The following is a 72,089-nucleotide window of genomic DNA, read 5'->3' as shown; positions in this document are numbered from 1 at the left end:
ACCTTCCAGTAGAAGTGGGTCTAAGGAACCAATGTCGGCCCACTAGTAAGGGTTATAGTAGAGATGATTGTATTTATGATAATCATCGGTATGTTGTTATCTGCTACGACTATGTAATAATATGATATGATGCTATCTGTTAGTAAAATAGGGGGAATAGTCCCCATATCCAAACAATAGAGCTAAGATGTAGGTTAGGTACCCCGATATGCTTTTATATGGTAGTAGTAGGGGTGAAATAGTCCCCGTAACTAGTTAAAGTACACTGGAGGGGTAGGTCGGACACCCCGGTATGTCTGACAGGGGTAGGTTAGGCACTTCGCCCTCCGGTATGCACTCCGGTATGCCTAGTAAGGGTAGGTTGAGCACCCCGGTATGCTCAACAGGGTAGTTCGGGCACCCAGATATACCTGGCAGTATCTGTTATGTATGGTACGTGGTATGATGGGGGAACTCACTAAGCTTCATGTTTAGAGTTTTCAGTTTTGTTTCAGGTACCTCTTCAGCAAAGGGGAAGGAGTCGACACAGTAGCTGCACATCACACACACATCAGATTTTCGCATTATGTGGTTCATGGGATTGTACTCTGATTTTGTTACTACTTGATGATATCATTTTTGAAACATGACTATTATGATTTTATGGATTGATATGTTATCGACTATGTTTTGGTAATTGTTTTTATAAGTTACCTACTTTAAAACAAAAAAAAAATTGGCTTGAAAATTTAGGATGTTACATTAATTGTTTGTTGAGTGGTTATATGTTTATCTGTTATATGTGCAAATATTTTGGTAGGTAGTTGAGGATTTACTACTATGTGCATGGTCCAACAGATCGAGGGCATTCCAACCCGATGGTTGATTGGGCCCGAAGGTATTCCAACCTGATGGTTGACTGGGCCCATTATATATTGGCATTCCAATCTAGAGTATTCCGTCCCGAGGATGATTGGACCTGAAGGTTAGTTGAGCCTGGGTTATTCTAACCTGATGTTTGACTGGACCCATTATATATCGGTATTTCAACCTAATGGTTGATTGGAGCCAACATTTTTTGGTATTCCAGCCCGAGGCTGATTGGAATAAACACGCTTATGATATGAGGGTATTCCATCCCGAGGATGATTGGGCCCATCGTAGAAATGTCTGGTATTCCATCCCGAGGCTGATAGGGCCAGACATGAGTGTTTATGTATGTGATTTGTTTGTGTAGTGGTACTTTATGGGAACTCACTAAGCTTCATGCTCATAGCTTTAGTTTATGGTTTCAGGTACTTCAGAGGACCGTGGCTAGGCGAAGGTGTGACCGTACACATCATGGGTTTTACGACTGATTAGATCTTGGGAGACTTTGATTTTAAATAATGTTTTGGAAACAATAGTTTTGTGAACTCTTTTATTAGTAAATGGGTTTTTTTGAAAAGTTTATATTTGTTGAAATTTTTAGGATGTTACATCATAGGTCTCTAAAACAATTATCAAAAGTATTTAGTGAATACCCAGCAATGTAACACTTCTTAGATCTTGATTCAAATTGGTCATTGGTTTTTCATCTAATGAAAGACCTGACAACACCATAACTAAATTTGGGGCAAATTTTCAACTCCACATTTCATGAGGTGTCTTAAAAGCCTACTTAGTTGGTTACAATGTTCAAAATATGCTTAACATTTCAATTGTATAATCCTAAATTGTAATTGGTAGCAAAACACGACTTATCATAGATCGAACTATATATAATTCGATTCTCCTTTTAGCAAAACCATTACATTATGGCATCCTTGGAGAAGCCAATTAAGGAAACCATTCCATAATCTCTAAAATGATCGTAGAGCTCGATACTAAGGCATTCTCCTTTCCTTTTCGGATTTAAAACCCTTTATCTGCCTTCCTAATTTGTTCCCTACTTTGTTCCGATAATCTTTGAAACTTTTCAAAGTTCAGACATAATTTTAATCATATAAACACAATCATGTGTACTAAAACTATCAAAAAATATGACATAATAGTGTTTGAGGTCCCTTGTGGTGGGTTTGAAGGGTCTGCACACATTAGTGGGTACAAGATCCAACGATCCTTCACCTTATCCACATATCCCCATGAATGGTAATTTAGTCATCTTGCCAACTAATAAGATTCACATATATCATCCAAACCAAGGTCGAATGATTCCATGTTTGGTCCAATTGGAGCTTGGTGATGCGATTTTTACTTTTACGGCCAAGGAGATTTAGCCACAAGAACATTCTAATCTAAATTATTAGAGGAATCCATATTCAAGTTAACGCTACTATTATTAGAAACACAAGCTACAATTTCATGAACACTAGTTTCTTGATGATATTTCAAACTTAAAACCATCATCTTTATAAACTAGAATATTACCTTTCTATTATAAAAATTAAATTGAAATTCATATTTATACAACGCATGAAATGAAAGTTTTATTTTCTATACATCTGTAAAGAATAATAGCAAATAACTAGATTTATCCTTACTCCATTACCAAGCACAAGCTTGAAATCATCAATCACTGAGACATGCGACATTCATCCATTACAATGTGTAGGTTTAGCTCTTGATTCTTAGTTTCCTTCTTTCCTAAGATCCTACAGTGCCATCCAAATGCGGTTATCACATCATGCATCAAGGATCCGCGAATTGGATGTATTTAGAGTTTGAGTATTCAAGTACTTGATGTAGAGTCAAACATTAGACTTTACCATCTCCAAGTACATAGGACAACTTTGTTTCCTATGATCCTTATCATTGCATTAATTACAATTTTTCTCTTTTGAATCAATGTTGTATGGAATAGAGGGCACACCAATTCCATTCCCTAATAATAGGAAGTTCTGGCTGAAATCGTTCCTTTCCATTTAGCATTTGAACGTTTCGTCTTTTTCCGCCAACATTTAGAAAGGCGATAACTGGAATTGGATAAAAAAATCTAATTCATTTCTAGCTTCCACAGTTTTGAGAAGGTTTAACAATTCCATCAATGTTTTCTCCATACTATTGACATGATAAATCAACTCGAAATTATCATATGAGCCATTGAAATATCCAGGCATAATATCTATTGAAAAAACTCTCGTTAGGGACAACGTTGAGATTCTTGAGTTTTTCCATGTAGTTCTCATTGATTACATACATTACTCTTTTCTTTAATTTAAATTCAGTTAGGAACTTTTTAACACTTTTCAAATCACTATTTTCTTCTCTTTTGCTGAAACATTTCACTTGATTTCAAATCCGTTTCATATGTTCACATGTTAATAAAAAAATCCTTTTGTAACACTGATAGCATAGAGACAATGACACAAGAGACTTTTTTTGACAAATCCAAGTGATTACAGGAATAACAACTTAATAAAAGTTGACGCATTATTGATTTTAGAGAAATGACCACCATGGATATCTTTCCTAATATCAAAATCAAGGAAGATCCCAATAGAGAACAAAGAGAAACTAGAACTTTGAAAGTGCGCGAGGAAGTAGGAAAGGATTTCCATGTAACCTAAGAAAGAAAGTTTAAATAAGTCGATTCAATCCTTAATTAGTAACCCAATTTTAAATTAAGGTTAGGATCCATATATATTATTCGTAATATGAAGAAGGATGTCATAATCACATCACAAATCTATATTAGGTAGGTAAAACACTTTACCAGTTTTAACCACGCAAACCCGCATGACACCCTTGATATCATTTATGATCTCAGGTTGAGGTATCATTTGACCACACATGCTCTTTCAATAATCATAAATTTCGAGTATGTACCACCATTTAAAATTTGTAGTCCCAAATTAGTGTGCTGGTTAACCACACACTTTGCCTAATGACCGACAAAGAAATCATGTGCATTTTCATAGATTAGCAACAATTTAACATTTTTTGTAAAGTAACTAGAGTGGAATTTTGTAGAATGTTCTATTACTTTTAAATTATATTTTTAATGTTATTAGTGTCCTATCAAACCCTTTCAGCTAACAACCCAACACCATACAAAGAACCGATAAGTGAAAAGGACATACATTCAATGGTCATTTTATAGGTCGTTTCCTTATATTTCTCTTATAGCGTGTCTTCGAGAATGAGGTCTACTCTTGATTTGACCGACTTAGTGTTTTATATATAGTATTATATATATATATATATATATATATATATATATATATATATATGTGTGTGTGTGTGTGTGTGTGTGTGTGTGTGTGTCTGTGTATATATATATATATGTAAGGGTGTATTTTAAAACCTTTTAAAAATACAAGATTTAACTTTAATTATCTTAATTAACTTTTAATTAAATAATCTTTTAAACAATTTAAGATTTAATAATTATCTTTAATTAAACTTTTAATTCATTAAAATTAAATCTTTTATGAATTAAACAATTATCTTAATTAAACATTTAATTAAATAATATTACTTATTCCTTTAATTTCAAATTTTGGATTTATCCAATTACCTAGTTTTAAAGTTTTGATTTTAAGCAATTAAAATAACTATAACTAACTAGTAGTTATCCTACCAATTCGAAAAAGGAAACAACGTCCGAGAGAAAATGTTGGAGGCAAGGTCGCGGTGTGTGTGACGAACAGTCAACCGGTTTCTCGATTTTCAGTTTATTAGTTTTTCACCAATGCACATATAATAGAAAATCCTAGGTTCTGATACCACTAATGGTTTCCTATGGTACATTAAAACATATTTGTAAATCAAAATTTCACATAAACAATTTATGGACACATGCAACCTAAGGATCTATGGTATTTTCTCATTATTGCAACATATTATGAAAACCTAATTTAATCTAGGTATAGTCGAATATTAACTAGATTAGATACACATCTTTTATTATATTCAGATATACTAACTCTTGGGTTCTTCAAATGCTCCATGGAAAGCAAACATCCAATAGTGTGAATATGTGTAATGGTTCACACTCAAAACCCTAGATCACTAGAACTTGAAAATGAGATAAGACAATAAAATAAAATTCGTATTCCACCTTCTAGGTATGATTAGCCATAAAATTTTGATGCCAAAAGGTTATATTTATAGTTTAGGTAACTTACAAATAAATTCATATTTGAACAATTAAATATTAGATTTAATTCCCATTCAAATCATTTCCTTATCAGCTACATAAGGCTTCTAAAAACCCTAAAGGCTCACACAAAACTGTTTATGCCTTGGTAGGTTCTAGAATTGATTCTTTTATTTAACTATTGAACAATTACTACTCAACCACTGCACCTTTAGTTAATTCCAGTAAATCAATCAATTCCAGATTAATTTTAACTAATACTTAATTAATTCTAACTATTTCTAATTAATTCAAAATTAATTATTAACTATTTCTAATTAGTATATTAATCATAAAATATATTAAGAAATCATTTTATCTCTCTTCTTATATTAATTCTAGCTATTTTTGGTTATAAGAACAACCCAAAAAGGATTTTACTTTTATTCACTAAGATTGTACTAATTTAGTTAAGACCTTATACACCTTAATCCAACAAAATGGGCATAGAAATTGAGACATCTTCTTCTTGAAAAGGCAAAGTAATAATGTCAAGAAAAAATGAATGAGTAAGGGAATAAACAATAACCCGATGTGATGGATATCAATAAGGGACAAAAAGGCAGGAGTTTATCTCTCTGAGAAACTAATAATTTCTCACACGGTTACACATGTACTCAGGTGCATGGAATCTACAATCGACAACTCAATTACAAATCAAATCAAATTTAAAACCAATTATTAAAGCCCAACAAGACATACTCTTTAACAATCGGGTTCGGATTTAATGATGTATGGTATTAACCCATACACAATAGCAGACAGATTAAAATGATTCACCTATCTGACCCAAGTTAGCAATATCAACCAATTCGGATCAACTAAATCGGATACATCCACATATGCAACCATCTAAAAGATCAGTACCATAAATAAATAATATTTCAATAGTGTTGAAGCGATATCCCGAGAAATAAGGAAAAAGCTTTATTATTTTATTAAAGGGTACTACCCTTATTACCACAATACAACATCAACAACCAAAGGTCCTCTATACACATTTAAATATGTCGGCGGAGATAGGTAAAAGGTATTCACTTCCTGTATATTCTCCTCATAGCAATATCAAGCAATAACTACTAACTTAGGCATCATAGAGCATTACCGCCTCCACCCCTCCGGTAATGATCTTAACCTAGTGTCTATATATCTCTTTTGGAGGCGTAACTTCCTTCCATTAGCATTTGGAGAAACATATTTCCATACAACCAACTATCTGGGAAGCTACGTAGGTCACTAACAATCACAAAGATTTTTACTAAGGCACTTGGAATGAAGCCTTCTCGATTTCTCCTAGACAAGTTGGGCATTCAGATCTTCATGCTTAACTTGATGACGAGTTAATGAAACCTTATGTTTATTTGTTATTTCAAAACTTCTCCTGACGCATATCTTATTTTCCTCTCATATTATTTCCATATTTTTAGGGATCCGATGTTGTAAGTTATTGTATTTAGGGTGTGTTCGACAATGAGCTTTTAGCTTTTTAACTTTAATAAAAAACCAAATTAAAAAATAACTTTGTTTGAGACTAAAATCTAAAAAATATTAATTTAAATAAAAAACTCTTAATTAAAAAGCTAATTCAAGTAGCTTTTTGGGGATGTTTTATCTTTTTACATTTTTAAGGAAAAAGATTTATTATTTTAGTAAAGAGTACTACCCTTATTACCATAGGACAACACCAGTAACCAAAGGTCCTCTATACACATTTAAATACCTCGGCGAAGATAGGTAAAATGCATTCACTTTCAGTATATTCTCCTCATAGTAATATCAAGCAATAACTACTAGCTTAGGCATCAAAGAACATTACCGCCTCTACCCCTCCGATAATGATCTTAACCTAGTGTCTATATATCTCTTTTGCATGCATAACTTCTTTTCATTAGCATTTGCAGAAACATATTTCCATACAACCAACTATCTGGGAAGCTACGTAAGATCACTAACAATCACAAAGATTTTTACTAAGGCACTTGGAATGAAGCCTTCTTGATTTCTCTTAGTTAAGTTGGGCATTCAGATCTTCATGCTTAACTTGATGACGAGTTAATGAAACCTTATGTTTATTTGTTATTTCAAAACTTCTCCTGACGTATATCTTATTTTCTTTCCATAACGTTTCCATATTTTTAGGGATCCCATGTTGTAAGTAATTGTATTTAGGGTGTGTTCGACAACGAGCTTTTAGCTTTTTAACTTTAATAAAAAATCGAATTAAAAAATAACTTTGTTCGAGACTACGATCGAAAAACTTTTATTTTAAATAAAAAACTATTAATTCAAAAGCTAATTCAAGTAGCTTTTGGGGAGGTTTTAGCTTTTTACATTTTTAAGGAAAAAGCTTTATTATTTTATTAAAGGGTACTACTATTATTACCACAAGACAACACCAACAACCAAAGGTCCTCTATACACATTTAAATACCTCGGCGAAGATAGGTAAAATGTATTCACTTCCAATATATTCTCCTCATAGAAATATCAAGCAACAACTATTAACTTAGGCATCAGAGAGCATTATCGCCTCCACCCCTCTGATAATGATCTTAACCTAGTGTTTATATATCTATTTTGCAGGCGTAACTTCCTTTCATTAGCATTTGGAGAAACATATTTTCATACAACCAACTATTTGGGAATGAAGCCTTCTTGATTTCTCCTAGACAAGTTGGGCATTCATATCTTCATGCTCAACTTGATGAGGGCTTAATGAAATGTTATGTTTTTTTTATTATTATTTCAAAGCTTCTCCTGACGTATATCTTATTTTCTTTCCATATCGTTCCATATTTTTAGGGATCCCATGTTGTAAGTTATTGTATTTTTGGTGTGTTCAACGAGCTTTTTGGGTTTTAACTTTAATAAAAAAATTGAATTAAAAAATAACTTTGTTCGAGACTACAATCTAAAAACTTTTATTTTAAATAAAAAATTCTTGATTCAAAATGCAATTTAAGTAGCTTTTGGGGACGTTTTAACTAGTAGTTTTATGTAAATTTATATTTTTAAAAGATTCTAACTAGTTTGTCGAACACGTCTACACAAATAAAAGCTATAATTTTCAGCTATTGTCTAGTTTTTTTTAAACACACTCTTAAACTGCATTCTCCTGTAAAAAGAACCAACTTACTTTAAACACAATTTTACAATTCTTACCCATAATAATAGTATATGTGTATTTCTTTGATGAATATGTAATAATAAACTTGTGATAATTTTATGAATCTCGGATTATATATTGTTTTTATCGATAAAAAATATAAATGCACTGTAAAAATGATATAAATATATTATTTTATTGCTAAAAGATACATGATATTATCCATATTATGTTAGTGGGTGTGGTGTCACACTTACCACGGACCACATAGGCACCACATCACAATTATCACATTCTTACCAAAACTTGTCATTTGGTAGGTCGGGTTGACACACTTCATATTACAAAATAAATAATTTGAACATAACATTTCTTTTCAAACTTAAAATGAAAATACAGCACACAAAAAAAACATAGAAATTCAAATTACAAACCTAGAAATTATTAAAAAAATAATAATAATAATAATAATAAAAAAATTTAGGTCATTTTTTGTCACTTATTTTTTAGTTTTGTGCTCATTTGGTTACTTCACTCTTTTTAAATTTTAAAAAATTATCAAACTTTTGACTTTGTGCTCATTTAGTTATTTAACTTTTGGTTTGGTCACTTAACATTTAGATTTGTACTCATTTAGTCACTTAACTTTTAAAATTGTGCTCATTTAGTCACTAAACTTTTGAAAAATTTTAAAATTTAGTGACTAAATGAGCACAATTTTAAAAGTTAGGTGACTAAATATGACCAAATCAATACTTAAGTGACTAAATAAGCACAAAACTAAAAGTTTGATGACCTTTTAAAACTTAAAAATGGTTAGGTGACAAAATGAACACAAAACTAAAAGTTAAGTGACTAAAAATAACCTAAACCCTAAAAAAACATAGAATTGTAAAACAAAAAAAAAAAAAAAAAAAAAAAAAAAAAAAAAAAAAAAAAAAAATTAAATCCACTTGTGTCCGGATAGCTCGCTTGTGAGTCTCGTTAAAATGGATATGGCACGAATTTTTTATTTCTCCTGTGCAAAGTTCAAGTAGTTCTTCAAGGAAGACTTTAAACTGTCCATTTTTGTTAATAGTTTCTCCACGTCTTCGGAAGTAGTTGCCGCCACTTTTCCCTTTCGTTTGGGCCTTGTCTCTCCCATGGGACGAGTGGCTCTTGGAACCTCAAAAGGCACCTCTTCATTGAGATCAATCCCGATATGTGCATCGAACGATTGACTATGTATTGTTTAAGACGTTTTGGTTCTTTTAGACGAACCACCCGTAAAGGTTTGAGAAGATGTCACATCCTGACATTTTTTTTTTCATTTTACAATGTTCCAAACATCTAAAAATTTGAATGACGCCCCTTTTTGTTCCCGGTACATGTCAAGAGATTTTTGCATGATGGTTTCATAGTTTACACCACTTTGCCATTGCCGTTTCACACTCGAAAACAACCCGTTGAACTCCATCACCATTTTGTTAACATTTCACCACTTAGAATAAACTTGGTCTTTTTTCCAGTAATCACCAAGATTCATCTCTTTCAAAAACCGGTGTGTGATTTTCCGGAAGAAAGTTGGACAGTCTTGGTTGTTTCCGTTCACCGGATCTTCAGAAACATCCACGCAATCATGCGCGATCGTCTTTTCTTCGGTGGATGTTCATTGCTTTGGATGAGCCCTTCCATTTTTTGTGGTGGATTTTCTTCCGGCTCAGATTCTGTTTCCGGGACGACTTTGGGTTCCACTTCAGTTTGAAATTCATTTTGGTGGTTCATTGGGGACTCGAGAAGATCATCAAATAGACTAAACTCATGCATCATTTGGGATGAGAAGTTCATTTGTGGTTGGTTTTGAAACTAGAGTTGTCTTTGAAATTGTGGTTGGTTTTGGAATTGAGGTTGATTTTGGTATTGTGCTTGATTTTCATATTGATGTTGATTTTGGGCTTGAAACGGTAGTAAACACCACCAAAAAAGTAGATTCGGTAGAGAATAAATAGGCCAATCGCGTTGATTTTGGAGGAAAGTTGGTGAAGAAGTTGAGACGTCTGGGTTTTAAGTGTTTCGTTTGATATTCTTTTGAGCTTTTGGGTTGGTGGAGGAAGCCATTTTTTCAAAAAAAAATTTGAATGGTTTGAGTGATAATTTGAAGGTTGTGAAGTTAAAATATGGGAAAGAGTGGTATTTATTTAAGGTAAAAATAAAGGATTTTTTTTTAATTTGTTTTTTTAAAACGGTCACATTTGACCATCTCCAACATCCACATTCTTATCCCAATACACCCTCTCTCCTCGGTGAAAGCTAGCCGAGTTACCGAGCCGAGCTCGTCAAGCCAAAGGGTCGGTGCGGTGTTTGCCAACTTCACCGAGTGGGATGCCGAGATATCCGAAGTCCACACCGTCTAGCCTTATGTAAAGTTTAGAAAACAAGAATGCAAAAAATAACCAAAGTTTACTCTTTGATTAATTGGGAAAACTAACTCAAAACCAACGTTTTACATTCTTTTCTCATAATCATAAACTCGATTACGGACATGTATATATAGCCTAACAAACCAAATTCTATTAGACTAGGAAACTTATAACCAACTTGTCATAATCTAAACTTTCCATAAATTAGATTGTTTGGTCTCCAAGTCCTCATCAACTTAGGATTCCAATAATCACCCTCGAATCTCTATGTCCTTCTAGAGAATTCTTCAACCCGATCCGTATTTAAAATACAGGCTCGTCGTTGCCGTCACATTCCGAAAAATCACATTCTTGTAATTTTTGGAGCCGTTCCGGACATTCAAAGGCAAAGTGACCTGGTTTGTCACACCAAAAACAAATCACCTTAGATCAGTCTTTTTCCCTATTTTTTCTATCATTGTCACAACAACAGTTACATTTTTTCAATTGGTGGAATTGGGTTGAGTTAAATGATAATTGGACTTGTGGTGATTGGGCTTACCCCTTTGTGATACCGATTACATGATTTAGGCCCACTTAACCCGTCAGACCCATTAAACCCACCTGATCCATGATTATCGGTCGACACCCCTTTTCTGTCGCACCCCCGAACCAGACGGCGGAAACGTCTGAGGGCTGTTGTGACTCAATTGAATACCATTACATTGAATATACATGAAACATAACATCATTCATCACCATGCATTGAGATAGTACAACTGGTAGAGTTTACACTTAGTACATTGTTTTAAACATTACATCCCCAAAAGTAAATTGTTCGATAATAGTTAAACAAACAACATGACGTCACTGAATACATTTTTCCCTTCGATTTACCTGTTACCTGAGAATACAAGCATTTTGAAAAAACGTCAACATATGAAATGTTGGTGAGTTCATAAGTAATGTTTGAAATAAAACGTTTTGTATTGTTTTAAAAACCACCGGAAAATCCGATATTTTCTGAAAAGAGTATCGTATAAAAAGTGTGCAGATCCGTAAGTATGCTTGTATGTTTCTATAAATGTAAAAAAAAGAATTTGTTGTACTTGTTATGCATCTCGTAGTTGTATGTATTGAAAAACCCTAGGAAAACCCGATGTTTTCCTAATACTTTGAATTACGCTTTTTGTGTGGTGTTGTATCGTTGCGACATGTGAAGTCAATGATTCCAGGTGACATTGAATTAAATGTGAATTGTGAATTGTTATAAACACGCGTTAATAGAAACGACTAATTTACAACCATACTAACGATCCCTTAGGCGTCGTCCGTACTATTCACTTAATCCAACCACTCTGACTTCTCGTAGCCCCACAACCGAGGAGAAAAGAGGGAACGAAGACCTCAATAATTCCATAAGTCGTTCAAGGCTATAGTGAATGCGAAGGGCACTTGGCCCGACCCGCATTTTTGTGAATTCTCGACTTGACTAGCCATACCAAAGGATCCTTGGGGCCCAATAGCCTAAAAGCCATTGAAAGTCCTTTTACACGGAGTTAGGTCATGTAAGACCCAACAACCATGTAAGTAAGTTGTCTTCGGGCCTAAAGATCAGGTCATTGGGCTAGCTAGGACCAACAAGCAAGATTTAACACTTTTGGGACCAAAGATGGTGTATCGACGTCTGTGTATTCCCACGTATGTATTGAACTCCCGAAATGTCTGTGTGTATTGAATATCGTCGTGTTAGTACTTTCATATTCGTTATTGATTCGAGACCGAATTAATTTATTTAGTAACGATTTTTGGTGTTGATGGTGTATTAGGTTTTGTCGGTAGTCGCGGTACCAGTATTTTTGGTGTTTAAACTTTGGAGTTTTTCTGTTTGCAGCCCCTTTCTTTTATGAGTTTACCCTTTTAACCCTTTGAATAAAAGAATTTCCAATTTAGTCCCTAGACCATTTTTCTTGACATTTTAATATCAAAACTTGTTGAAAATGGTATTTTTCAGCTCATATTTATTTGAAAACAGTTTTAGTCCCTTAAAATGAAGTTTTCTCGGTTGAATCCTCATTTTTCGCAACTTTTACACTTTTGGCCCAAAATAGAAAAATTTTGCATCTTTGGTCCTTTTTAAATATGAAAAGTGTTTTTAACCCTAGAAATGGACTTGGAGCACTAGTTGTCACAACTAGAAATTTTGTGTCATGTAATCTCTACACTCAAGTATAATGAAGAATCAAAAACTTAAAGAGCATGTATGATGCTTACTCTATGACATCTAATTTTCAAACAAATACACCATACAAGTGCTACAAATGGTCAACAAGCAATTGGAAACCCTAGAAGTTCTGGTTAGGTCCATTTTGGACTAGGACTTCCTTATTGGACTCATTGGGCCAATAAGCCTCCAATTTGACTATCATGGGATTAGAACCTTCAAATGGGCTCTAATTGGACCCACATCTATTTATTTCAACATTTTGGGCCATATTGGGCCTAGAATGAAACAAATTAAAAATTATGAACCATGATTAACCTAAACTAGCCCAACAAAGTGTAAAAATCATATTATATTTATTTTGGGACTGAAAATCATCCAACTTAACTTCTATATGGGCTTAGGGGCAATAAAGCCCAAAAACCTTTTTCCTTTCCAAATTCTCGGCCCAATGCCCAAATCCATGAAGAAAGGGGGTTGACTTCTTCATGCCACCTCACTTATGTCCCACATATTTCCATGCATGGACCAACATGCATCTATGTATGTCAACTCAACCCTTTCTCTCCTCTTTCTTCTTGTCTCGGCCGATTCCAACACACACACACACACACATTTTCATCACCTTTCACATATCAACACTCTCCAAAAACACCTCCATTCTCTTCACTAAATTTCGAAGATTCAAGGGCATTCAAGGAGGTTTTCCACAAAAAAAAATCACCATCCAAGGTAAGGTTATACTTAAAACTATGACCTAGATTCTTTGATCTATCAAACATCTCCTCTTAACTCATAAGAAATCACGATCTTGCATCCTAGAACCACCTCAAGGCCGAGATCTTCATCAAAGTGTGCTAAGGCCGAAAATCACCTCATTTTTCTTCCATCTTTTCTCCAAAACCGAAACCACGCCCAAGGTGAGCTTCATACCCCCTTATTTTTGGTTTTTTATAAGTTTTCTGGGGGGGGGGGGGGAATACAAGCAAATGTGTAGATCTATCATTATGTGTATGCCTTGTATGATTTCTATGTTTATTTACATACTTTTGTGTGTTTATGGTGTTGAAACTAGTCAAAAGGACCTAAAAATCGAGATTTGCATTATGATGCGTGAAACAAGTGCTAAAACATATCATTATACATAAGTCACTACTAGAAAAATAACCAAGTAGTTTAGATGAACATCTTGGACTAAAAATCACATTTTTGGACTAAAAATGCTAAAAATATGAATTTTAAGGGCTCAAAATGTAAAAATACAAATTCTGAAGGTTGATATGTGTCAAAACAGATTCATAAAGGGATTTTCCAAAAATTTACACTTTGGAATGATTTAAATGTAAACTTTTAAGCTTAATGGGCTAAAAATGAACTTTTCGGCCCAATAAGGCCCAATATGCGAAATTTCAAAGTTGAGAGGCTGAAAATGCATTTTTTTGTAAAACAGGGGACAAGTGCCCCAAGTCCATTTCAAAGGTTAAAAAAATGCTTTTCAAATTTAAAAGGAACCCAGGATGCAAAGATTTTCTATTTTGGGCCAAAAGTGTAAAATTCGCGAAATTGAGGGTTCGAAAAAGTTTCATTTTGAGGGACTAAAACTGTTTTTCAATAAGCTTTGAGCTGAAAAATACTTTTCTACAAGTTTTGATACTAAAGTGTCAAGAAAAATGGCTTAAGGACTAAAATATAAATTATCATATATAAGGGGTCCAAAAGTGTAAGTTCATCCAAAAAGAAGGGTCTGAAAAATGTAAAAGATTAATGTCTTAAACAATGAACCCGACACGATGAAATACTAGTACTTCGATTATCGGCAAAACACAATTCACCATCAACACCAAAAATCGTTATCAAACGAATTGATTCAGTCTCGAATCAATAACGAACCCGAAACTACTAACGTGATGATACTTCAATACACAGATGGAAATCTCGGAAACTCAATACACACACGGGAATACACCAGACGTCGATACACCGTCCTTGGACCCAAAAGTTTCAAATCATGCTTGTTGGGCCTAGCTAGCCCAATGACATGATCTTTAGGCCCGAAGGAAATTTGCTTACATGTAGTTGGGTCTAGTACGACTTAATTCCGTGTAAAAGGACTTTCAATGGAAAACGTGTTGCTGGTCCCCAAGGGTCCTTCGGTACTGCTAGCAAAGTCGAGAATTCACCAATGTGAGTCGGGCTAAGGGCCCTTCGCATTCACGATAGTCTTGAACGACGTAGGGAAATATCGGGGCTTCGCACCCTCTTTTTCCCCTCGGTTGTGGGGCTACATGAGTCCGGGTGGTTGGGTTAAGTGAATAGTGCGAGCGACGCCTAAGGGATCGTTTGTACGGGTGTCAACCGGTCGTTTTCATTAATGTACGTTACAACAATTCACAATCCACAATTAATCCAACGTCTCCGGAGCTCAACGAATACACCTGTCGCAACGAAATTACAAAACATAAACTAATTAAAGCAAAGTGATAGGAAAACGTCGGGTTTTCCTAGGTTTTTCAATTAATACACCTACAAACTACATACCGAGTTTTACAAATCGTACTCTTACATTTATGAAAACAAACAAGCATACTTACGGATCTTCACACCTTTTACACTATACTATTTTCAGAAAATATCGGATTTTCTGGTGGTTTTCAAAACAATACAAAACATTGGATTTCAAACATTACTTATGAACTCACCAACATTTCATATGTTGATGTTTTTCAAAATACTTGTATTCTCAGGCAACAGATAAAGTGAAGGAAGAATTGTACCCTATGACGTTTTGCTGTTATTTAATTAGTATCGAAGCATTTAATTTTGGACATGTAATGTTACGGAACAATGTAATGAATGTAAATACTATCAGTTGTAATATTCCAATGCTTGGTGATGAATGATGTTATGTTTCATGTATATTCATTGTGATGGTATTCAATTGAGTCACAACAGCCCCCGGACGTTTCCGCCGTCTGGTTCGGGGGTGTGACACTAGTAGTCCCCTGTTTTACAGAAAAATACAGTTTCAGCCCTTCAAATTTGAAAATCTCGCATATTGGGCTTTATTAGGCCGAAAATTCCATTTTTGGCCCATTATGCTTAATATTTTACATTTTAATCCCTCAAAAGAATATATTTCCAGAAAATACATTATTGAAACTGTTTTGACATATTTCAAACATCAGAATTTGTATTTTGTCATTTTGGGCCCTTTAACTTTATATTTTTAATATAGTTAAGAAGAGATGTTTGATAATTCAAGGAACCTAGATCATAGATTTAAGTATAAACTTACCTTAGATGGTGATTCTTGTGAAAAATCTCCTTGAAATGCCCTTAAGTCTCGAAATTTTGATAAAGGAAGGTGAGGATGTTCTTTGAGAGAGTTGGTTTAAGAAAATTGGATGAAGTGTGTATGTTTGGGAGGCTCTCGGCCGAATGAAAAGAGAGAGGGGGAAGAGATGAGCTTGCCTTGATATATGAAAGTATACATGGATATATGGGAGCTAATTCTTGGAGATATGTTGGATATTCATGAGGTGTCAACTTAAAAGTCAACTCCTTTAATTTCATTCTCTCTTTTTTTTTATCCCACTTAGGCCGAGAATTTGAGAAAAAGAAGTGAGTTTTCGGCCTTAAAGGCTTAAGCCCAATCTCTTGATTATGTTGAGTGATTTTTGGTCCAAATAACCATAAATATGATCATTATGACCTATTAGGGCTACATTAGGTTAAATATGGCCCAAAATGGTTCGTATAATTGATTTATTTCATTCTAGGCCCAATATGGCCCAAAACATTGAAATAATTAGAAGTGGGTTCAATTAGCCCATTTAAGAGTTCTAAGCCCAAGATGGTCAAATTGGAAGCTTACTGGTCCATTGGGCCAAATAAGGAAGTCCTAGACCAAAATGGACCTAAACAATAACTTCTAGGGTTTCCAATTGCTTGTTGACTATTTGTAATGCTTGTATGGTGTATTTGATTGCAATTTTGTTGTTATAGAGTATCATGCATGCTTTCATGTCTTGGATTCATAATTCTTACTTGAGTGTTGTGATTACAAGGCACAAAATTTCTAGTTGTGACATCATCCCCCCGTTAGAGGGAATTTCGTCCCGAAATTCTGTTTGAAAGCTAGATTTGAGAATACTAGAATAGGTGAGGGTACTTTTGCTTCATTTGGTCTTCGCGTTCCCACGTGAATTCTAGCCCACGCTTTGCGTTCCACCGTACTTTCACAATCGGGATGCGACTTTGCTTAGTACGCTTCACCTCCTTGTCCATGATTTCAACCGGTTCTTCAACGAACAGGAGATTCTTGTTGATTTCAATTTCGTCAAGGGGAATGATGAGTGTTTCATCCGATAGGCACTTCTTTAGATTAGAAACATGGAACACGGGGTGTACATTGTTTAGCTCTGCGGGTAGTTGCAGTTTATATGCCACTAGACCTATTCGGGCGATGACTTCGAAAGGTCTAATGTACCGTGGGTTCAGTTTTCACCGCTTCCCAAAACGAATAACTCCTTTCCAGGGTGAGACTTTTAACAGTACTCGATCCCCGACCTAGAATTCTAAGGGCTTTCGCCATTTATCGGCGTAGCTCTTTTGTCGGCCGCGCGATGCTTGTAATCGAGCTCTGATTTGAATGATCTTTTCCGTGGTTTCACGAATGATCTCCAGTCCCGTTAGAGCCTTGTCCGATGCGAGTGTTTTTGCTAGTTGGGTATCGCCCACCTCAGCCCAACATAACGATGATCTACACTTACACCCGTATAGTGCTTCGAAAGGAGCGACCTTGATGCTCGAATGGTAACTGTTGTTATACGAGAATTCGACCAAAGGTAAATGGGTATCCCAAGACTTCCCAAAGTCTATCACACATGCGCGAAGCATGTCTTCGAGCGTTTGAATGGTTCGTTCACTTTGACCATCCATTTGTGGATGATAAGCGGTGCTCATGTCGAGGTGGGTTCCGAGTGCTTTCTGGAGTGATTGCCAAAAACGTGAAGTGAACCTACTGTCTCTATCCGAGATAATAGACACTGGTACTCCGTGGAGTCTCACGATTTCTCGAATGTATAAGTGTTTCAATCTCTCCATCTTGTAGGATTCTTTTATTGGCAGGAAATGGGCAGATTTCGTCAGTCGGTCGACTATTACCCATATGGTGTCTAGTCCATCCGACGTCTTGGGTAGCTTGGTCACGAAATCCATAGAAATCCCTTCCCATTTCCATTCAGGGATTACCGGTTGCTGCAATAACCTTGAGGACTTCTGGTACTCCACCTTCACCATGGCACAAGTAAGGCACTTACTAACATAGGTGGCGATTTCCGCCTTCATGTTAGGCCACCAATAGTTTTGTTTAATATCCAAATACATCTTGTCCAAGCCGGGATGGATGGAGTATCGCGTCTTGTGAGCTTCCTTCATGACTATCTCCCTAAATCCTCCGAGTTTAGGGACCCAAATACGGTTCATGAAGTAGTATACTCCGTCTTCTTTTACCTCTAGATTCTTCTCCATTCCGCGTAGTGCTTCGCTTGCTCTGTTTTCCGTCTTCATGGCCTCCGACTGGGCTACCCCAATCTGAGTGGTTAAGTGGGATTGGATGGTTATTGAGAGAGTTTTCGCATGACGATTAGAGTACTCCTTCCGGCTCAATGCATCAGCTACCACGTTGGCCTTGCCTGGGTGATACCTGATTTCACACTCGTAATCGTTTAATAATTCAACCCATCTTCGTTGCCTCATGTTCAACTCTTTTTGGTTCAAGATGTGCTGAAGACTTTTGTGGTCCATGAAGATGGTGCACTTTGTACCATAAAGGTAATGCCTCCAAATCTTCAGAGCAAAGACCACTACTCCTAATTCCAGATCATGGGTTGTATAATGCGCTTCGTGCGTTTTTAGTTGGCGGGATGCGTAAGCTATCACCCTTCCACGCTGCATGAGAACGCAACCTAAACCCTAATTTGACGCATCACAGTAGACTACGAAGTCTTCCATTCCCTCCGGTAGAGATAGTACCGGGGCACTACAGAGGGCTTGCTTTAAGGTTCGAAACGCAATCTCTTGTTTGTATGTCCATTTGAATGGTACGCCTTTTTGTGTAAGTGAGGTAAGTAGCTTGGCGATCTTAGAGAAGTTTTGAATGAACCTCCGGTAGTAGCCTGCTAGGCCTAAGAATTGACGAATTTCTATGGGCGTTATCGGGACGGCCCATCCTTCGACGGCTTTGACCTTGGAAGGATCCACATGAATTCCTTCTTGACTAACAACATGCCCTAGGAAGTTCACACTACGGAGCCAAAACTCACACTTGGAGAGTTTTGCGTATAGCTTTTCCGATCTCAGAGTTTCTAGAATTTGTCGGAGATGTTGACCATGCTCTTCCTCGCTTCAGGAATAGACGAGAATATCATCAATGAAGACAATGACAAAGTTGTCGAGGAATGGTCGACAGATTCGGTTCATCAGATCCATAAATGCGGCAGGGGCATTTGTTAGACCAAAGGGCATTACGACAAATTCATAATGTCCGTAACGAGTTCGGAAAGCGGTTTTTGGAATATCCTCTTCCCGGACTTTGAGTTGATGGTATCCGAACCGTAGATCTATCTTAGAAAAATAACTAGCTCCTTGGAGCTGGTCAAATAGATCGTCGATTCGTGGGAGTGGATAGCGATTCTTGACAGTGAGTTTATTTAACTCTCTGTAATCGATGCACATTCTAAAAGATATGTCCTTCTTTTTGACAAAGAGGACTGGAGCTCCCCATGGCGAGTAACTAGGTCGGATGAATCCCTTATCCAAGAGTTCACTGAGTTGGCTGGACAATTCCTGCATTTCAGCAGGAGCTAGCCGGTAGGGTGATTTAGCGAGAGGAGTTGCTCCTGGAACGAGGTCAATTCGGAACTCCACTTGTCTCTTTGGGGGTACTCCAGGAAGTTCTTCAGGAAACACGTCTGGGAACTCACGTGCTACAGGAATGTCTTGAACGTTAACCCCTTCCTTGGTTTTATCCACTATGTGAGCCAGGAATGCCAAATTATTCTTTCGTAGATGTTTCTGTGCCTGTATGCATGAGATGATGCGGAGGTTCATGCTAGGTTTGTCTCCGTAAATTACTAGGGTTTCGTGATTGGGGAGGTGAAGGCAAACGGACTTCTCGTGACACATAACTTCAGCTTGGTGGGGGCTTAACCAGTCCATGCTGATAATCACATCGAAAATCTTAATGGAAACCGGCATTAAGTCTATTTGAAAGACGTGTTGATTTAAGGTTAGGGTACATCCGGTGTAGGTTTCCCCAGTGGATTCGGTTTTCCCATTGGCCATTTCCACCGTAAAGGTTTCATTGAACTTCTGGGGTTGTTGTTTTAATAAATGATTAAATTTATTGATTACGAAACTTCGCTCCGCTCCGGTGTCAAATAGGATGCATGCATAAGTGTGGTTTAGGAGAAACGTACCGGTAACAACAGCGGGATCCTGAATTTCTTCTCCCTGACCCATGGTCAGCATCCTTCATGTTCCTCCATTTCCGGGATTATTGTTGTTAGGGCAATCTCGGCGGAAATGCCCAGTCCTCCCACACCCATAGCAGGTGTGGCTAGGCCCTGTATTGTTGCCGCCGGTGTTGATGTTGTTGTTGTTGCGAGTGTTGTTGTTGTTGTTGTTGTTTCCATGTTGTTGGTTCTGGGGAGGGTAAGTCCTGCAGTACTTCGCCATGTGTCCCCTTCGATTGCAACTGGTGCACTGAAACTCCTTGCATTCTCCATTGTGATGGAAACCGCACTTGTTGCACTTGGGAAGATTACCGGAATAAGGTCTGGGAGCATTTGAAGCAGCTGAGGCTGGAGCATGTGGTGTGGCTGGAACTGGTGCGGTGGCAGCATTAACTGCCACTGTCTGCTGCTTCTTGGAGGTCTCGAGGCCCTGACGCCCCTTCCTCTTGTTGTTCTTCCCTTTCTTGCCATCACCTTCCTTCTTTCCTTCAGCCTCCGCTGGTTTCTCACCCTTCTTGTTGTTGTGGTCATACAGCTTCTTCGCTAATCTTTTTGCACTGTCAAAAGTTTCGGGGTTTGCAGCTATCACATTTCCCTGAATCGGTGAGGTTAGTCCCCAGATGAATCGCTCAATCTTCTTTCCTTCTGAGGTGATCATACCCGGGCATAACAGAGATAGTTCACTAAATCTCGATATGTAGGCATCAATATTCGCATTCTGCACAGTGAGGTTCCACAGCTCTTGCTCCATTTTCTGAATTTCACCTCGTGGGCAGTATTCGGCCATCAGCATTTCTTTCATTTCCGCCCACGGCATGGAGTTGGCTACCGGGAGTGTCATGGATTCCACGTGTCCATTCCACCAAGTGAGCGCTTGATCAACAAAAGTGCAGGCTGCGAACTTCACCTTCATTCCCTCGGGACAATCGCATATCTCAAATACCGATTCCACTTTCTCGATCCATCGCTTCAGAGTGATCACTCCTCCAGTGCCGTTAAAAGTTCGTAGTTTGGCGTTTGTGAAGTACTTGTAGGTACATGTTTTGGTGGGTCCTTGATTCATTCCGTTGTTCAAACTTCCGGCCCCTTGCCCGTTGCCTCCTCCGTTGTTCCCTTGGTGAATTTGTGCCATAGCTGCGGTGACCACAGCAGATACAGCCGCCTGGAATGCAGTGGAGTCAGCTTCGGGTGGGGTTGGTCCAGGGTTTCTGCGAGTAGGTCGGCGAGGCATCCATCTGTCATGAAACAGAAAGATGTTGAGTGTACGTGGTTTCCGTGAGTTTGTGATCCTACTGACTAAGTGCGTGGTACGAACTTAAACACTTCTACCATTTAGCACACAATCATAGATTCTCAACACATAGCAATTTGTAATGTCATAATAAACACGCAAAAGTTCATTAATATTATCCGCATTTGATACATGAAAATTTTGCTCGCGAGAGCATACATGAGTGACACTAGTTCGACAGCATAACGGATCTATGAGTAGTGTAGTCACTTAAACATAGATTTGAGGTACATAGCATAGTTCCTAATGATCTAGTAAGATAAGTCTATCCCTAATTGCGATGAGTTGTGTTCGGGGGTGGTGCTGAGGATGTGGATGCTCCCTGGAGACGAGCCACCTGTCGTTCTGCGTCCTGGAGTCGAGACTCCCACCTCACCTGCCTCATGTGGAACTCTCGAAGGACGTCACGTGTCTCATGTTCCGCACGCTCGACCCTAGTCCACAACTGGCGTACCTGATCAGCAGTGCCCAGAGCAAGGTCGCCAATGTTCCGTAATCATCTCACCATGATTGGAAGGGCTCGATCAGCCGGTCCTCCGTCCCTCAGGTCAAAGAACTCGTGTGACATGTCGTACGGGGGTCGTTGTCCCTACTGTCTGCTCCATCTCCAAAGATCAATACCCCAGGGAGGTGTAGGACCAGTGGGGCCCACCCGGTAAGCAGGCACCCTGATCGGGTAAGCGGGGTTGATGACTTCGGACTCCGCGTCCGAATCACCCCCTTCATTGTCATCGGGTTCCTCCTCGAAGCTTCCTTCATCTTCTTCTGGTTCGGCAGGCTCGCCCTCGACTCCTGCCTCCGGTTCCCCGTCAGATTCCTCTTCGGGGTCTTCCTCAGGCTCCTCGTCTAACCATCCGTTATTCCCCTAACTAGGTAAATAAGGATCTCCGGGGTGATGAAAACCAGCCATGTTGTCTGCGAGAGTGTGTAAGTATGCTAACATTATTCCTAGGATGCTACAACTATTGTATAAACTATGCAGGCGTTCTTCTCTTTTGGTGATATAGGGGTTTGTTTTTAGGTTCCCTAGCTATTGCGATCTCATCGAAACATGTGTTAATTATACCTTGGAGGGAATGTAGTTGATCAGGCTACATTCACTTCTTGATATCGCTAAAACAGTTCTGAATTAACCGGGATACTAGCATTATCTTGTTTGGTTCGGCGTTATGTTCTTATTCCTAATGCAAGCAAGGGTGTTTTACTTGTTTTGTTCAGAGTTGTGCTAGTCCCTCTTTTGGTTTATAGTTGCATATTAATGTGTGGTTAGATATGCTAGTTCACTATAAACAAAGCTCTAATACCAACCTGTCACACCCCCGAACCAGACGGCGGAAACATCCGAGAGCTGTTGTAACTCAATTGAATACCATTACATTGAATATACATGAAACATAACATCATTCATCACCATGCATTGAGATAGTACAACTGGTAGAGTTTACACTTAGTACATTGTTTTAAACATTACATCCCCAAAAGTAAATTGTTCGATAATAGTTAAACAAACAACATGACGTCACTGAATACATTTTTCCCTTTGATTTACCTGTTACCTGAGAATACAAGCATTTTGAAAAAACGTCAACATATGAAATGTTGGTGAGTTCATAAGTAATGTTTGAAATAAAACGTTTTGTATTGTTTTAAAAACCACCAGAAAATCCGATATTTTCTGAAAAGAGTATCGTATAAAAAGTGTGAAGATCCGTAATTATGCTTGTTTGTTTCTATAAATGTAAAAAAAAAAAAAGAATTTGTTGTACTTGTTATGCATCTCGTAGTTGTATGTATTGAAAAACCCTAGGAAAACCCGATGTTTTCCTAATACTTTGAATTACACTTTTTGTGTGGTGTTGTATCGTTGCGACATGTGAAGTCAATGATTCCAGATGACATTGAATTAAATGTGAATTGTGAATTGTTATAAACACACGTTAATAGAAACGACTAATTTACAACCATACTAACGATCCCTTAGGCGTCGTCCGTACTATTCACTTAATCCAACCACTCTGACTTCTCGTAGCCCCACAACCAAGGAGAAAAAAGGGCACGAAGACCTCAATAATTCCATAAGTCGTTCAAGGCTATAGTGAATGCGAAGGGCCCTTGGCCCGACCCGCATTTTTGTGAATTCTCGACTTTACTAGCCATACCAAAGGACCCTTGGGGCCCAATAGCCTAAAAGCCATTGAAAGTCCTTTTACACGGAGTTAGGTCATGTAAGAACCAACAACCATGTAAGTAAGTTGTCTTTGGGCCTAAAGATCAGGTCATTGGGCTAGCTAGGCCCAACAAGCAAGATTTGACACTTTTGGGCCCAAAGATGGTGTATCGACGTCTGTGTATTCCCACGTATGTATTGAACTCCCGAAATGTCCGCGTGTGTATTGAATATTGTCGTGTTAGTAGTTTCAGATTCGTTATTGATTCGAGACCGAATCAATTTATTTAGTAACGATTTTTGGTGTTGATGGTGTATTAGGTTTTGTCGGTAGTCGCGGTACCAGTATTTTATCTCAACGGATTTATTGTTTAAACTTTGGAGTTTTTCTGTTTGCAGCCCCTTTCTTTTATGAGTTTACCCTTTTAACCCTTTGAATAAAAGAATTTCCAATTTAGTCCCTAGACCATTTTTCTTGACATTTTAATATCAAAACTTGTTGAAAATGGTATTTTTCAGCTCATATTTATTTGAAAACAGTTTTAGTCCCTCAAAATGAAGTTTTCTCGGTTGAATCCTCATTTTTCGCAACTTTTACACTTTTGGCCCAAAATAGAAAAATTTTGCATCTTTGGTCCTTTTTAAATATGAAAAGTGTTTTTAACCCTTGAAATGGACTTGGAGCACTAGTAGTCCCCTGTTTTACAGAAAAATACAGTTTCAGCCCTTCAAATTTGAAAATCTCGCATATTGGGCTTTATTGGGCCGAAAATTCCATTTTTGGCCCATTATGCTTAATATTTTACATTTTAATCCCTCAAAAGAATATATTTCCAGAAAATACATTATTGAAACTGTTTTGACATATTTCAAACATCAGAATTTGTATCTTGTCATTTTGGGCCCTTTTAACTTTATATTTTTAATATTTTAAGCCCAAAAATGAGTTTTTAGCCCAAAGAAGTTAATATCAAACCACTTGGTTATTTTTCTAAAAATGATATGTATGTAGTAATATAATTTATGCTAGTATCATATAACTTGATGCAAATCTCGGTTTTAAGGACTTTTGACTAGATCCAACATCACAATCACATAAAAAAAACACATATATAAACATAGAAATCACACAAAGCATACATGTACACATAGATCTACACCTTTGCTTGTATTCCCCCCCCCCCCCCCCCTAAAACTTGTAAAACCGAAAAATAGGGAGTATGAAGCTCACCTTTGGGTATGGTTTCGGTTTTGGAGAAGATATGGAAGAAAATGAGATGATTTTCGGTCCTAGCAACACTTTGATGAAGATCTCAAATTTGAGGTGACTCTAGGATGCAAGATCATGATTTCTTATGAGTTAAGAAGAGATGTTTGATAATTCAAGGAACCTAGATCATAGATTTAAGTATAAACTTACCTTAAATGGTGATTCTTGTGAAAAATCTCCTTGAAATGCCCTTAAGTCTCGAAAATTTGATAAAGGAAGGTGAGGATGTTCTTTGAGAGAGTTGGTTTAAGAAAATTGGATGAAGTGTGTATGTTTGGGAGGCTCTCGGCCGAATGAAAAGAGAGAGGGGGAAGAGATGAGCTTGCCTTGATATATGAAACTATGCATGGATATATGGGAGCTAATTCTTGGAGATATGTTGGATATTCATGAGGTGTCAACTTAAAAGTTAACTCCTTTAATTTCATTCTCTCTTTTTTTTTATCCCACTTGGGCCGAGAATTTGAGAAAAAGAAGTGAGTTTTGGGCCTTAATGGCTTAAGCCCAATCTCTTGATTATGTTGAGTGATTTTTGGTCCAAATAACCATAAATATGATCATTATGACCTATTAGGGCTACATTAGGTTAAATATGGCCCAAAAATGGTTCATATAATTGATTTATTTCATTCTAGGCCCAATATGGCCCAAAACATTGAAATAATTAGAAGTGGGTTCAATTAGAGCCCATTTAAGAGTTCTAAGCCCAAGATGGTCAAATTGGAAGCTTACTGGTCCATTGGGCCCAATAAGGAAGTCCTAGACCAAAATGGACCTAAACAAGAACTTCTAGGGTTTCCAATTGCTTGTTGACTATTTGTAATGCTTGTATGGTGTATTTATTGCAATTTTGTTGTTATAGAGTAAGTATCATGCATGCTTTCATGTCTTGGATTCATAATTCTTACTTGAGTGTTGTGATTACAAGGCACAAAATTTCTAGTTGTGATATTTTCCCTTTGTCAATCATTCCTTCGCTGCACCAGACAAGCCATCGCCACCACCTGAACCACTACCGCCACTGCTCGATGACCACAAAACCTTCGGTTCTTCTCTTCGTCATCAACCTCCTTTACCCTCTCCTTGTAGGCTTTCAACTATCCAACCACATCCTCGAACCCCACCGTCTTCAGATCAAGGACTTGCTCAAGGGAGGCCACGATGTGGATGTATTTTCTTGGCAACGACTTGAGGAATTTCTTCACCATCTTTGATTCTTATATCGTCTCACCAAGTGCTGCCGATTGTGACAAAATTCCGGATAGTTTTCCGGCGAAATTGTCGATTGATTTTGTCTCGGTCATCTTCAGCCTATCAAAATCGGAATTTAGGGTTTGAAGTCGGGCTTCTTTCACCCGATCGGTGCCGACGTGCCTTGCTTTGATCAAATTCTAGAGGGTTTTAGCTGATTCAACGTCTCCCAGTTGCATAATCAGCGATTCCGGTATCGCTTGGTAGATCAATCCAATTGCCGAGTAATGTTTTTTCTATGTTTTCTTTTGTTCCTGGATCAATCATGGTCCAGGCCTTGTGAATTCTCAATACCACTTTCATCCTTAGTGACCAGACCATGTAATTTGTTGAGTTCAGCATGGGTCATGCTACGGTGGTTGACCCAATCTCCTTCACTCTCACCGGAGGAGGCTCTGTACCCTCTTCAACATTCGACATGTTGACCTAGCTTGTCAACAGGTAACAAAATCGATCTTACAGTCTTCGGTTCCTTGGCTCTAATACCGATTAAAGTTTAGAAAACAAGAACGCAAAATAAAAATAACCAAAATTCACTCTTTGATTAATTAGAAAAACTAACTCAAAACTAATGTTTTACAATCTGTTCCATAATTTTTAAACTCAATTATGGACATGTATATATATCCTAACAACCTAATTTGTATTAGACTAGGAAACTTATAACCAACTTACTATAAATTAAATTTTTCATAAATTACATTGTCTGGTCTCCAAGTCCTCGTCGACTTAGGATTCCAAAAAAAAACGGTCACATTTGACCATCTCCAACGTCCACATTCTTATCCCGATACACCCTCTCTCATCGGTGAAAGCTAGCCGAGTTACCGAGTCGAGCTCGGCAGGCCGAAGGATAGACGCGGTGCCGGGTGGGATGCCGAGATATCCGAAGTCTACACCGTCTAGCCTTATGTAAAATAATTTGTTACAACATGTAATTTAATTAAATTTTCTTCAAACTATGGCTAGTTTATCACCATATCACCACCACCGACACCAATTTATTCCTATTGTTTTCACCAATCAAAACCAATTCGGTTTCCAACTCATAGGTTTTTCTTTTTCTTATTAAAAAGCGATAAAATATTATATATTCAATTCCTTTTGACTGACCACGAGACTTTTGATGTAATCGCATACGTAGCAATTATCATCGGAAATAATGCACAAAGAATAAAAACGATTTTAAAATTTTCAGGTGGGGTTATATAAATGAGAGATCTTGTAAGCAAGATTCACATAACAATGGCATCCACAATTCCTCTTCTCACTCCATACAAGATGGGCAAGATCAATCTCTCCCACAGGTAGTTTCTCTTATAACTTGCACTGATTTATATATGTACAATTCATAATTCCATCATTTGATTTCCCATGAGAAAAATAATAAGAAGCTTTTGACATATACATTCAAACTGTTTTTTTGACATGCAAATGTTTATAATTATAAATTCACAGGGTTGTACTCGCACCCATGACCAGAAATAGATCATATGGTAATACGCCACAACCACATGCGATTTTGTATTATTCTCAAAGAGCCACCGAAGGAGGTCTCCTCATCACCGAAGCAACTGGTGTCTCGGACACTGCCCAAGGGTAAGTACTCAATTTGCAATGTTGTCGTACAATTACTTTATATAAGGTTATTAACCTTAAGTTTTTGAATACTTGAATGACTGTATGTTGTCAAATATGACATGAAAAGGTATCCTGAAACACCTGGAATTTGGACCAAAGATCAAGTGGAAGCATGGAAACCGATTGTAAATGCTGTTCATGAAAAAGGTGGCATAATCTTTTGTCAGATTTGGCACGTAGGACGTGTCTCAAACTATGGTATGTTATGTTTGATTTCTTTTGAAAAAATGTCTACCCCATTTCAAATGTGCTTGATAATCAGTTTGGAACCTACATAAACATTTTCTGTATAAAAACCATTTTATGTGATAAGTTGCAACCGTTAACTAAAATAACTCCTCCCAAAACCAGAATTTCAACCCAATGGTGATGCTCCGGTATCTTCGACGGACAAAGGAATAACACCGGGAGTCGCTGGTGGAGACTGGTCTCCTCCTCGTAAACTACGGTCGGATGAAATCCCAGCCTTGGTTAACGATTTCAGACTCGCCGCACGCAACGCCATTGATGGAGGATTTGATGGTGTAGAGATTCATGGGGCAAACGGATACATAATCGAGCAATTTCTGAAAGATCAAGTGAATGACAGAACCGATGAGTACGGCGGAACCCTAGAAAACAGGTGTCGATTCGCCTTAGAAATTGTAGAAGCGGTGGCGAATGAGATCGGAGGCGACAGAGTTGGTATAAGGCTATCCACGTTCGCGAATTACATGGAATGCGAAGATTCTAACCCTGAAGCTCTTGGGCTTTACATGGCGAATGCACTGAACAAGTATGAGATCCTTTATCTCCATGTGATTGAGCCCAGAATGGTGGAAGTTGATACGTTGTATGAAACTCCACATAGTACTCTTCCGATGAGGAAAGCTTTCAAGGGGACGTTTATTAGCGCCGGCGGTTATAAGAGGGATGATGGCATCAACGCCGTCGCCGACGGTAAGGCGGATTTGGTTGCATTTGGGCGGCTTTTCTTGGCGAATCCGGATTTACCAAAGCGGTTTGAAATTGATGCTGGTCTTAATAAGTATGACAGGAATACTTTTTATACCCAGGATTCCAAGATCGGGTATACGGATTATCCATTTCTTGAGGTGTGATGAGTGATTATTGTAAATGAATAAGATTATAAATCCATGAATAATTTATTTACTTTCAATTTATTTGCATTTCCTAGGGATAGTTTTTATGTGAAGAGAGCGAAAATGTCGTATGTAATTTTGAAAATTTTCCTTTTCTATAAAAAGCATCTGAAATGAGAATAGTGTTGGTTTTTTTTAAGTTACATATGTGCAAACTCATCAAACAAAAAATCTTGCAATATCTTTGTCATATTAAAGTTTTTTCACAGAGTTTATTTATAGATCCAACAAAGTTTATTTATTTGTAATTAAAGCTTGAATAAATAATAATATATTAGATGCGTCGAATCCTGGTTGGGAGGCCCAAATATAAGAAAGGGAATTTGATTCTCTAAGACCTAAACCGATAGTTGCTGACTGAAAAATATTTATCTGAGTAAAAAATCATGTTGTTTGATTGTACATCTGATTAAACGTACTGACTGATGCAAAATATCTATTTTACCCTGATGTTGACGCGCTATTCGTTTTTATGCAATAATAATAATAATAATAATAACCACTACTACATATTATATAAACTAGGGATGAGCTTTAGAACCGGACCGGTTCGGAACCGAAACCGATTTTCCTATATTATAAGAACCGGAACCAGACCGTCGGTTCCGGTTCTGGTCCTGGTTTTTCGGTTATTTTTCAAATTAAAACCGGTTGAAATATTATAGATGATATGCTATCTTTCGGAGTTTGTAAATGATTCAGTACTTAACAAAATTAAAACTTTTTACATTCTAAATTGAAGTAGAAACACTAAATTACACAATGAAAAAAGAATCAAGTAATTTTGACTTCATATGAGTGAGTTATGCACATTTTAAAAGCCGGACAGATTCCAAAAAAATACTGAAACAGAAAATACGCAGCATTTATGTGTTGTCTTTCGGGGTCTATAACTGATTCAATGTCTAACCAAATTAAGTGTTTTTATAGTCTAAAGTGAACTACAAACACCAAATTACATGTTGGAAAAAAAAAATTAAGTAATTACGACGTCATATGAATGAGTTATGCTCATTTAAAAAAATGGGACTGATTCAAAAAAAACAAAAAAAATGTTGAAATAGAAAAACGCAACATCGATATTCTTTCTTTCGGGGCATGTATCTGATTCAATATCTAACCAAAACATATGTTTGTATAGTCAAAAATGAATTACAAACTCCAAATTACATGTTGGAAAAAAAAATCAAATAATTCTGACTTCATATGAGTGGGTTATGCGCATTTTAAAAAACGGGAAAAATGTTAAACCGGTTCTGGTTTTTAGAACCGTGACCGGTTTTCATAAAAATGGAGAACCAATAACCGGACCTTATTACCAATTCCGGTTCCAGTTCCGGTTTGGTTTCGGTTCCGACCGTTCTAATGCTCATCTCTAATATAAACTATTTGAGCAAATATAACAAAAATAACCTTCTAGCATAGTGGAAAGGGTGTGGCTTTGTGAATGTAAGGTCGTTAGTTCGATTCTCACTGCCCTCTTTTCATTTGTTGTGTATTGAACTTTTAAGGGTAATATAGGAAAGTCTTTATTCCTTTCTCAGTCAGCCATCCACCCATCTCTTTCTCAGTCAGATCTTGTTGACCGAGTCAGCCAAAAATGACAGACTTGACTCGATCAGATGCCATATCAAATAGGTCTCCTAAAACGAAACACCCACTCCCATTAAATTACTCTTGGTTGCGGTGGTTTTTAACCCAAGATGGAAACACCGAAGGATCCAAGTGATGTTTTTTTAAAAACAACTTCAAATATCTAACTGATGTTCCTAGCATTTTTTAGACCACTCCCCGAAAAAAAAATAGTAGCATTTGTACCAGACAAATGTGACAATATCCCGTCTGTTCGAAACCTGAAGCATGAGCAAATGGACCGAACCGGACGGAACCGGCCCGACCCGGACCCAAACCGAGAACCAGATTCAGCCAAAATCAAGAACCGAAACGGCCCAGCGGTTCTACCGGTTCCGGTTCCGGGTTCGGTTTTTATTGGGTTTTCGATTTTTGAACCAGTTTGATTTGACACGCTTCCTTGCGGGGCTTGTAACTCATTCAATTTTTAACCAAATCAAGTGTTTTTATAGTTTAAACCTAACTACAAAACCTAAACTACGTGTAGTGAAAAAATTCAGGTCAAAAAACTTAAATTGAGTGAGTTATGTACATTTGAACAACAAAATCAAATTACGTTTAATTGTTGTAACATGAAATTTTTTTGATTTGACACCTTCCTTGCGAGGCTTGTAACTCATTCATTTTTTAACCAAATCAAGCGTTTTTATAGTCTAAATTTAACTATAAATTGTAATCTACATGTAGGAAAAAGATTTAGTTCAAAACAAGTTAAATTGAGTGAGTTATACACATTTGAACAACAAAGTCAGATTACATTTAATTGCTGAAACATAAAAAAGATTATGATTTGACACCCTTCCTTGCAGGGCTTGTAAATTATTCAATTTTTAACCAAATCAAGTGTTTTTATAGTCTAAAATTAACTACAAATCATAATCTACATGAAGGAAAAAAGATCAGGTCAAAAAAACTTAAATTGAGTGAGTTATGTACATTTGAACAACAAAGTCAGATTACATTTAATTGCTAAAACATAAAAAAAAAATAATAATAAATAAATAAAATAAAATAAAATAAAAAAATCTGATTTGATATCCTTCCTTGCGGGGCTTGTAGCTCATTCAGTTTTTAACCAAATTAAATGTTTTTATAGTCTAAACTTAGCTAAAAATCATAATCTACATGTAGGAAAAATATTCATGCCAAAAAAGTTAAATTGAGTGAGTTATGTAACTTTCAAAATTTGAGTGAGTTGTCCGGTGTTGTTCCCGGTTTTGGGCCGGTTCCAACGACTGGTTCTTAGCGAGTCCCGATTCCAAAAATTGACGAGATTATAGTACCGGTCCCGGCCCGACCGGTTTCATCGGGTTCCGGTTCCGGTATCGGTTCTGGCCGGTCCCTGTCTATGTGCTCATCTCTACCTGAACTCCATGAAAAATACCCCGAGTAACCGCATTCTACTATATTAGGTAAAAATAATACTAATTTACCTAAATATTATTGACGATGTTACAACTAACTTGTCACCATTTCCGACACCAAGTTCATGTATAATTTATCACTAATTCGTAGTCTTTTCCAGATCAAAAACCAATTCCATTTCCAACTTAAGGGGTCGTTTGTTTCGTTTAATTCCTAAGGAATTGAAAGGAATTGGAAACTAAAATCCAATACAAAACGTGTTTGGCTAACAGAAGGAATGGAATATGATTTCCATAATTACTTTTTAATTCCGTGTATGAAAGATTTCCCATTCATTCCCTTTCTATAAGGAATCCACATTCTGTTAGCTTTTTTTTTTTTTTTTACACAATTATCCTCCCATATATATGGTTCTAGTAAAACAAAATAAACTATGTGATTTTTCATATCTTTTCTACGATTACCTTCTTCTATCGATTATATTTTTCTACAATCGGTATTTGTCAAAAAAAATCATCTATCGATCATATCTTTTCTACAATTACTGTTGTATTTCATCTCTGACTCATCATTCTTCTACTGCTTTGGTGTATCTATCATCTTCGTTTACAGGTAAACATCTCATGTTCAATTTTTCTGCAATTAACTGTATTCAACCATTTTTTTATATATATTTGTAATATGTGATTCATCTTTGTCTGATAGAAAATAGCATAATTTTTTTAACATTTGTGCTGCTTAATACATCTCTAGTTTCTTTGTGTGAAGTATGAACAATTTTCTTTACATGCTATGTACGTTTATTGTCATCGTATTATAAAATTTATTTTCTAATTCCTTTGTAAAATCAGCAAACTAAACAGAAAACAGATTACATTCCTTGTCCTCCAAACGCATTTCAGCTTCTAGTACATTCAGATTCCAATTCCTTCAAATTCCAATTCTTTTGACAGATTCCATTCCTTCAAAAAATATTCTGCGAAACAAACGTCACCTTAGTTTTTAATTCGCTATGCTAAGGGAATACTATAATATATTATAAATTCAATGGCTTTTGACTTGACCGTTTGTGATTTGTGATGTAATTGCCTACGTAGCTATGGAAATAATGCACCAACAAAATGACGATTTAAAATATTCTAATTAGGGTTATATAATTAGAGATCTTGAAAGCAAGATTGATCACCTAGCAATGGCACCCACTATTCCTCTTCTTGCTCCATACAAGATGGGCAAATTCAATCTCTCCCACAGGTAATTTCTTTTGTAATTCACTTTCATCTATGCAACTCATAGCACCAACATTTCATATTTTATAAAAATATTAACAAGAAGCTTTACTCATAGCTCCAACATTTCATATTTTATTAAAATATTAACAAGAAGCTTTTTACGTACACACCCAAACTACTAATGGACTTATGAGTGCATGAAACTACAGGATTGTGCTTGCACCCTTGACAAGACAAAGATCGTATGGTAATGTTCCACAACCACATGCCATTCTATATTATTCTCAAAGAGCCACCGAAGGAGGTCTTCTTATCACTGAAGCAACTGGGGTTTCCGACACTGCACAAGGGTAATAATTAAATACTTGTACAAGTATGAACTCCCGAAAAATTGTCACAATATGGACTATATAAGTTCAATCTATCATGAATTTTATATACTTGAATAACCTTAATTATACCATCAAATATGACATAACAGGTATTCTGAAACACCTGGAATTTGGACGAAAGAACAAGTAGAGGCATGGAAGCCGATCGTAAATGCTGTTCACGAGAAGGGTGGTGTAATTTTTTGTCAGATTTGGCATGTAGGTCGTGTCTCAAACTATGGTATGTTTTGTTTTGATATATTTTGCATCTAAAAGCGTTGCTTATTTTGTTAAATATCAATTAAATAGTCATTGTGAACCAAGTTGGGTTTTAAATAATTAAAAAAGAACGTAGCCCACCTTTAAGTTAATGCGGGTACAAAAGGGGGAATCGTCTTTAATAATTGGTATTTATCTCTAATGGCAGCGTACTTTGCAAACCTTAAACATATTCATATTATGTAGAAATCAAATAATCAAAAGTAAACTATCATTTATTAAAGAATGTACCTTTTTAGTATCTACAATATAACCACTTTTTAATAATATGAATTTTAGGTGGTGTTTGAAATGGACCGAGAAACTACAATATAACCACTTTTTAATAAATAATATGAATTTTACTAACATAAAATTTATTAAGCTATTTTAATTAGTTTTATTTTTTCTAAATAAGAAAATATATTATTTTGTATAACTTGGTTGGGGTTATTCAACTTTTATTATGCTTAAGTTAATTTCGTATTAATAAAAATTCATTAATTATTATCAAAATAATTTGGTATAATAATGTATATAATAAAGTTAAAATTTTACATTATATGAATAAATCAGATGGAATTAGTTCTGTTGCTACGAACAAACAAAACAAAATAACTCATCGCATTAACTCTAATCATTCTTTATTTCATTACATATACCATTAATCTTGTTTAAGTATAAGATTCACATATTTGGATTTCGTTTCAGATCTTATGAACCTATGTCACCAATGACCATAAACTAGTAATTTTTTTTTACATAAAATACCTTTTTTAACAATATCAAAAATATGTAATTAATTGTTTTTATGCAAAAATAAATCACCATATCTGATTTGATTAACGACAAAATCAGGATTTCAACCCAATGGTCAAGCTCCGATATCTTCTACAGACAAAGGAATAACACCGAACCTAGCCGGTGGAGATTGGTCTCCCCCTCGTAGATTACAATCTAATGAAATCCCAACCCTTGTAAATGATTTCAGACTCGCAGCGCGAAATGCCATTGATGCAGGTTGGTGTTATTACCTCTTTACAATATTACTTACTTTAGACCACTCGTAACACTGTCTATTGAATTTACAGGATTTGATGGTGTAGAGATCCATGGGGCAAACGGTTACATAATCGATCAATTCCTGAAAGATCAAGTGAATGACAGAACCGATGAGTACGGCGGAACCCTAGAAAACAGGTGTCGATTCGCCTTAGAAATTGTGGAAGCGGTGGCGAATGAGATCGGAGGCGACAGGGTTGGTATAAGGTTATCCACATTCGCGAATTACATGGAATGCGAAGATTCTAACCCTGAAGCTCTTGGACTTTACATGGCGAATGCACTGAACAAGTATGAGATCCTTTATCTCCATGTGATTGAGCCCAGAATGGTGGAAGTTGATACGTTGTATGAAACTCCACATAGTACTCTTCCGATGAGGAAAGCTTTCAAGGGGACGTTTATTAGCGCCGGCGGTTATAAGAGGGATGATGGCATCAACGCCGTCGCCGACGGTAAGGCGGATTTGGTTGCGTTTGGGCGGCTTTTCTTGGCGAATCCGGATTTGCCTAAGCGGTTTGAAATTGGTGCGGGTCTTAATAAGTATGACAGGAATACTTTTTATACCCAAGATCCGAAGGTTGGGTATACAGATTATCCATTTCTTGAGGTGTGAATGTGTGATGTGTGATTATGTAATGAATAAAGGAATAAGATTATAAATCCATGAATAATTATTTACTTTTAATTTGTATTGGATTAGTTATGGACAATATATATATATATATATATATATATATATATATATATATATATATATATATATATATATATATATATATATATATATATATATAGAGGTTCAGGTTCATTTGAGACCATACTAATTTTGTGAGACCGTGAGACCAAATCTAAAAATAATTTTAAAATGCAAAATAAATGGAAAAATCCAAAAATTCTTTTTTTAAATATTATTTTCGGAACTTGAATTAACTAAAAAAAATAAAACAAATTCCGTTTTTTTTTTTTAAATACGTGAAATATTCTAAATAGAATATTACACTGACATATTCTAAAAAATAATTTTAAAATGCAAAATAAATGGAAAAATCTAAAAATTCTTTTTTTAAATATTATTTTCGGAACTTGAATTAACTAAAAAAAATAAAAAAAAATTCTATTTTTTTTGAAAAATACGTGAAATATTCTAAATAGAATATTACACTGTACATATTCTAAAAATAATTTTAAAATGCAAAATAAATGGAAAAATCAAAAAAAAAATTTAAATATTATTTTCAGAACATTAATTAACTAAAAAAAATAAAAAAAAATAAATAAAAAAATGCGTCTCACGGTCTCACAAAATATAGGTGGTTTCAAATGAACCTAACCCTATATATATATATATATATATATATATATATATATATATATATATATATATATATATATATATATATATATATATAAAATAGAAAAGTTTGAGTCCCGTGCTAAACACGACCCATGAAGGGTAATGATGTATTTCGTGACTTTTATCTAATGTGTATGCGATAATAAGTAAGAAAAATACATAGGGTTAAATAGACAAGTTGGTAAATTAATGTGGTAGCTAATATATGATGAACATTCATATATAGATTTAGTGTTTATACAATTAAATATCAATAATTAGTTGAAGTCTTGCATAATTCGAACTTAATACTGGTTTGTTTGATTGTTTGTCCACTTGATCTCTAAATAAATAATCTTATTAAATCAAAGGATTAGAACCTTGATCATAATTCTAATCATACTAAGAATTGGTAACCTACGAACCATAAATCTATTATACTATCCATAAAATCAACCATAGATAATAGGTGAATTATACTGTCTTAAAAATCGTTTTCTGTTTTTTCTTAAATTTAATTTGCTTTTGTTAACTGCTCTTAAGTTTCCTGGACCTGCAAAACCATAACCCCCCCCCCCCCTCCTCTCATTTGCTTTGTTTAAATTAGTTAACTTTAGTAGATATTATAGCTTTTAATCATTTTTATGCATTGTGATCGGTACTCGACTTACCTGTATTACTCAATTAGTTACACTTCATATTGCGTATTAGCTAGTCTAGATTTGTTTGGTTTATAAATTAAAAAGTAGTATATAAATTACATATCACGTATAATGGTGGTTTCATCTTGCTTGGTACATACATTATAGGAAGCTTTTATTTTGGAACTTCAAGGTATCTTCATCAACTTTCTAATTGTCAAAATGAACCAAAGTCTTCAAAGGTTGTCATACTTTCTTCTTCTTTGGTTATGTTTAATCTTTCTAAGTTCTTTCAAAATGATCATTGGTGAGTATAAAATGGTTTTAGCTTATTCAAACAAAGAATGCTTCCATTGTTATTTAGGTCAGTTTTTGAGAATAAAATTAGACGGTTTTTTAATACAAACCCAACAACAATGACGATCAATAGTTGTCAAATAAAAAGAGGAAGCGAATAATCGAGAGGATTATCTCCTTGCCAAATCTCGTGGGACGTGATCATCAATAGAGCATAACAAAGAATGGTATCTTGTATGACATTGTGCGGCGATATTTTTCTTTAACATTTTTCTTACGAAATTCGAGATGCAAGGCTAGTCGGATGCATGCATGCATGGATTCAAATTAATCCCTAATTTTTACGTTAACAGCTCAGGCAATTCAAATTAATCCCTAATTTTTACGTTAATCCCTAATTTTGACGAAATTACTGTGGGGAGCGGTGGGCATGAGAGGAGTTGCACACCACCCATAATTTCGTCAATGCAAACCAATGGGTAAATAAAACATGAATCCACTTCCTGTCATTTTCGTTGGTACAACCGTCAGTTTCATCAAATTGGAAGATATTTGCCGCAATAATTGGTTTGTTTATGTCAATTAGTACACATCATATTAAATAAACATTTTGTCCGGAGTGTTTCCAAAAATAAATGATGTCAACCTAAAGTACGGACATGATTACATTTAAATTGTGTTTTTGTTTAGGGTTCGATTTGGGCTTGATTTTCACATTTTAGATTTACTGTAAATATATATAGAGCCCAAAAATATCTCTCCAAAAAACCCCTTACTGAAGAGAAGGAAACTTCCATATATAATCACTTATAAAACGGTGTCACGCCAATATAGAATACACTAACACTCCCTCAGAATCGGAGACTCAATGAGGATAGACAATGATGTACAACGGGAGATTGTGGGTGTGAGTTTCATTGCGATCAATTTACGTTTTGTTTTCCATTGATGATATCGAGTGAAGTTATATGTTCACTCAAAACAATGGATTTAAACATTGATTTTTCCTGTTTACATGGGCAAAATTGATGTTCAAACCCATTGTTGATAGTGGCTAGACGACGATTATTTAGTTGGTTAAACATTTAATTAACAATATGTTCATTCAGAACAATGGATTTAAACATTGATTTTTCTTGTTTACATGGGCAAAATTGATGTTCAATACCATTGTTGATAGTGGCTAGACAACGATTATTTAGTTGGTTAAACATTCAATTAACAATATGTTAATTCAGAACAATGGATTTAAACATTGATTTTTCTTGTTTACATGGGCAAATTTGGTGTTCAAAACCATTGTTGATAGTGGCTAGACGAAGATTATGTAGTTGGTTAAACATTCAATCAACAATATGTTCATTCAGAACAATGGATTTAAACATTGATTTTTCTTGTTTACATGGGCAAATTTGATGTTCAAAACCATTGTTGATAGTGGCTAGACGAAGATTATGTAGTTGGTTAAACATTCAATTAACAATATGTTCATTCAGAACAACGGATTTAAACATTGATTTTTCTTGTTTACATGGGCAAATTTGATGTTCAAAACCATTGTTGATAGTGGCTAGACGAAGATTATGTAGTTGGTTAAACATTCAATTAACAATATGTTCATTCAGAACAATGGATTTAAACATTGATTTTTCTTGTTTACATAGGCAAATTTAATGTTCAAAACCATTGTTGATAGTGGCTAGACGAAGATTATGTAGTTGGTTAAACATTCAATTAACAATATATTCATTCAGAACAATGGATTTAAACATTGATTTTTCTTGTTTACATGGGCAAATTTGATGTTCGAAACCATTGTTGATAGTGGCTAGACGAAGATTATTTAGTTGTTTAAACATTCAATTAACAATATGTTCATTCAGAACAATGGATTTAAACATTGATTTTTCTTGTTTACATGGGCAAATTTGATGTTCGAAACCATTGTTGATAGTGGCTAGACGAAGATTATTTAGTTGTTTAAACATTCAATTAACAATATGTTCATTCAGAACAATGGATTTAAACATTGATTTTTCTTGTTTACATGGGCAAATTTGATGTTCGAAACCATTGTTGATAGTGGCTAGACGAAGATTATTTAGTTGTTTAAACATTCAATTAACAATATGTTCATTCAGAACAATGGATTTAAACATTGATTTTTCTTGTTTACATGGGCAAATTTGATGTTCGAAACCATTGTTGATAGTGGCTAGACGAAGATTATTTAGTTGTTTAAACATTCAATTAACAATATGTTCATTCAGAACAATGGATTTAAACATTGATTTTTCTTGTTTACATGGGCAAATTTGATGTTCGAAACCATTGTTGATAGTGGCTAGACGAAGATTATTTAGTTGTTTAAACATTCAATTAACAATATGTTCATTCAGAACAATGGATTTAAACATTGATTTTTCTTGTTTACATGGGCAAATTTGATGTTCAAAACCATTGTTGATAGTGGCTAGACGAAGATTATGTAGTTGGTTAAACATTCAATTAACAATATATTCATTCAGAACAATGGATTTAAACATTGATTTTTCTTGTTTACATGGGCAAATTTGATGTTCGAAACCATTGTTGATAGTGGCTAGACGAAGATTATTTAGTTGTTTAAACATTCAATTAACAATATGTTCATTCAGAACAATGGATTTAAACATTGATTTTTCTTGTTTACAAGGGCAAATTTGATGTTCGAAACCATTGTTGATAGTGGCTAGACGAAGATTATTTAGTTGTTTAAACATTCAATTAACAATATGTTCATTCAGAACAATGGATTTAAACATTGATTTTTCTTGTTTACATGGGCAAATTTGATGTTCAAAACCATTGTTGATAGTGGCTAGACGAAGATTATGTAGTTGGTTAAACATTCAATTAACAATATATTCATTCAGAACAATGGATTTAAACATTGATTTTTCTTGTTTACATGGGCAAATTTGATGTTCGAAACCATTGTTGATAGTGGCTAGACGAAGATTATTTAGTTGTTTAAACATTCAATTAACAATATGTTCATTCAGAACAATGGATTTAAACATTGATTTTTCTTGTTTACATGGGCAAATTTGATGTTCGAAACCATTGTTGATAGTGGCTAGACGAAGATTATTTAGTTGTTTAAACATTCAATTAACAATATGTTCATTCAGAACAATGGATTTAAACATTGATTTTTCTTGTTTACATGGGCAAATTTGATGTTCGAAACCATTGTTGATAGTGGCTAGACGAAGATTATTTAGTTGTTTAAACATTCAATTAACAATATGTTCATTCAGAACAATGGATTTAAACATTGATTTTTCTTGTTTACATGGGCAAATTTGATGTTCAAACCCATTGTTGATAGTGGCTAGACGAAGATTATGTAGTTGGTTAAACATTCAATTAACAATATATTCATTCAGAACAATGGATTTAAACATTGATTTTTCTTGTTTACATGGGCAAATTTGATGTTCGAAACCATTGTTGATAGTGGCTAGACGAAGATTATTTAGTTGTTTAAACATTCAATTAACAATATGTTCATTCAGAACAATGGATTTAAACATTGATTTTTCTTGTTTACATGGGCAAATTTGATGTTCGAAACCATTGTTGATAGTGGCTAGACGAAGATTATTTAGTTGTTTAAACATTCAATTAACAATATGTTCATTCAGAACAATGGATTTAAACATTGATTTTTCTTGTTTACATGGGCAAATTTGATGTTCGAAACCATTGTTGATAGTGGCTAGACGAAGATTATGTAGTTGGTTAAACATTCAATTAACAATATGTTCATTCAAAACAATGGATTTAAACATTGATTTTTCTTGTTTACATGGGCAAATTTGATGTTCGAAACCATTGTTGATAGTGGCTAGACAAAGATTATTTAGTTGTTTAAACATTCAATTAACAATATGTTCATTCAGAACAATGGATTTAAACATTGATTTTTCTTGTTTACATGGGCAAAATTGATGTTCAAAACCATTGTTGATAGTGGCTAGACGACGATTATTTAGTTGGTTAAACATTCAATTAACAATATGTTGATTCAGAACAGTGGATTTAAACATTGATTTTTCTTTGTTACGTCGGCAAATTTGATGTTTGAAACCATCATTCATTGTGGCTAATGACAATGGTTATTTAGTCTGTTAAATATTAAATTAACCACTAAATCAACTCGAGATCTATACCTTTAAGGTAGTGTTTAGTGCATGGGACTGGACAAAATAGAATAGAACAAAGTTTTCCCAATAGGTGTTTGGCATAAATTAGACCGGAACAAGTCGGGTTGTTGACCAAGTCCAATGAGACTAATTCTTCAAAATTTAGTCCCACCCAAGATGGTGGAACGCAGTGGAACAAGAAACAAAATGACCAAAAACTCCTTACCCTACTCTCGTCACCCATACAACCCTTTCATCTTCCTCGTTGGAATTGGCGTTACCACCCTTCCCCATCCATTTTCAGGTCCTAGTCTATCTAGGAAAAAAAAATCCTTTGTGTTTTACCTCTTACATAAGAGAAAGAGTATGGGAGCCAACGGGCGGTTCAACATTTGAAGCTTGCAGCATATCCAGGTATCGACTGGCAATCCAGAAGCAAAGGCTTCCACCATCTCATATTCTTCCCTGCACAAAATCAACCTTATCAATGTTAAAAAAAAATCATGATTTAATATTTGATAACAGAACGAATTGAACATTTGAATGCAGCAAGAGGAAGTTTAATAAATTAATTACATGCCACCAGGATGCCCCACATAAACGAGCATGCTGATAACACCTCCTGCTACAACTATTCTGGTTGCAGCCTCCATTCCTAATCGGGTTGTTTCTGGTTTAGTAATCACTGTTTTCTCACCTCCCGGAAGATATCCCAAGTTGAATGCAACCACCCTATCAAGGAACAACAACTATTACAACAAAACTACATAAAATGCTCCTTGTATTACCATCACAGCTCCTTTTAGAGGAATGACCAACCATGGTCGTTTTAAAACTACGAATGGTATTTTTAAGATTTTGAAACCATAAGGACCATTTATGTAACTTTCTCAACCATGTTAAAAATTCCTCAAAAGGACATACAGTGGTATTTTCTGTCAACCACAAGGACCATTTATGTAACTTTCTCCTTAAATATTAATATATGGTAACATTTACAGGCATCTGTGTACCTCACTGTAGCACTCCTTGGAACAACTTGTTCCATTTTGCTATGACACGTAGCATATAGCTCTACCATTTCTTTCTGGAAAGAATCAAAACAATTAAATTACTATAGACATGTATGTAATGGTATATAAAGCCAATAATGGGAAATAAAGAAAAATGTCACCTCATCAGGATGAAGCGATCTATCCAACAAAGACATGGTATTCTTTATTGCGGTTTCTTGAATGTCCATTGCATAAACACGGCCAGCACGTGACTCATCAGCCACCATATTCACCATCGCCAAGGTATCGTAACCATTTCCACAAGTGGCATCCACAACTGCATCCCCTTTCTTGACAACATGTTCCCAAACACTGCATTCAACAAACTGCTTTTATAAGGCACAAATATGGCTTCATGGTTGCTAGGTGAGTAGGTGCACAAATATGGCATACAACATACGTATGTGCGTACCTACCTACACACATACCCACACATACATACATTAATTTGAGTCTCATCCTATCCATTCTTGTTAGAAAAAACTATCTTGATGGCAAACATAACTTGCACAGAATAATCTACATCTACTCGATTATTTCCCTTCTAGAATTGTGGTGGTTTAGACAAGTGCATTGGAGGGAACTAGTTGTTGCGATTGGAGGGTGGGGACGTTCATTATTAATGGCGCAAGGAGGAAAGGACGCCCGAGAAGGAAGTGTGAAGTCTATGTGAGACTAGACTTGAAGGAGTTGGATCGTACCGAGGTCATGGCCTCACTGTGTAGCTCTAAATCCATAATTGTTGGTAATCGTGCAATTATTCCGGTTTCTCATGTTGGTCAAGCGTTTCTTCCTTATTCTAATAATAAATTTTCTCTTAAAATGTTTTAATGTCAAATCAAATGATTAAAAACTTAGTGTCTGTTCGTAAACTTACAACTGATAATTGGGATTTTGTCTCATTTGACCCCTTTGGTTTTTCTGTAAATGATTTTGATTCGGATGCTCTTCTCGAACGATGTGATAGTGTTGGTGATTTGTACCCGTGTACCCCCTCCTCCATTCCCTCGGCTCCGGATAAAGCTCACAATGGTGTCCCTTCCCACTTGTCATCATCGGTTAGGCCATCTCGGATCTTCAGTTCTCAAGTTTTTGCAGTCGTGTCGTTTTATTTCTAGTAGTACTAATAAAGTTCCAATTTGTCGTGTTTATCAACTTGGAAAACATTGTCGCTTGTCTTTTACTTCTTCGTTGTCTAAAACTTTTTGTGTATTTGAACTTATTCATTCCGATTTATGGAAATCTCATGTCACCAGTTTAAATGATTTTAAATATTATATTCTTTTTTTAGATGATTTTTTTGCATTTTCCATGGCTTTTTCCATGAAGTTTGAGGTATATTCTGTTTTTGTAACTTTAGAATGTATGTCAAAAATCAATTTAAAACTGACATTCAATCTTTTCAGTGTGACAACGGACTCGAATTTAATAATCATCTTCTTCTTACCTATCTTCAATCTCGTAGGATCTCCATTTGTTTCCCTTGCCCATATACGTCTCAGCAAAATGTAAAAGCAAAACGATCAATTCGTACTATAACCAACATTGTTCACACCTTGCTTTTCCAAGCGTCTTTAGCCCCCACCTTTTAGGCTGAAGGCCTGAAGCACTTCTCACTGTTAGACTATGTAATTTAAAGTTATAATAAGTAAAGGGTATTGAAGTGTAATATTATACTCTTTATATAGAGTTTATATGTAATTTTGTAGCAATAATAAAGAATTACACAGTTTGTCTTGGTATCAGAGCCAAGAAACCTCTTGCCGCCTCCAACCCTAAATCTGATCGGATTTTTTTTTCTTCTCTTCTTCTTCCGATCACCAACACATGGCTGCTGTTATTGCCTTTACTGCTGCAGAGAAAACAGCCCACAACACTCACAAATTCGCCTTCACCCTCTCTCCTACAAACTATGGTTTCTGGAAGGCGATGATTGAACCATTCTTAACTACTAACCATCTAATTGGCTATGTAGATGGCACCATTCAACGCCCTGAACAGAAAGTTACCACAGGGGATGCAATAACTGATAACCCTAGTTATCTTCCTTGGATTGCTAACGATGCACATGTTAGAATGATCATTCTGTCGACAATTTCTGAAGCATCCTTCCAACATGTTCAAGGTACAACTTCTAGAGATCTTTGGCTTTCCTTAGAACGTGCATATGCACCAAATTCTGCCTCTCGTGAATACACGTTAAAAACACAACTACTTCGCATAGAGATGAAAGGAGACGAAACTCCACTTAAATATCTCACTCGTGCAGTGGAATATGCATCAGCTCTCGCCAACATTGGCGAACCTATGAAGGACAAAGACTTAGTTATGCTCACCATCTCAGGTTTACGAGATGAGTACAATGGTTTGAAATCAAACCTCTTGGCACGTCAACCACCGGTCACTTTTAATGATCTTCACGCCCTCTTGTCTAACCATGACTACATGATCAACAAATCAGCCTCCTTACCCATTATCACCTCACCACAGGTCTATGCTGCCACAACTAGAGGTACTTCTATTCCTTCTTTACCTGATCTTGCTGCTATTCAGTCTCAACTTAACAACCTGCAGCTGTTAGCCTCTCAATTAGGGTGTCAACCAAATCCTATGGGCTCACAAAATACCCAGCCCCAGGCTAACTACGCCTCCCGACCTTCAAACAACCGAGGTAACCAAAACCGTCCAGGCATTTTTCGTGGTAACTCACGAGGTAACCAGCATTACCAAAGTCGTGACAACAACTCCAACACTCGCCAATTTCAATGGGCATCCACTCAGAACACTTCTGTGTATGGTCACTGCAACCGCTGTGGTATAGGTCACCTACCATCTCAGTGCCCAAATCAGCCTAAAAGGCCCAACTCTCAAGCTAATATCGCCACCTGTTCTGATTCTGCATCTACATCAGCAGCTACATGGTTCACATATCAAGTAGTCATGATACTCCTGATTTATCAAACCTAGACAACTCTGAAGCATATCATGGTAATGACTCACTCTCGGTTGGTGACGGTAACCCTCTACCCATTCTTCATATTGGTTCATCAAAATATTTTTCTCCTAACAAAATCTTTAATCTTACAAATGTTTTCCATGTTCCTCAACTTCACAAGAATCTTTTATATGTCCAACAATTTTGTCAAGACAATGATGTTTATTTTGAGTTTCACACTTCTTTCTTTGTTGTGAAGGACGAGGCTACCAACACTATCCTTCTTTCGGGTCCAAGCAATAACGGGCTCTACTCGCTTCGTCTTCCTCAACTCCAGCCCCTTCCCAAGCTTACCTTCACAGCCGTCAAAGCTTCGTCTGTCACTTGGCATCAACGTCTCGGTCATCCACACGAACGAGTTTTTAATTCAATTGTTTCTAGTTGTTCTTTACCAGTTTCTACAAAACTCAGTTCCTCTTTATGTACTTCTTGTCAGTTGGGCAAATCTTCTAAGCTTTCATTACGTAACTATACTTTTCATAGTAATAAAATTTTAGATTTGGTTTATTGTGATGTTTGGGGACCCTCTCCCATAATCTCTTCTGATGGTCATAAATATTTTCTCTTATGTGTTGATCATTACACTAGGTACATGTGGTTTTACCCACTTGCACAGAAATCTTATGTGTACTCTACATTTACAAGTTTCACTACTATGGTTGAACGACAATTCAACACCAAACTCAAAAGTGTACAAATTGTTCACACTCTTAATTTTCTTCCGACTACCACTCTTTCCTTTAAAGGCACCCTTTGAGGTTCTCTTTGGTTTCTTTCCGAAGTATGATCACCTTCATGTCTATGGTTGCTTGTGTTAGAAACCTCCTATCATAAGCTCTCTCTTAGGTCCACTGCGTGCGTTTATCTTGTTCCTACATCGGATCATATATATAGAACACAAGTGTCTTGATCTTGTCACACGACGCATCATCTCCCATCATGTCATATTCGATGAAGATCACTTACCTTACTGTTCACCCTGCCCCTTCCGAATCTGATTATGATCAATTTACTCCTGATAATAACCCCCCTCCCTCTCTACTTTCTCCATCAGTTTACCTCCCAACTGAGCAGCCAGACCCACTGTTGTCACCACTACTTCTCCATCTCCTCTAAATCCGTCTCCTCCTCCAACAGGTGGTCATCCCATGACTACTCTCTCTGGAACAGGTTCCCTAAAACCGCATACCATTCTTAATCTCTCCGTTGCTTCCGACTTCTCCCATATTCCTCGATCCACCGCTCAGACTAGTGATCTGAATTGGAAGTTAGCCATGGATGCAGAAATGTCAACTCTCATCGACAACAATCAGTCAATCACACATGGGATCTTGTCCCTCACCCTCCCACTGCCAATATTGTTGGTTGTCGATTGCTCTACCGTCACAAGTTTAACTCTCACGGTAACCTCCATCGTTACGAAGGCAAGTTAGTCACTTAGGGTTTCTCTCGTCAAACTGGTCTAGATTTTGATGACATATTTAGTCCAGTTGTTAAACCCACTAACATTCGTACTATTCTTAGTATTGTTGTCTCCCATCATGGGCCAATTAATCGGCTCAATGTTAAAAACGCATTTCTTCATGGCGATTTAACAAAAAAGGTTTACATGAAACAGCCGCCTGGATGTTCATCCTACATATCCCGATTACGTGTGTCGCCTATGCAAGAGCTTATATGGTCTTAAACAGGCTCCTCATGCCTAGTATCAGCGGTTCGTTGTCTACATTTCTTCCTTTGGGTTCACCAACAGTCGCTCGGATACCTCTCTTTTCACCTTTCACCGTAGAACTAAGACTATCTATCTTCTTTTGTATGTTGATGACATTATCCTCACGACTTCCAGCCTGTCTCTCATCACACATCTCTCATCTAAGTTTGCCAAAACATACTTAGGTCCTTTGTCATTATTCCTCAGCATTGCTGCTACTCGTTCCTCAGACACTCTGTTTCTTTCCCAGACTGTGTTCAATGATAAGGAGTTCTTATCTCAAGCTGATATGACCTCCAGCAATCATTATAACACTCCTACATATACAAAACCGGAACTCTGATCATCTAGGAGGCTAGTTTCTAATCCAACCATCTACCGAAGTCTTGTTAGGGCTTTACATTATCGGACATTCACACGTCCGGATATTGTCTATGCGGTTCATCAAGTATGCCTCTTCATGCATGATCCTCGTGAACCACACTTTCTAGCCCTTCACCGTATCCTGCGTTATCTTCAGGGTACACTTCACTTCGGTCTGTTCATCCGTGCGTCTCATGTCGATCGTTTGGTTTCTTATTATGATGCTGAGTGGGTTGGTTGTCCCTCGACACGCCGGTCTACATCTGGGTTCATATTTATCTCGGTGATTAACTTGTTCCATTGTCCACCAAACGTCAACACATTGTCTCTAGGTCTAGTGTCGAAATTGAGTATCGGGGGGTGGCCAATGTAGGTGAAACTGCTTGGCGTTGAAATCTGCTTCTTCAACTTTCTTGTCTTTTGACTCGCTCTACAGTTGTATTTTGTGACAATGTGAATGCCATGTACTTAGCTTCTAACCCAGTTCAACACCAAAGAACCAAACATGTGGAAATAAATTTGTTTTTTGTCAAGAAACATGTTGCTATTGGTCAAGGTCGTGTATCGCATGTTTCTTCCGCTCATCAGTTTGCAGATATTTTTACTAAAGAACTATCTACACAATTATTTTTGGATTTTCAGTACAGTTTAAGCGTTTGGGAACCTCCTGCTCAAGCTGAGGGGGGAGTGTTAATTGTATTATTTATTTTCCTATGTTTAGTATAGGTTTCATATATATTATATAGTCTAGGAGTCCTTTATGTAATTATCTTACACATTGTATTATATTACTGATCAATGATAATGCAAACCCTAAGGGGTTATTTTCCCACAAACACAATCCACAAGATTTGCAAAGTTATTCAAGAGATGTACAATGATCTTGAAAACGCTTGAGTTTTTCGAGATTGAATCAACTCTTTGTAACACTAGCCAAGGAGGAAATGGATTTGTTTACAAACCTAGTTGTCCTCAAGGTGCCAAACAAAGATAGAAATTTAAATTTCCTTCAAGGCCTGAATAAGAACCTAGATGAGGTAGGGGAAGACTTCTTGGTACTAAACTGTTTCCCCCTCCCCAAAAAGTGCTAGCAGAAGTTCGAAAAAAAGTAATGTTGCGAAAACTTTAGTGGAACCCATAGGCATCTTGTAACTACTTGTATCTAGGAAGTTCCATGACTCCTTATATGATCACGATTCGTAATAAATCCAAGAAACATTTTGGCGATAAACAAAAAGCTTACATTACACTTTCACTCCAACTCCAAGTACCTCAACGGTAAGTCGGTACTTTCAAGTTTCAAGATGTTCAAGTATTAAGGCCATGTTTGTAGCTTCATAACATAATCAGGAAAACCTCTACAGATGAATCATGAATCAGCAAAACTGACCCTTAAAGACGACCAAGATATAACATCGACCATCAACCTATCTGGCAATTTCTATAATATAGTCCAGCTTTTTTTCTGATTTAACCAAAATGCATGTTTCCCTTTTCACATCATATTGTTTACTTCATTTATTGGCAAAACAAATAATTAAGTGTGTTCTTGAGTTAGAGGGATTTGAGCCTTTATTTTGCCTTCTCCTCCATTCCACTCTTTAAGACTAATGAAACATTTAAAAGCCATAAAATGATGAGCGTTAATCATGCTTGAAGGCAAAGAATGAAAGAAATACCTACGAGTGAGCAACTTGTGTGGCCTTCTTCTTCCCAAAAATATAGTCCATCATCACGCACTCTAGACCTAGAGAATATTGCATCATAAACATTTATCGATTTCACATCATCAAATAGACGAAGAGTATTACCAATCAAAGGAGAGTCCAGGTTGAGCTCGCTCGTAGTCTTAGGAAGAATGTTGGGTTTGATTGATTTGGAGTAGAAAGCAAGATTATGATTATTAGAAGAATTTGAGGAGAGAATGGAGATACACAAACTCTTGCGCCATCCTGCTATAAATTTGTGGTTGAACATCCCCAAAACTGGATAACATCCCAACATTTGCCTGTCGTAGTCAGAAAACAGTTTATAACACAAATTCAGTCTAATATTCAGATTTTATAACACCAGGCATTAACCACTACCAGAAATCAGACAGGAATTCAGCTAAATATTCAGATTTTATAACACTAACACCAATAGATTACGCTACACATTTGGTTCAACGATTCCATATAAAACCTTTAACGAACCAGAGAATGTCAAACACCAATGCAGAAATTGAACACACTCTAGGAACCAGATAATATAAATCATACAAGAATTAAGTTCAAGATTCAAACAAACCAAAAATCAGAAGAAATGTGACGAGAAAAATCCATTTCAACCAAGATCGGAGGTGGGACTTACCAGATCAGAGATAGAGTAGCAGCGATGGTCTGGAGCGGAGATTGGAGGAGGGTCGCCGGTGCCTTTAGGTGTGGTGAACGTTGGTGAAGAACGAGGGCTGTGAGCGGTCGATGTGAGAGCTGTGAACGATGTGAACGACATAAAGGGTAGTTGGGTATAAAGGTAATTTTAATTTTAAAAAGCCAAAAACCATTGGATAATAAGATAATTTAGTTTTAAAAAGCCAAAAATCATTTGATAATGACTTGAAAAGGTAATTCCACTTTGTTTACGTTTAATCATTAATTTTATTTTATTATTATTTGTTACTGAACTATTAAAACTGTTTAAATTTTATCTTTATGTACATATTGGTTATGATCATACTGGTTATAAGGGTAAAAAAAAGTTTAGTGATTAGAGGTGTTTGGATAGGAAAAAAAAAAGGTGTTTATTGTTTATTCCCACAATAAGTTAATTTTAGTGTTTGGATAAAATCCAGCTTATTAAGCTAAATAAGCTAATTTTAATAAGCATCTTTTCTCATGCTTATTGCTTATTATTTATTCACACCACAAATAAGCTATAAGCAATAATCTAAAAAGTTAATCCAAACACCCCCTAAATATGAACAATATTGAAAATTCATTTCCCACTAAAAAAATATCAAATGACTAAATGTAAATAAATTTTCTCTTGTATTATGTTTTAACAAATTATTTATTATTATTAAATTCTAACAACATTTGTTGATTAATAAATCTATGGAAAAAAAAAACCCGAAAAATATATTTAAAAAAAAACAAAAAACCAAAACTGAAATAAATAATCAATGATGTAGTATTTTTCAAAATCAAAAATCAAAAATTTCAATGTGATTTTGGTTTAACAAAAATATGAATCATTCACACTTATAGCACTGTTTTAATTGTTACATATATCGCTACTTTTTTTCATATATATATATATATATATATATATATATATATATATATATATATATATATATATTTACTATCTTATAAAAGAAATCTAACTATTTCTAAAAATAGATTGATTATAATAATAATATTTTTTTAAGACGTCCAAATGATGAAGCTGATAGTACAACTAGCCATTAATAAAATAATATTAAATTTTAACCACATTTTGAATTCAAATATTTATCATCAAATCTCCTTATATTTCTCAGCAATTTGATATGGTTCCCTCAAATCCCGGATTCATTCAAATTTTGAACCCTTTTCGATATCCTTAAATTTAGCATGTTAATTTAAATATCCCTCCAATCGCAGATACCTCTTTGTTCCCTCGTCTGCTATAAAGCCCACCGTCTAGGAATAAAAAATGACTTCATCTCCCAAATAACACCATAGTTTGATTATTTTGTCTTCGACATGTACTTTCTTTTGTAACATAACATTTTTGTAGATGAAACATATCACCGAAAAAATTTACACACCCCGCCGCTTTGCGCGGGTACGCTGCTAATATATATATATATATATATATATATATATATATATATATATATATATATATATATATATATATATATATATATATATATATATATATATATATAAGGTAATATGGAATGGGTGGTTTGGGCGTAACACTTCATAAAACATGTTAACGGTTTTACTTAACTTTATATGTCTAGTTAAATAATCATAAATATCAATATTTATTCAAACTTTTTAAGAAAATGCAATTTCAAATATAAATCAATTGTCCCGAACTCCCGGTAAATTAAAAATATCTAAATTCTAAATAACTTGATTTTTATTTTCGATATCTTTTTTAATAATAAATATACTAATATGACATATGTCAATACATGGAGTATAACAACATATATAATATATCAATATATGTATGTATTCTTTTATAAAAAAAAAACGTGTATAGTTTAATGTATATCAATTTATGTGTTGCATAATTTTATAACACAAAATTCATATATATAATATTAGGATAATTTTTATACATATAATTTTACATAGTTTTATAACATAAAACTTATACATATAATATGGGTTTTGTTTTTCTTTTTTTATACCTTTTTCGGGGTTTTTTTTATAGATTTCTTCATCAACAAATGTTGCTAAAATTTAACAAAAATACATAATTTGCTAAACCATAATACAAGAGGAAAGCGTATTCACATTTAGTCATTGAATTTTTTTTAGAGGGAAACGAAGTTTCAACTTTGTGTACTTAGTCACTAAACTTTTTTCATTATTTATTTGTTACTAACTATTGAAACTGTTCACATTTTACCCTTATGACTGGTTGTTATCGGTCGTAAGAGTAAAATGTGAACGGTTCCAATAGTTCAGTGGCAAATAGATAATGACAAAAAGTAACTAAATGTGAACAGAGTTGAAAGTATGTTACCCTTTCAAGTCATTATCCCAAAACCATTTAATAAGTCGTTATTCCTTTACTTATCTAAAAGAGAGTTTTTTACCAAAACATTGTAAGCGTAAAAAGAATTTACCGATATAAGGTAGGTTGTAAAATATTTACAAAATAATGGTAGATACCTATCGACCCCAAATATTCTTTATTTTTTATATTAAACAGCGGTCCTCATCTCCTTTCTTTTCTGATTCCATCACATGTCTTGTATAATTGTGCTCCAAATTGTTTCTTATCGTCGAAGAGTTCACAATCTTGTTATTGAAAGGAAATAAGCAAAGGAAGAGTTTATGGAAGGTCAATACTAAAGCGCTCCCCCAGAAAGTCCATATACCTGCTTCCCACTACGTACGGTTATAGAATGCCCGCTCACAACAATGATGAACATCACCTTCCCCTGTGTCGACCAAACCACCTGCCCGAAATGCACAACTGGTGCTAACAATTCATCCGACGAGGCCATGAATGATGATATGTGTGGGGGAATCGGGATTGGATACGATGAAATTAACGGAGTACCTGCTTACTTTCCCCTTCCATAATCCGATAACCAGATTCAAGCACCCAATGTGAAAATATAATTCCTTATTTATTTATTTATTTATTTATTTATTGGATAAACCTTAATTAAAAAAATAGAAACACGTTAATACATCTTAGTTATCATCATACAACTAATGAGAATGCAAACGGACGACAAGTTGCGCTGCTAAGTTGTAACATACATGTTTTAAAATTCGTGTTTTGTAATGAATAAAATTGTGAAATACTATGTGAAATTGAGTGTTGAGTTCTAACAAGATGGTTTTTACTAGAAATGAAGTAAAACCATGTTTAGAATCACTCAGAAAATATTGGAAGTCTTATGAGATTCCAATTAAAAGCCAAATAGTGAAATTTAGCGAAAATATAAAATTTGAAATAAGTAAAATTTTATTATTGAAAGTTGAAAATAATCTCGTTAGAAATGTGTAGGCGAAAACCTCGTCGAAATCCGAGTTATAACGAAGAAGCTATAACCAACCGAAGATCCGCGACAAAACCGGCACGACGCCGAATAACGTAAAAAGTGAGTTTTTGATAAACTACTTTTTAGCCTTAGTAATCTAAATGAAATTCGTAGTATTCATTAAACCGAGAAATTCGATAAAAAGAGCGCCAAAATCTGACTTCGTATGAGGAAGTTATGATTTTTCGAAGTTTCAACTTAGCAGTAGACAGCTAGAAACTCGAATTTTAAATCGAGTGATATTTTACCGATACATCCTAAACGAGAATCGAAGGTCTCGTCATTTGTAGTACAACGGTAAAAAATCTGACGAAAACAGATGTCGGATGAAGAAGTTATGAATTTTTAACGGATTTTCCTGTCTCGGTCTGTTAAAAATAATAATATTAAAAATAAAGGAAAAATTAGCCAACGAAGTCTAAACGAAAGTTGTAGAGCATAATTTTAGCTACGTGTGCATATAAAGAACGTCAAAAATGGAGCTTGTATGCGAAAGTTATGGATTTTAGAAGTTCGGGGCTCAAAATTCGAGAAATCTCACATGAACAGTGTGAGGCCACGTCACCTCGCACGAAGCAGCAGCGTCACCGGAGTCTTGGCACGTCCAAAGAGCGACACGTGTCGCACGCGTGTCTGAGCCTCGCAGCCAAGTCCGCTTCGTGTCCTCTTCTGATTCGCCAAGGCCGAGGTCCAGTAAGAACGAGACACGTCTCGCATCGGTGGCCAATCCGACGCGAGCCACGTCTCGCCTACCAGCCTCGCATCCGAGCCACGCTGCCCCTCGCTGCTGATGCCACCGAGCTGCTTCGCTGCCTGGTTCCTTCCCAACCGACTTCAATCTCGCACCCTATATAAAGGGAGGCTGCGAGACTTGCCAACTAATTTTGGAATTTTGCCATTTTTCACCCCTAAATCCATATTTTCACTATTTTGACTTTCCCCGAAGCCCCGGTATCAATTTTAGCACCCAAAACACGCCCCAAGACCCCCAATAAGCCCAAAATTTTATCTTTTCGGTTTTGAAGCCCTACCTTCGCAGAGCCCGATTTTTAATTAAGCTCCCGATTTTCAACATAGAAAGTCATATTTAAAGCCGAAGTGTTGTGCAAATTACTATTTTAACCCCCAGTTAACTTAAGGTGAGTTCAATATATAGGAACAATTGTATGTTATGTGTTATACGTGCTATGTGCTTTTCAGTGTTATTATTCTGAGTTATTTCCCTGTGTTATTTTATTCGCTATGTTTATAGCAATTGTAATACCTTTGACCATGTGATCAGTGAAAGGACTTAGATTCACATTGGTACTGGTATGTAGCCTCTGGCCATGTAGAGCATGTCTCCGTAAGAGAATGACTTTTACTCTATGGCATTTGCAAATGGTTTGATAGGATTGTAAGCCTCAAATCTAACAAGATGTTAATCAGAAATTGCATGTCTTCTATGCCATTTGGGCCAAAGTTTTATTGATGTATATCAAGCATTAAAAAGTATATCTTTGAATAAAGTCTTTGATTGATATGAACGCTTGTCACATGATTTCACATATGCCTTGTTGTTCCTCTTTGCTTTTGCCACATTGAAGTATACATATGGCATAACGGTATATTGTATCTATTATTGAACTCACTAAGCGTCACCGCTTACCCTATCAATGTTTAACAATTGCAGGTGATAAGTAACTAGTATGATCACATACTGTTGAAAGCTTTAGAATAGTTTGTAATAGTACTTTTGTACTTCAGTTTATGTTTGTATAAATTACAATATCCTGGGTAGTTATGTAATATATAACACTTTGTAATAGACGGTTTGTATTCAATAGTTTGTAATCCCTTTATCAATGTAAAATATTGCTTTTATGAATATGCAAGTAGCATGTTTTGGAGTAATGATATTGTGAAGTATGAAAGTTTGGGTCTTTCAAAAAAATACGAAAGTTGGGGTCTTTCATAAGCCTTTTGTATTGTAAAGCCAATTCTTTTGAAGACTACATCCATAGATCTAAGGGATATAACATTGTTATGCATGATCCATTGTACTCTACTAAGAAGCTCCACCAGATCCGGCGCAAGAAAACCAAATGTATCAATTGCAGATGGTATGAACACGTGTTAATTTTTCATGCATGGTTTCTCAAGTTTGGTGACATTGCATGTAGCAGCTTTAAATGCAATATGTCCTACCATGAAATTATGTGAGAAGTGAGAACCATGTATGACTTCAGTTTTCCAGATATGGAAATGACAAGGAGATGCTTAAAGAAATATGATTTCTTGTAACATCATAAAATTCAAGCCAATTAAAACTTTTTCAAGCATTAAAAAAACAATATTTATTACAAAGTGTTTTCAAAATAGTTTCATATCAGAGTATCCCAGAAACAAAATCATAAAAATGTGAGGAGGTGCACGATCACGCCTTCGCCTTCCCGCGATCATCCGAAGTACCTGAAAAAAATCCAAAACTGTAAACCCAAAGCTTAGTAAGTTCCCCCAAAATACCAACGCTATACAAATCAAATCCATATCATAGCAAGTAAAACAAATAACATGCATACAGAGCTATCAGCCTAACTGGACCGTCTCGCAGGGCCATCAGCCTATCTGGATCGCTCTCCGAGCCATCTAGCAGAGAATAAATGACAACCATGAACTATTCTAGATAATCTAATGGAACACTAGTAAGCTCGCAACCTGTGGGTGTTGTGAACGATGTGCTCATCAGATGTACTCTAAAAACCCATTGACATATATTAATATTGTCAATAAAATAGACAAACCCTGGCAACTATGGTTAGTGCCTCAAAAACGAACATTGGCAACTATAGATGTAGTGCCTATTAAATAAACCCTGACAACAATAGACTTCGTGCGTATTCCTTAGGACAATCCTTAAGAATAAATATTGAGAAACATATGATTCTTATGGAAGATACTTAAGAATAAAGAAGATAATGGGGGGTGGGTAATTGTGTTGATTGTTTGATGATGAAACATAATAATTATATTATTATGGGTTGAAAACCCTATGTACTCACCATGTTTCTCAATCTGACCCATTCAATTTATTTGTATCATAGGTATCAATACGAAGCTACGTTACATTGACAGATTAAAGGAGATGTAAATCACTAGTGTAAATAAGGTTTGTTTATGCTTATGTTTATGTACTTACGATGACATCCCAATGTTTTAATATAAATAAAATACATTTCTTTGGAAATGCTTTGATAATATATTTAGCATGTTTTCTGGGAAGAAATTCCGCAATATTATTCTTAAAAATGAATACTCTGATTTTCAAACAAGCATAAATAAAAATTTTAAAATAATCGTGAATTTGGGAATGTCATATAGTTCTTGCCACCATACTTGGATGAGAGGAACCAATCCAAAATCCCTCTAATGGTTCACACCTAAAAACACCAATGAGAAAAACAACAAAACCCTAGGGGAGGGAAGCTACGTGCAAAAACCCTAGCGACTCGTTAACATATTCATTCACCCTATCCTTAGGGTTTTGGAATGTTCCAATTAATTAACATTCAACCCTTCTATTTAATTAATTCCATAATAGTTTCTAATTAATTTAACAAAACGATACAAATCAATAAACTATTTTCTCCAATGTTCTTTTTATCTTTTAATTGATTAAATAGGTTTTGAGGGTAACCCAAAAGGTCCCTACAATTATTAAAAATATTGCTAATAGTTAATGACATTGGACACTCTTTTCAATATATATATATATATATATATGTGTGTGTGTGTGTGTGTATGTGTGTGTGTTTGTGTGTGTGTATGTATGTATGTGTGTATGTACGTATACGTATTTATATATGTGTGTATGCATATTGTGACAATCGTCAATCTAGAGTCAAGTCAAGTCATCAAATCAAACCGGTCAACTCGATTAAAACTTGTGTATTAGGGTTTGTGTTATGTACATACTGTATAACTTGCTATATTAATGGGAAAACATCACTTGGGAAAAGTCTTGTGTTAAAATTTCCGGAGCCTTAGTGCTAATCAATGAACTAAACTGATAAAAACCATGTTGCATACTCATCGGGAGTGTGTAGGATCCTTAATCATGACTTAACGGTGCTCAAAAACCTTGCATTGCGGGGCCAAACACTCACAATTGTCACACATGGAACCTCTCTCAATCGTTTTCACTCTATCTCTCTCTATGGCAAATCTCTCCCAAATCTCTCCAAGTATGTGAAATCTCTCTCAAATATCTCTCTGTATGAGAAATCTCTCCAAGAATGTCAAATCTCTCCCAAATCTCTCCATGTAACGCATGTGTTTCTGGGCTTGCCATTTTTAGCAATGTAATAGTCTAGGTTAACCTTTGTAACTCGTTTTGAAATAATATAAGTGTATTATTTGAGTATTATGTGTTTTGTGCTTAATTGCTTAATTATGTGGTTTGATTAATTAAGAATAAAAATAAGTGTAAAATAAACTTGATATCTTTAGATAATGTTGTAATAGTTGAAACAAGGTTTCCGAAGATACAAAGAATGCCGAAATCCGAGTTATAACGAAGAAGTTATGACCTGTCGAAGTTTCGCGACAGAACCGGCACCGCTGAATAACGTAAAAAGTGGAATTTACGTTAGAGCGATATTTAGCCTTAGTGATCTAAACGAGAATCGAAGATCTCGTTGTTAGTATCAAAGCGATAAAAAGTTAGGCAAGAACGGACGTCAAACGAAGAAGTTATGAATTTATAACGAAACTTTCTGTCCCGGCCTATTAAAAATAAATAATAAAAATAAAGTCAAAATTAGCCGATGGAGTCTAAACGAAAGTTGTAGAGCGTAGTCTCACCTTCGCGTGGATATAAAGAACGTCGAAAACGGAGTTCGTATGAAGCAGATATGAATTTCCAAAGTTTATTAAATAATTAATAATTAAATTTAATTATTAAATACCGGCCTTATCCGAAGACGAGTCACCGGACTCATCCGGAGTACACCCCGCGTACAGCCAGAGTGTCGACACTTCAGATGACGCATTTCGGAGCCTGTACGTCCCGCGTACGAGGAGGTTCCAGCCTCCTATAAATAGGATGCGAGGGGTCCGGGTTTAATTGCTAATTTCCTCTCGTTTTTGTGCCGAAGCTCTGCGTTTTTACCCCCGAAGCCCCGGTAATATTCCCGAGTCCCGAAGCAAGTCCCGAGAAGTGCGGTTTCCGAGACGAAGCTCTGCCCGCGAGAAGTTCTATTTTTGTAGAGATCTTCCAGATCTGCTGAGGATTACTACTTTTGCAAGTCGTAGTGTTGTCCGATCATCTTCTGATCAAGTGAGTGTATACTACCTTTCATAAACGCAATAATAATACAATTATGGTTTGAGTGTATTAAGTATATTGTTGTTTATATGTGGGAGTGCGTTGTTACTCTCTCCTAACGTATAATTATGAAGTATTTTATACGAGATACGTGTTATGTGTATATTTTGTTGTTATGTGTGTGAATGTATATTCACTTTCTCCTATCTTACAGATCTGATTATTTCTATATGAAATACGTGTTATGTGTGTGTGCCTCATCTGTTATATGGAAAATGTATTGATCAAGCATGCTATACAGGTTTTGAAAATATGTATAAAAATGTATGTTTTTATCTACTAATATGTTGGGTAGAACATGGTAGATAGTTGGTGTGTAATAAACAGATGAGAGGCCTCGTTGTTGTTTTGATCCAGTCATCTAGCGGAATTTATATGACAACCACGGACTTTTCTAGACAGTCTAGTGGAACGCTAGCAGGCTCATAACCTGTAGGTGTTAATGAACTTGGGTGTTCATTCGTTGTATTCCATCCCCCTCATGGTTGCCTTATTTGACTTATATTGCTGAGGAACCCCCGCATCATGTGTTGTCACCCCGATGAAAATATTCTTAGATTAGGTCCCTTGTGTTAGTTATTTTAGGGACGTAAAGTGAGAATAACGGGGATGGGTAACTGGGTTATTGTTGGTTGAAAATAATTAATTTAATTATTTATTGTGGGTTGAAAACCATATATGCTCACCAGGCTCCCAAGCCTGTCCCACTCAGTTTTATTTGTATTACAGGAAGTGGCGCAAGGGCGTAAGATGGACGAACCATCAAGTTGTTTTGTTCACAAGTCTGTATATGTAAATATTTGTTGAATGACTTGTAATGTTATCGTTTATGCTTGTTGGTCTATATCGGAACATGACACCCCGAGTTTTGATTATATAATTAAAAAATACATTTCTTTTATGAAATGCTTTGGTAAACATTGTTTTATCATGTTTTGTTTTTGGGAACAAATTCCGTAACTCTTTCAAATCAAAAGGATTTACTCTGAATTTATTTTAAAAGCATAAATGAAAATCGGTCTTTTCTGGCCGTGATTTTGGGGATGTCACAGTTGGTATCAGAGCATTAGTTTAAGCGAACTAGGAATTTGTAGGATTTCTAAACTTAAACTTAGAATGCTAAGTGGAATTTGAGAGGTGTGTCTGTTGGATTTTAGACACAAGCACTAGTTTATTTTAGGAACGTTGCCTAAAATGCTTTTATGTGCTAAATGTTATATGTTGCCATATATGATATTATTTGTTCGGATCTATGGTCTGTTGCCGACCGGATCTAGAAACTTTATGTGTGTAGGATTCTAAGCGTACGTCTACGATATTAGAACTAGCATGTAAACGTTTCGGAGTGATAAGGATGATTTGAATATATATCATGAATGAGGATCTAATTTCACCTTATTCGGTGTGTAGATCAAAAATGGTGAGAACAAGAAGTGGAGTTGGAAATGCTGATGAAAACAGGAATCAACCACCAGTGATTGAACAAATACCTGTTGTAGCAGCAGCACCTGAGCCAATTACAATGGCTGGTGTGCAAATGATGATTCAAACAATGTGGGATCGTCATATGGATGAAACTAGACGGTTGCTTTAATAGAATCGTGAAGAACTGTCAATTCGTGTGGAAGAGCCTGAATTAAATGAAGGGCACTCGGAAGGTGGAAACTTCAGTGGGTCTGTTGGTCAAGCCAACCCACCGATAGTTAGGCGAGACAAGCATGATGGAAGGAATGATGGAATGGGATGCAAGTACAAGGACTTTCTAACTTGCAAACCATCGACCTTCAATGGAAAGGAGGATCCGATAGGAGTGATGGATTGGATCTCTGAAATGGAGTTAGCCTTCATGACTTGTGGCTGCAGAGGCAAGTTGCAGACTATCTATGCAGTGCATCAGTTCCGAGGAGGAGCCGTTCGTTGGTGGAATACTCTAGGGAAGACTTAAAGCCCAAATGAGCCACTGCAATTGTCATGGGCAAAATTCTTGGTGCAGTTCAAACGCAAGTTCTGCTCGGCTCAAAATCTATTGGAGCTAGAGAACAAGTTTCTGACATTGACGAAAGGCAGCATGTCAGTTGATGAATACACCAATAACTTTACCGATAAGATGGATTTTTCCTTGCGTATCGTTCCAGACGAGCTGACAAAGGTGGACCGGTATGCGAAGGGACTCCCATGGGAGTACGAGGTGCCAGTACGTCAGGCACTTACTCTAGAGGCAGCTATCTGGGCTGCCAAGTCTGTTGAGAACATGATAAAGGGGAGAACCACCAACAAGGTTGAGGTTGGTGAGAAGAGGAAGTTCGAGGGAACATCTGGTTCCGGTAAGAAAAGCAAATTTTCGAAATCTGATTCGAAAAGGTTTGGTGGGGAAAAAGGAGGAGAAGCGAAGTGGTGTGATAAGTGTAAGAAAAAGCACTTTGGGAAATGTAGCGAGGATGTAACCTGCTACAAGTGTGGAAAGGTTGGACATTTTGCCAATGAATGTCCGAACAACAAAAGGATGTGTTTTGGTTGTAATGAAGAGGGGCACATTTTGAAAGACTGTCCGAAGAAGAAGGAGGCAGCTAAGCCCAACATTCCACCAAAGCCGAAGGCGAGAGCATTCCAGATGACACTGGAAGCTGCTAAGGATGAAGCTGATGTCGCTTCAGGTACCTTTCTCGTTAACAATTTGCCTGCCCAAATTTTATTTGATTCTGGAGCCAACTACTCCTTTATATCGCATGAATTTGGTAGAAAACTAGCTTTTCCTGTTGATAGACTAGATAATACTTTATTAGTCGAAGTTGCTAGTGGCAAGTTTGTACCTGTTAGCCATCGTATGAAAAACATCTTAATCGACCTTAATGGGAATAAGTTTCACAAAGAATTATTACCTATCGAACTTAATGGTTTCGACATCGTGTTGGGAATGGATTGGCTTAGTGCTAATGATGCCGAAATTTTATGCAAGAAGAAGATAGTTAAAGTAAACCCGCCTGGAAAAGATTCGTTTATGGTGTATGGGGATAAACGCAGAGTGAATTCTGGAATCATTTCCCTAATGAAAGCCAGAAAGTGTTTGACCAAGGGATGTACATCATATTTAGCATTCGTGATTGATGCTAAGAAGGAAAAGAAGGTGATGTAGATTATTCTTGTGGTGTGTGATTATCCGGAAGTATTTCCAGAAGATCTTCCTCGATTACCACCTGATAGACAAGTGGAGTTCAGAATAGACTTGTTACCAGGAACAACGCCAATTGCAAAAGCACCTTATCGATTAGCACCGACGGAGATGAAGGAGTTGATGATGCAACTTCAGGAGTTGTTGGACAAAGGTTTCATTAGACTTAGTTCATCACCCTGGGGAGCTCCGGTGTTATTCGTAAAGAAGAAAGATGGAAGCATGAGAATGTGCATTGATTACCGAGAGCTGAACAAGGCAACAATAAAGAATAGATATCCGTTGCCGAGGATTGATGACCTATTCGATCAACTTCAAGGTTCAAGCTATTTCTCGAAGATCGACCTAAGGTCAGGATATCATCAGCTGAAAGTGAGAGAGCAGGATATAGAGAAGACTACGTTCAGAACTAGATATGGACACTACGAGTTCTTGGTTATGTCGTTTGGACTAACCAATGATCCGGCAGCATTCATGGATTTAATGAATAGGGTTTGTAATCCGTTCCTTGATAAATCCGTGATAGTGTTCATAGACGACATTCTGATTTACTCAAAAAGCCAGGAGGAGCATGGCAGACACTTGCGAGAAGTGTTAGAAGTCTTGAAGAAGGAGAAGTTGTATGCTAAGTTCTCCAAATGTGATTTTTGGATTCGTGAAGTCCAATTCTTGGGTCACGTGGTCAACCAAGAGGGAATAATGGTTGATCCAGCAAAGATTGAAGCTGTAATGAAGTGGGAACAACCGAAAAGTCCCACGGAGATCCGAAGCTTTTTAGGATTAGCCGGATATTACCGAAGGTTTATCCAAGGCTTTTCTTCGATTGCTACTCCATTGACAGCTTTGACCCACAAAGGAGCTACTTATGCTTGGAGTGAGAAGCATAAAGAAGCATTCGAGAAGCTAAAGAAGAAGCTATGCGAGGCACCGATACTTTCTCTACCCGATGGAGTTGAAGACTTCGCTGTTTGTAGCGATGCGTCTGGTGTTGGATTGGGTTGTGTTGTGACCCAAAGAGAAAAGGTGATAGCATATGCATCTCGACAACTGAAAGAGCATGAAAAGAACTACCCGACTCATGATTTGGAGTTGGCAGCGGTAGTTTTCGCTCTGAAAATATGGAGGCATTACCGCTATGGCACGAAGTGCAAACTTTTCACTGATCATAAGAGTCTCCAATATCTCTTCAATCAGAAGGAATTGAATATGAGGCAACGACGCTGGCTAGAGTTACTCAAGGAGTACGACTGTGAGATACTTTACCATCCCGGTAAAGCTAATGTTGTTGCTGATGCTCTCAGTCGAAAAGTCAATGTTGAGAGAAAAAGGCCAAGAGCGTTGAGAATTGAAGTTGTCTCGACTATTTTGGAACGTATAAAGAAAGCTCAAAGCGAAGCTTCTGAAAAGAATGACCAAAAGGAGGAACGTTTGGGCAAAACGTTGGTGTTCGGTGTAAACAGTCATGGACTGAAGGTGTTCCAAGATCGGATTTGGATACCTAAGATAGGAGGACTCAGAGATCTTCTGATGGAAGAAGCTCACAAGACCATGTATTCGATTCATCCCGGTAGCACTAAAATGTATAGGGACCTGAAACCCTACTACTGGTGGCGGACGATGAAGCTTGATGTTGCAAAGTATGTGGCCGAGTGTGTGACTTGTGCGAGAATCAAAACACAACATCAGAAACCGTATGGGAGTTTAGAACCTTTGCCTGTACCTATGGGTAAGTGGGAAGACATTGCTATGGATTTTGTCACTAAACTACCCAGAACAAAGAATGGTCACGACATGATTTGGGTGGTCGTTGATCGATTCACTAAGAGTGCGCATTTCATAGCAGCCAGGGAGAAATGGTCTATGGAAAAGCTTGCGAATTCTTATGTGAAGGAAATTGTGAGACTTCACGGTGTTCCGCTAACGATTGTATCGGATCGTGATAGCCATTTCACCTCACGATTTTGGAAAAGTCTACAAGAGGAATTGGGTACCAAGTTGTGTTTAAGTACAGCTTACCATCCGCAGACTGATGGTCAGAGTGAAAGAACGATACAAACACTTGAAGATATGCTGAGAGCATGTACCTTGGAATTCCTAGGTAATTGGGATGAACAGTTACCTTTAGTAGAATTTTCCTATAACAATAGTTTTCACTCGAGCATTAAGATGGCACCTTACCAAGCTTTATATGGACAAAAGTGTCGTACGCCGTTTTGTTGGCTTGAGGCTGGGGAAAAGCAGTTTATGGGACCGGAGATGGTTCATCAAACTGCTGAAAAGTTGAAAATAATTAGGGAAAGAATGTTAGCGGCTCAGGATCGTCAAAAGAGCTATGCTGACAAAAAGCGAAGACCGATGACTTTTGAGGTTGGAGATTCGGTTTTGCTTAAAGTCTCGCCGTGGAAGGGACTTATAAGATTTGGTAAAAGGGGAAAATTGAGTCCAAGGTTTATTGGACCGTTTAAAGTTCTTCAGAGGATTGGGAACCAAGCTTACAAGCTCGAATTACCCGAAGAACTGAATGGAATTCACAACACTTTTCATGTGTGTTATTTGAGAAAGTTCACGGGAGAAGTTCCCGATATAATTCCAATTTATGAATTGAGAATCGATGAGAACAAAAGGTTGATTGAAGAACCAGAGGCAATTGTTGACCGAAAGACTAAGAAGTTGCGACGCAAGATGGTCGAGTTAGTGCTTGTCCGATGGAAACACACGAATGGGTCGAATTTCACCTAAGAGACGGAGAGTGACATGTTGAGTCGCTATCCGCATTTGTTTGTTGATGTGTGATTCCGGGGACGGAATCATTCTAAGGTGGGGAGAATTGTAACGCCTGTTTTTCTGGGCTTGCCATTTTTAGCAATGTAATAGTCTAGGTTAACCTTTGTAACTTGTTTTGAAATAATATAAGTGTATTATTTGAGTATTATGTGTTTTGTGCTTAATTGCTTAATTATGTGGTTTGATTAATTAAGAATAAAAATAAGTGTCAAAATTTAAGTGTAAAATAAACTTGATATCTTTAGATAATGTTGTAATAGTTGAAACAAGGTTTCCGAAGATACAAAGAATGCCGAAATCCGAGTTATAACGAAGAAGTTATGACCTGTCGAAGTTTCGCGACAGAACCGGCACCGCTGAATAACGTAAAAAGTGGAATTTACATTAGAGCAATATTTAGCCTTAGTGATCTAAACGAGAATCGAAGATCTCGTTGTTAGTATCAAAGCGATAAAAAGTTAGGCAAGAACGGACGTCAAACGAAGAAGTTATGAATTTATAACGAAACTTTCTGTCCCGGCCTATTAAAAATAAATAATAAAAATAAAGTCAAAATTAGCCGACGGAGTCTAAACGAAAGTTGTAGAGCGTAGTCTCACCTTCGTGTGGATATAAAGAACGTCGAAAACGGAGTTCGTATGAAGCATATATGAATTTCCAAAATTTATTAAATAATTAATAATTAAAATTTAATTATTAAATACCGGCCTTATCCGAAGACGAGTCACCGGACTCATCCGGAGTACGCCCAGCGTACTTGACTATGCCCCGCGTACAGCCAGAGTGTCGACACTTCGGATGATGCATGCAGTGACGCATTTCGGAGCCTGTACGCCCCGCGTACGAGGAGGTTCCACCTCCTATAAATAGGATGTGAGGGGTCTGGGTTTAATTGCTAATTTCCTCTCGTTTTTGTGCCGAAGCTCTGCGTTTTTACCCCCGAAGCCCCGGTAATATTCCCGAGTCCCGAAGCAAGTCCCGAGATCCCGAAGATCCCGAGAAGTGCGGTTTCCGAGCCGAAGCTCTGCCCGCGAGAAGTTCGATTTTTGTAGAGATCTTCCAGATCTGCTGAGGATTACTACTTTTGCAAGTCGTAGTGCTGTCCGATCATCTTCTGATCAAGTGAGTGTATACTACCTTTCATAAACGCAATAATAATACAAGTATGGTTTGAGTGTATTAAGTATATTGTTGTTTATATGTGGGAGTGCGTTGTTACTCTCTCCTAACGTATAATTATGAAGTATTTTATACGAGATACGTGTTATGTGTATATTTTGTTGTTATATGTGTGAATGTATATTAACTTTCTCTTATCTTACAAATCTGATTATTTCTATATGAAATACGTGTTATGTGTATGTGCCTCATCTGTTATATGGAAAATGTATTGATCAAGCATGCTATACAGGTTTTGAAAATATGTATAAAAATGTATGTTTTTATCTACTAATATGTTGGGTAGAACATGGGTAGATAGTTGGTGTGTAATAAACATATGAGAGGCATCGTTGTTGTTTTGATCCAGTCATCTAACGGAATTTAGATGACGACCACGGACTTTTCTAGACAATCTTGTGGAACGTTAGCAGGCTCATAACCTGTAGGTGTTAATGAACTTGGGTGTTCATTCGTTGTATTCCATCCCCCTCATGGTTGCCTTATTTGATTTATATTGCTGAGGAACCCCCGCAGCATGTGTTGTCACCCCGATGAAAATATTCTTAGATTAGGTCCCTTGTGTTAGTTATTTTAGGGACGTAAAGTGAGAATAACGGGAATGGATAACTGGGTTATTGTTGGTTGAAAATAATTAATTTAATTATTTATTCGGTGTTGAAAACCTTATATGCTCACCAAGAATGTCAAATCTCTCCAAGTATGTGAAACCTCTCTCAAATATCTCTTTGTATGAGAAATCTCTCCAAGAATGTCAAATCTCTCCCAAATCTCTCCAAGTATGTGAAATCTCTCCCAAATCTCTCTCAAAAGTTTCCTGTAACTTTTCAGAATTATTCGGGTCATTCCGACCCTTAACCGGGTCAAAAACGGCTTAAAACGGGGTAAAAACGAGAAAAATGGACTTTAGGAACCGAAACCCTTCTCAAGGAGCCGAAGCTCCTTAAGGCCGAGACTAGGAACCGAAAGTAGCAAGGACCGAACCGAGCCCCTGTAGCTGAGACCGAGTCTCGGTCTCTGTCGCCTTCTCTCCTCTCTGTCGCCTCTCGGTTCCTTCTTCCCTCTCTGTTCCTCCCGCCTCTCTGCTTCTGTTCGCCTCCCGCCTCTCTGCCCCCTCTCGGTTTCTGCTCTCTCTCTTCTCCCCTCTCGGTTTCTGCCCTCTCCTCTCGGTTTCAGCATCAGAAGACCGAAACTCGGCCAGATTTCGGAATTTTGTCACTTTTAGCCCCTTTTTGATATTTTTAACACTTTAAGCCCGTTTTTCGTGATTTTAAAGCGGGATTTTCTCCAGAAATTATATTTTAACATAATAAACCCTAAATATTCATAATTTAAACATATGTTGATGAAAATCATTATCTAAATAATAAAGATCTAATGGGGGATTTATTTAAGATGGAGTGTTGACCTTGCCTTAACTTATGTCACAAGCAACCACCCCACACCCACTCTATGACCAGCCACACCTCCCCACCTTACCTAGGTCACTTCAATGTCCCTTACACTCAATTTCCACTCATTCCCACATTTTTAGAACTGGAACAAACATCCTCTCTCCTCATTTCTCTCATTTGCTCTCCTTTCACTAAGTATCAAACACCACTTTTCTCTCAAACTTTTTCTCCACCAAATTCGAGATTCAAGGCTGATTTTCAAGTGTTCTTCCACTCTTAGTAAGTATAATTCATCCTCCTTATGATTATTTCACTTCATTCTACTCAAATCATTGATTGCTTACACAAACTCCATAACTATGATGTTAGATTCTCGAAAATCTTCAAGGCATCTCCAAGTGTTATTGAGTTAAACACTTTCATTCTTCAACAATCATCTACTGAAATCACTTAAGGTGAGTCATACCCCTACATTTTCGTGTTTTCTCAAGTTTTTAAGGGGGGAATACAAGTTAAAACACCAAGAACATAACTAAAATTTTCTAACAACCTTCATTAGAAAAGTTCAACTCCATTCACGGACTGTTTTGGGCATCTTAAACATTTTTTTTTCAAAACTGTACAAGGTGCGAATAGTTCAAGTTCTTAGCTTTAAAATGACTACTTGCACATCTCCATACGATTTTTCTACATTTTATGGTGATTTTTAGAAAACTACCTATCATTTCAAACAACAATCCGGACCAGTATGTGATTATGGACTTTTTCACCCAAGTTGGAGGTCATTAAAAATCATGATAAAAATTATGAGTAAACTAGACACATTTTGTGAACTCTCAGAATTTACGGATCTAGTTTTCGAATACGTATGATTTTTCCAAAACAGTGCAGAATGGCTAAAGTTAGCCAACAACATGTAAATATCATAACACTTTGTATTATGTTGAGCAAAGTGTATAATCATAAGTTCTAATTATTGAATGTGTTTCTTTGTTAGTTTATCATCATGAAATGAAACTAAGTCATTCATAATAAATATTATTCATTCATTTTAGAACGCGTATATTAAACTATAAAAAGTATAGTTTAATGAATTCATAACACTAATACATTTCCATAAAAGAGTTCTTACATATAAAAAACGTTTTAGATAAACCACAATAGGTATAGTTTATGATATATTGCATAACACACTCGTACTAAAAGGGTACATTCATACAGAAAAGATTTACACTCACACACATTATACGTAAACTTATTACCCTAAATTGTGAGACAATCTCTCTTTCCGTACGTCCGAGTGCGGAATATAATTCCTGGTAGTTATAATCAGAGTCTCCTGGAGGGAGAACGTGATACTTGTATATAGATCTATATTGGGTTTGACACCCCACACCTTGCTGCTAGCTACAGTGGGACCTGCAGGTCTACGGGTGACAAATGTCATTTCATTTTCGCGACGCCTGAGAAACGTCGTGGCAGATTCACATAGTCATAGTATGATTATAGCGACTCACATAGGGAGATAACAATTCATAAAGTTTACGGGATTTCATAAAACCTAAGTAGGTTTTAGGTTGATTTAAATTCACTTTTTATATCAATTCAAACTCATGACATTTCTACTAAGTAAGAATGATTTCTTATACATTTTGGTCTTTGGTCATAAGGCTACATTATACGGATTTTAAGGAAAATATCGGATTTTTCTGAAACAAATGCGACATTTACATGAGAAAGACTTCTATTAAGTTTTATAGCAAAAACTTATGAACTCACCAACCTTTGTGTTGACACTTTTTCAAACAACTTGTATTCTCAGGAAATCACTAAACAGGTAATCAAGTGCTTTTGAGGATGGGACGTTAAGGCGTCAAACTTTTCATATTTTGTCAACATATTGTAATTGATTTTGAAACATGTAATTCATACCAGTGATGTAACTTTTTCAATTATATATATATATATATATATATATATATATAGGTTGTGTTTGCTTAAATTATTATTGAAATTGTGGTTATGATACTATACATGAAGTCCTGCACCCTCGGACGTTTCCGCCATCCTTGGTTTGGGGGTGTGACAGATTGGTATCAGAGCACGGTTTATAGTGAATTAAGTATGTCAAACCACATAAGATATACAAACTATAAACACATTTGGGACTAAAAGTCTCTGATTCTTAAAACGCTTTAACGAGTTGTACTTTTAGAAAACAAATAAATTCTGGTTTTAAAGTATACTTACATGCATTATATACTCGTGTAGTGTCATAACTAAGGAGAACATAAATTGAAAGAGGAGGAGTTGAACATTACTAGTACGCCTTAGCATGTGTAATCAGTTCTGGGAAGGATATAGCCTGATCAACTATATCCGTCCGAGAAGTAACTTACGCACACTAAGGAATAGTCGTAATGAGCGACAAATCTAATAACCTAACTACACTCTACAAAGAGCACGCTAATAACCAAATATAAACATTTAAAAATACTATAGGAGTATTTGTACGTTTCTATAGCGCCATGTTATTATTTTCCGATATGTGCTTCTTAACCCCCCGTTTCTCGTGCAGACGACATGGCAGGATTTCACATACCCGGGGACCCATACTTTCCCAATCAGGGAAACGCGGGGTGGATCGATGATGAGCCCGAGCAACAAATCGAAGAGGATCCCGAGGAGGATCCCGAAGAGGATCCCGAAGAGGAACCCGAAGAGGATCCCGAAGAGGAACCCGAAGAGGAAGACGAACAAGAAGAAGAAGAGGAAGACAAACAAGACGAAGAGGAGGAAGACGAAGAAGAAGAAGAGGAAGATGATGATATAGTCATGTTTGGGAACGAAATGGAGGAACAACCGGAAGTATTCAACCCTCCTTACATCGCGAGGGTACCCGCACACCATTTTGGATACAATGGACCTGAACCCCCTTGGGTAACGACGATCGAAAGGTGGAGCCGACAACAACGCCAGCGGTCACCATATGGCTACCAACGAGGTTATTATGATCTCACTCATGGTGGACCGGATGACAGAGCCCTCCCTGTCACGATACAACGAATAGCAAGTATGGATGATCGTGGTAGGACGACGACCGATCAGGTCCGGGAGCTAAGCGTCATCGTACAGTCTACCACTGATCGTACCAGAGACCTGGAACGAGACTCCCACCACAGAGACCAACTCATTCAAGACCTTCTCGCTGCTCGAGCAGAAACAAGAGAGTATCGGGAAAGATACATGGCACTCGAAGAGAGAATGGTTGCAGCCGAACGGAGATTGGCAGAACTACAGGGCGCATCGACATCATCGCAGACTCCGTCAAAGAAGGGTCGTAGTGATTAGAATTCGTTACTATTCTCACATCTTGGTTGTAAAAATTTATGCGTACGCGTTGGTGCTGCTCTCTGTATGTAGGTTGACCCTGCGACTAAGTGATTACACTATTCAAAGGGCTTTTGTAATGTCAAAGCTATCTTTTGTAACGATGTAATGTAGACCCTTATGTGGTTAAACTTTTCCCTCTAAATGTTATGTACTAAAAGTTATCAATGAAATTTGGCATGCGTTTTATTTATTGAATGTTTGGCACTAGACATCATAACCTGATCACACAAACAGTTTACGAATAATAAAGTTTTGATAAAATACAAGAGAAATGAAACCAGTAACACTCGACTCGTTATCACTATTGAAGTCTTACCGAATGGCTATTTTTTTATAATGACAGAACCATGCCACCAAGGAGAAGACCAAGACCTTCCGGCAACACAGTGCCGCCTCCACCACCACCTCCGCAGTTTGATCCTGCGATGTTGCAGGCTGCAGTAACGGCAGCCGTGGCGGCAGCAATGTCGCAAATGGGTACCAATGGTTCTGTCGGTTCTGGATCCGGAGCTACCAATTCAATTCATGGGGACAGCACGGTGCGTACGAGGGAGTGCTCTTACAAAGACTTCACGAATGGCAAGCCCGACCCTTTCAATGGAAGCGGGGGTGTCATCACACTGGTGCAATGGTTCGAAAGGACCGAGGCAGTTTTCAAAATTTGTGCTTGTCCTGACGCGAGCAAGGTCAAGTATGCAACATTCACTTTCACTGGAAAAGCACTTACTTGGTGGAATGGCCGAGTTAAATCACTTACTACTGCAGTAGCTAACGCTATAAGCTGGGAGGATTTGAAAGCTTTAATGTTAAAGGAATATTGCCCAAGGGGCGAAATACAAAAACTTGAAGAGGAACTTTGGAACCTCAGAATGTCAGGCACTGATCTTGAAACTTATAATGCCCGTTTCAATGACCTAGCACTCTTCTGTCCAACAATGGTCACTCCAGAGGAAAAAAGGTGGAACGATACCTCTGGGAGCTGTCATCCCAGATTCAAGATAGTGTATTGGCCTCGAAACCCACTACCTTTGAGAGTGCCAAGGAATTGGCACAACAACTCATAGATCACAGGGCTAATCGTGGTACCGTGATAACCACCACCGACCGAACAAAGGGAAGGAACAACAAGAGGAAGTTCTGGGGCAATAAAAAGAAACAACCGATGCAGGACCCTGCCAAAAAGCAACAGATTGTTGTTGTCCGTGCCGCCACTACTGCTGTCACTCCAGCGCCACCAAAATAGTACACGGGAACTCTTCCCAAGTGAAACAAGTGTAACTACCACCATAACGGTGCTTGTCGAGAGTTACACTGCAATAACTGCAACAAGAAGGGACATACTGCACGATTCTGTAGAGCGACTACCCAACCCGCCGCTCAAGCCACTACGACCGCCAACACTGGAGCAAGCCAAACCTGCTATGGATGTGGTGAAACGGAACACTTCA

General features: G+C 36.6%; 3 protein-coding genes across 3 annotated transcripts; 2 read left to right on the top strand and 1 right to left on the bottom strand.

Annotated features, from left to right (window-relative positions):
• The first annotated feature begins 27,541 nt into the window (after window positions 1–27,541).
• LOC145005054 (putative 12-oxophytodienoate reductase 11) lies at window positions 27,542–29,224 on the top strand. The gene is made up of 4 exons (XM_078964100.1): window positions 27,542–27,609; window positions 27,761–27,901; window positions 28,011–28,141; window positions 28,295–29,224. The coding sequence occupies exons 1-4, from the start codon at window positions 27,548–27,550 to the stop codon at window positions 29,041–29,043; spliced, it is 1,083 nt and encodes a 360-aa protein (XP_078820226.1). The 5' UTR covers window positions 27,542–27,547; the 3' UTR covers window positions 29,044–29,224.
• A 4,018-nt stretch (window positions 29,225–33,242) lies between these two features.
• Window positions 33,243–35,693, top strand: LOC145005853 (putative 12-oxophytodienoate reductase 11). Its single transcript, XM_078964970.1, has 5 exons — window positions 33,243–33,336; window positions 33,524–33,664; window positions 33,796–33,926; window positions 34,802–34,963; window positions 35,035–35,693. Exons 1-5 carry the CDS (start codon window positions 33,275–33,277, stop codon window positions 35,619–35,621), a joined length of 1,083 nt encoding a protein of 360 aa, XP_078821096.1. The 5' UTR covers window positions 33,243–33,274; the 3' UTR covers window positions 35,622–35,693.
• A 5,816-nt stretch (window positions 35,694–41,509) lies between these two features.
• Window positions 41,510–50,094, bottom strand: LOC145005854 (S-adenosyl-L-methionine-dependent methyltransferases superfamily protein). Its single transcript, XM_078964971.1, has 7 exons — window positions 49,946–50,094; window positions 49,405–49,601; window positions 49,277–49,340; window positions 42,644–42,836; window positions 42,483–42,556; window positions 42,046–42,201; window positions 41,510–41,934 (listed from the first exon to the last, which is right to left on the bottom strand). Exons 2-7 carry the CDS (start codon window positions 49,595–49,597, stop codon window positions 41,811–41,813), a joined length of 804 nt encoding a protein of 267 aa, XP_078821097.1. The 5' UTR covers window positions 49,598–49,601; window positions 49,946–50,094; the 3' UTR covers window positions 41,510–41,810.
• Between the last annotated feature and the right edge of the window lie 21,995 nt (window positions 50,095–72,089).

The sequence above is a fragment of the Lactuca saligna genome, chromosome 7 (genome assembly GCF_052625555.1).
Source record: "Lactuca saligna cultivar CGN05327 chromosome 7, ASM5262555v1, whole genome shotgun sequence".
Lineage (NCBI taxonomy): Eukaryota > Viridiplantae > Streptophyta > Magnoliopsida > Asterales > Asteraceae > Lactuca > Lactuca saligna.
Note: the sequence above shows the minus strand (reverse complement) of the source record. Positions and strands in the feature narration are given on the sequence as shown.

Coding starts and splice junctions, on each gene's coding strand:
- LOC145005054 (XM_078964100.1), top strand. CDS start 27,548: ATGGCATCCACAATTCCTCTTCTCACTCCATACAAGATGGGCAAGATC. Junction 27,610..27,760: donor AAGATCAATCTCTCCCACAG/GTAGTTTCTCTT, acceptor ATAAATTCACAG/GGTTGTACTCGCACCCATGA. Junction 28,142..28,294: donor AGGACGTGTCTCAAACTATG/GTATGTTATGTT, acceptor TCCCAAAACCAG/AATTTCAACCCAATGGTGAT.
- LOC145005853 (XM_078964970.1), top strand. CDS start 33,275: ATGGCACCCACTATTCCTCTTCTTGCTCCATACAAGATGGGCAAATTC. Junction 33,927..34,801: donor AGGTCGTGTCTCAAACTATG/GTATGTTTTGTT, acceptor CGACAAAATCAG/GATTTCAACCCAATGGTCAA. Junction 34,964..35,034: donor GCGAAATGCCATTGATGCAG/GTTGGTGTTATT, acceptor TTGAATTTACAG/GATTTGATGGTGTAGAGATC.
- LOC145005854 (XM_078964971.1), bottom strand. CDS start 49,597: ATGTTGGGATGTTATCCAGTTTTGGGGATGTTCAACCACAAATTTATA. Junction 42,837..49,276: donor GCCACACAAGTTGCTCACTC/GTAGGTATTTCT, acceptor TGTTGAATGCAG/TGTTTGGGAACATGTTGTCA. Junction 42,557..42,643: donor GATCGCTTCATCCTGATGAG/GTGACATTTTTC, acceptor GATTCTTTCCAG/AAAGAAATGGTAGAGCTATA.